General features: G+C 36.5%; 2 protein-coding genes and 1 non-coding gene across 7 annotated transcripts; 2 read left to right on the top strand and 1 right to left on the bottom strand.

The window, feature by feature from the left end:
* Positions 1–14054: 14054 nt before the first annotated feature.
* LOC112700459 (small nucleolar RNA R71) lies at positions 14055–14162 on the bottom strand. The gene has a single exon (XR_003153367.1). It is a non-coding gene; the product is annotated as a small nucleolar RNA R71 (small nucleolar RNA).
* A 31758-nt stretch (positions 14163–45920) lies between these two features.
* On the top strand, positions 45921–50003 carry LOC112696983 (eukaryotic translation initiation factor NCBP). Of its 4 annotated transcripts, none has more exons than XM_025749948.2 (6): positions 45921–46350; positions 46449–46550; positions 46739–46843; positions 46930–47007; positions 49290–49409; positions 49520–50003. In XM_025749948.2, the coding sequence occupies exons 1-6, from the start codon at positions 46291–46293 to the stop codon at positions 49649–49651; spliced, it is 597 nt and encodes a 198-aa protein (XP_025605733.1). In that variant the 5' UTR covers positions 45921–46290; the 3' UTR covers positions 49652–50003. The 4 variants fall into 4 exon arrangements, with proteins under 4 accessions (XP_025605733.1, XP_025605732.1, XP_025605735.1 ...); XM_025749947.2 differs by having other exon boundaries at positions 49290–49433; XM_025749950.3 differs by lacking the exon at positions 46930–47007.
* An 834-nt stretch (positions 50004–50837) lies between these two features.
* LOC112696982 (tubulin alpha-5 chain) lies at positions 50838–54818 on the top strand. Of its 2 annotated transcripts, XM_072197321.1 has the most exons (6): positions 51181–51411; positions 51651–51865; positions 51946–52145; positions 53063–53571; positions 54274–54394; positions 54480–54818. In XM_072197321.1, the coding sequence occupies exons 1-6, from the start codon at positions 51299–51301 to the stop codon at positions 54693–54695; spliced, it is 1374 nt and encodes a 457-aa protein (XP_072053422.1). In that variant the 5' UTR covers positions 51181–51298; the 3' UTR covers positions 54696–54818. The 2 variants fall into 2 exon arrangements, with proteins under 2 accessions (XP_025605731.1, XP_072053422.1); XM_025749946.2 differs by having other exon boundaries at positions 50838–51411; positions 54274–54818.
* Positions 54819–72089: the final 17271 nt, after the last annotated feature.

The following is a 72089-nucleotide window of genomic DNA, read 5'->3' as shown; positions in this document are numbered from 1 at the left end:
CCGGCACAGTTCTGGCATAACTCTCTGGAAAATGGCTGGGCATTGGGTGCAGCACCATCGGCGCGCCCGCGCACCTCACGCTCACGCGTGGATGGCAATTTTCGGGAAGAACGGCGCGCACGCGCCAAGTGCGCCCACGCGCAAGGGGTCATTCTGCTAAAAATTTTCTAAGTTAAAAGCTGCAGAATTTACCAATTTGAACCCCAATCTTCCAACGGACATAACTTCCTCATTTTAAATCGTTTTTCACCCGTTCTTCGAACGGCATGGACTTCCCGGATCCAATTTCATTTCTAAATAGATTTGGCACAAAACAGAGATCTGTAGTCCAAGTTATGTTCCACCAAAGTATGCCCAAAAACCATGTTTTTCATAAAAACCACAAAGTGCCATTTTCAAAACAAGCCATTTCCAACTCTTTTCAAAATCAATCAAAACATATCAATTTCATCCCTTTTCTTTGAAATCAATTCAAAATGTATCAAATTCAACATCAAGCCTCCTCAACTCACACATGGACACATTACCACAATATACAAAATCACTACCTCATCATTTTACCCCACTTCTCCCAAGTGGCTCAAATTCAAACATATTGACATATCATATACTATTCCTCATGCCAATTATCAACAACACCAATTCCAATAAATCATTATGGTACACAATCAACATCATACACACCATCAACATGGTTCAACCCACAATTCAACCATAACCAATTATCAAGCATATATCACAACATGCATACTTCTCATACATCATACCATTAAGGCATCAATAATCATCATCACCTATATGACCACATCATATATCTCAATCATTCAACAACATCAACCATTAAATGCCTATCTTAGGGCCTCTAGCCTAAGTATTTCCTACCACATTACATATTAGATACGGGAAACCGAAACCATACCTTAGCCGAATTTCCCAAGCTCCACCGGAGCACTTCTAAACCACTTATCCACAAGCTCTCAAGGCCTCAACACTTCCAAGAACAGATTTTGCACCACCAAACCCTTTCCAAGCTTTTTAAAATCACCAATCAAGCTCCAATATCCACACATACACAACCTAAGCCACAACCATCATACCCATACACAACATCTCAAAACCCAAGCATCATAAAACAACAAAATACACTAGGGTTGAGAATCTTACCACACCCAAGATCCAAGGAGACAAGATCAACCTTCTCCTTCAAGAGAGTTGGGCCCTATAACATCAAAGAACCCAAAATCTCAACATTTCACCCATAAAACTCGAAAATAGGGGCTGAGATTTCGAACAGCAAGGTGTGGCTTACCTCAAGATTGATTATATGGGTTTTGTAGAGCTCTCCGCGGTGAACGCGTGGCCGCAAACGGGGCGGCAATCAGAGCTCTAGATCAAAAGTTATGGTGATTTGAAGATCAAGTGAGAGAGAGAAGTTGAGAGAATGTAACACCCTACCATACAAAGTCTTATGCTTAAGTCATAAGTCAGAGATGGCAAGGTATTACGACCTCTAAAATAAAAATTTAGTACGTATAGTAGTATGAATGATTGATTATAACTAGGAGCCTTTGTAGAAAAAGGGGTAAACAAAAATCGCAACTCGAAAGCGCAACACTCCGATCGATAACGTAACGAACAAGGATAACCAACGCGTGATTATATATATACAAAAGAGTGTCAAAAACAGAAATATCAATACTCAAGATCCGGATGCGAAGATAACCGGTCCGAGCATAACAATATATATACATATGATAAAATAAGGAAAACCCCAAAGGAAACCCAAAGGGACACAAATACAAAAACCTATTCTCCAAAATCTCCCTTAAGAGGAGTCATCACAGTTTGTATTATTTAATGGAGATAAAAGTATCTAAGCAGAACATATAAACCAAAACATAGCCCCGAGAACAAAGGATCTTCGCAATAAGAGAAGTCTCCAGCATGCCTCAACGGGACACCTCACGTCCTGCATCTGAAAACCACAAAATCCGCATGGGTGAGAACCAAAGGTCCCCAGCATGGTAACAGCTTCCACATATATAATACATAATAATGGAGGAAAGCCAAAGGCAATCCTGGAACTTCCTCCAGATAATATCCAAGCTTATAAACAAGCTAAACCATAAAAGGGCATCTGACTAGAGATTCTTCAGTCTAACTAATACTTCCCTTTCCAATTCCTTCAAACCTCCCAACCACCAGCAGGATATAATGTAGCAAACACAGTTATATCAAACAAGAAATATACAAATAGGAGCAAGTAAGACATTTAGACAATTAGCAAGTTATATGCAGTCAAATAGGCAATCTCAAACAATTCATATAGTATGCATATGATGAATGCCTGTCCCTAGTGGCTGATGATATCATCTTGTCGGTTATATAGCCAACCCGACAAGTCCTGGTCGCTAACCATTGGACTGTCCCTCTGTCGTGCATCCCCAAACTCGAGTTATACTCGTTTTAAACTTGATCATAAACATGATCCATATCAATCACCCTCACTGGTGAATATTTACGGGGGTTTGAGCTCATCCGGGCCTTTCACAGTGCCCGGCCACACTTACAACATAGGGTTAACAGAGCTTCGAGTCTCAACCTGGAGCACGTGGTGGCTAGCCACTGCTACTACCCAAGGAAACTCGTACTCAGATAGTGGAAGTGCAATTTCACAATTATCAATAATTCAGCATCAACATGCATGAATTCTCATCCATGGATCAACATCCATATCAGCCATTCCGGCTCACGGTTCAATCCAGAACCAGCCAATATTCATAGCATACACAGCTATTCCGGCTCACGGTTAAATCCATAACCAGCCATATCATTAACAATTATAGCCTTTCGGCCCATGACATAACAAGCACTTCCACCACCATCCTCCACATCTCACGTAATCATCTTGATCCTCATTGATCATTCGTATTTCCCTTGCTTCACTTGCAAGTTATCACATTCACTAGCCCCTTTTTAATAGCTAGGCATGCCATAATGATTTAAGACATAAATGGTGAGATCGGAGGCTTAGAAGTATGAGATTTGGCTTTTAAAACTCAAAAATCAACTTTGGGATGAAAACAGGGCCGCGCGTACGCGCACACTACGCTCACGCGTGGATGGCCTCAAAAACTCATCGACGCGTAAGCGTCATGCACGCTTGCGCGTGGATTCCAAACTTGCCCATCGACGCGCACGCGTCAACCTCGCGTACGCGCGGGTGTTCTCGTGCCCCAGGCACAACACCGGCACAGTTCTGGCATAACTCTCTGGAAAATGGCTGGGCATTGGGTGCAGCACAATCGGCGCGCCCGCGCACATCACGCGTACGCGTGGATGGCACTTTTCGGAAGATCGGCGCGCACGCGCCAGGTGCGCCCACGCGCAAGGGGTCATTCTGCTAAAAATTTTCTAAGTTAAAAGCTGCAGAATTTCACAGATTTACGCCCCAATCTTCAAACGGACATAACTTCATCATTTCAAATCGTTTTTCACCCGTTCTTCGAACGGCATGGACATCCCGGATCCAATTTCATTTTTAAACAGATTTGGTACAAAACGGAGATCCGTAGTCCAAGTTATGTCCCGTCAAAGTATGCCCAAAAACCATATTTTTATACAAAACCACAATATGCCATTTTCAAAACAAACCATTTTTAACTCTTTTCAAAACCAATCAAAACATGTCAATTTCATCCCTTTTCTTTGAAATCAATCAAAATGTATCAAATTCAACATCAAGCCTCCTCAACTCACACATGGACACATTACCACAATATACAAAATCACTACCTCATCATTTTACCCCACTTCTCCCAAGTGGCTCAAATTCAAACATATTGACATATCATATACTATTCCTCATGCCAATTATCAACAACACCAATTCCAATAAATCATTATGGTACACAATCAACATCATACACACCATCAACATGGTTCAACCCACAATTCAACCATAACCAATTATCAAGCATATATCACAACATGCATACTTCTCATACATCATACCATTAAGGCATCAATAATCATCATCACCTATATGACCACATCATATATCTCAATCATTCAACAACATCAACCATTCAATGCCTATCTTAGGGCCTCTAGCCTAAGTATTTCCTACCACATTACATATTAGATACGGGAAACCGAAACCATACCTTAGCCGAATTTCCCAAGCTCCACCGGAGCACTTCCAAACCACTTATCCACAAGCTCTCAAGGCCTCAACACCTCCAAGAACAGATTTTTCACCACCAAACCCTTTCCAAGCTTTTCAAAATCACCAATCAAGCTCCAATATCCACACATACACAACCTAAGCCACAACCATCATACCCATACACAACATCTCAAAACCCAACATCATAAAATCATAAAATTACACTAGGGTTAAGAACCTTACCTCACCCAAGGTCCAAGGAGACAAGATTAACCTTCTCCTTCAAGAAAGTTGGGTCCTATAACATCAAAGAACCCAAAATCTCAACATTTCACCCATGAAACTCGAAAATAAGGGCTGAGATTTCGAACAGAAACTTGTGGCTTACCTCAAGATTGATGGTATGGGTTTTGTAGAGCTCTCCGCGGTGAACGCGTGGCCGCAAACGGGGCGGCAATCGGAGCTCTAGATCAAAAGTTATGGTGGTTTGAAGATCAAGTGAGAGAAGGAAGTTGGGAGAGTGTTCTTCCTCCCCTTCTCTCTAAGTTCAGCGTGTTTTAGTGTGTAATGATGAGAGAGAGTGCTGAAAACTAGGGTTTTGGTTAAGTTATGTTGGGCCAAGGGCCCACTTTAGGTCCTATTGGCCCGGTTTGGCCCGTTTGGTCCAATCTTGGTCCGAATTCTATAAAATTGGTACCAAAATTCTCGTCTCAGTCTCCTCTATCACATTTAGCCATAAAAATCACATTTTAGGCTTTCTAGAATAAATTCTCATTTATGGGTTAATTAGCCGTTAATTAACCGGGTTTTACAGCTTGAACATAAGATCCAAATGCCTTTGGATGATCTGTCCGACGCCTTCTCCAACGATGATGAATCTGTCTAAGTTGTTTGAGGACTGGTGGAGGGTACTACCTGCAAGATATTTCGATGCTTAACTTAGCAAGGGTTTTAAGTAGATTTTTAATAGATTGGTTCCGAAATATACCTGAGGGCCTCAGTGTGTTTATAATAGGAGTAATAACTACTTTTTAGTGTTGTTCCACCTTTGGTAGTGGAAGGTCATTCCTCTGATCTGAGAAAGTTATTGAGATCTTCCTTCTAGAAAAGAGAGAAAGAGAGAGAAATCTTAGGAGTTAGTTGCTAACTCAGATAAGTAGGACTGCAATTGTCGTACCCGACCTTTATGAGGTCGAGTAGGAATAAAAGAAGCCGTCTTTTTCGGTGGGCTTTTCTTTTTTTTAAGCCTGACTTAATGTCTTTGAGTCATGAACAAAAAACATTTATTATTATATTAAGGTAATAATTTGTTCATTAAAATTTTAATTTATAGTTAAAATTTTTATGGTACTTTAATATTAGATTGTTTTGTTAACAATTTTATTATATAATTATTAATACTATAATGTTTTTATTATAATTAAGCGGCATTGTTAATTTTATCTTATATATTTTTGCATTCTTTTATAAAGTAAAATCACATATCCTTATTCTTATGATCCAATTTAATATAAAAGTCCCATGTTTAGGTACTTAATCTAACAATATCTTAAAATTAAATATTTTTTATTAAATTTATCATACCATACATCGCACGGGACACTTTACTAATAATATTAAAGATGGGATGGTAAACTTACTCTTTTTCAATGTACGGGATATTTTTTATTTTTTTAAAAATTAACCAAAAAACTTCTTTAAAAGCGAGAATGATTTTTTATATTTTTAAAATTTTTTAAAATAAAAACTCGCTTAGACCTAGAAGGGATTTCCCCTTTTTCTATTTTTAAAATATATAAATACTGGAATTAATATATGACTAAATATATATGTGCCGTAATTAATTTTAGAAATCCTATGCATTCAAGTATTTTTACTAACCAAGTCTAACCAAGTGATTTGAAGTCACGTGCCACTTATAACAGACTTTTAACATAAACCTCCTCTTGTTCGCTCTTTGTCAACATAAACCTTCCTTTCGTCTCTGATTTTTCTGAGTTTTTGTCTGATTATTTTCTCTTTCTCTTCATATTTTATTTTCTTTTTCGATTTTCTTGTGTTCTTTTCGGATTTTATTCTCTTTCTCTTCAGATTTTGTATCCGTATTTGTTTTTTTAAATCGAACAGTGTAATTAAAATCATTTAGGTTTTGCGTGTTCCAAAATAATAAATGATTCAAGTTCAAATTAGTTGAATGAGGGTAACTTGGATTATTCTTCTGAATCGAATCAAGTGGATGAGGTTTTGATCGTTCTTAATTTTATCCAGTTTTATTCTTCAACAATTTTGAATTGAATTGAATGAAATGGAACCTAATGCAATTGAACAAAGTGATAATGAATAATTTCATTCTTCTTTGCTAAAATTAGTATTGTTTACGGATTTGAATTTGGATAGAATGTAGGAGTTTCTGAATTTATAGAATGCACAATTTTTAGTTTATTTATTATTATACAATGGTGTTGTTATAATAATATTTCGGTTCATTTGCAGTCTAGGTGTGTTATCGATGAATAATTTATCTCAAAGGTTGGGATGAGATGACTTTCAAGATAAATTGAATGGAATGGAATGAAATCTAATACAATTGAATAAAGTAATAATGAATAATTTCATTCTTCTTTGCTAAAATCAGTGATGTTTATGAATTTGGATACAATACAGGAGTTTCTGAATTTATAGAATTCACAATTTTTGGTTTATTTGTTGTCTAGGTGAGTTATTATACAATGGTGTTTTATAATAATATGTCACGACTGAAATGCAAGAATATCAAGCGAAAGTAAAGGTAAATGTTTGTTATCTCATGAAGATATTACATTGAATGATGTTAACGACTTTCAAAGTCCCCCACATGTTAGAACAAGAGGACGTCCCAGAATAGATTGTGATCGAATATGAAAAAAAGATCGCAAATACATCAAAGAAAAAGAGAAAGGCAGCTCTAAGTGAGGTAACATTGATTTGCTTTTGATTAGGCAAAAATGTGTCCGTGCATGTTAATACATTTGCTAATATATAATTTACTTCTTTTACAGTTGAACCTTTTAGATGGTGGATCAATGATTCAGTCAAGCTCTAGCCTTTATCATGCAGAGGATATAAATTATCTTGGAGAGGATATGACACACTATGATAGAAGTTTCGGTGTTTAGTAAAATAAATTTCAGTTTATTTATATTTTAATCATATAATATTTTCTCCTTTGATGAAAATGAGGATTAATTTCTGATTTGTGTTATGTTTTATTGAATAGTCACTTTTTGGTTTTTCAAATTAGTTTCTGCAATTGTGTTGTGGTAAACAGTTTATGTATTTATTAGAATAAATTTTGGTTCATTTGTGTCTAAATTTCGGTTCATTTGTGTTTTTGCTGCTAGTGAGGTTTGATAAATACATTCAATCTATTTAGTGTGAACCTAAATTCATTCAAATTAATGTGATCTCAATACAGTCCAGACATTTCCAACAAATAAATAAAAAAATTTTAAGAAAAGATTTTCAAATATATATATATATATATATATATATATATATATATATATATATATATATATATATATATATATTAGCATTTACAAAGAGTCAAAGAAGTGTTTACCTCTTTACAATTTCTTACAAAATAGTGTTTAAGAATGTCAATAGAAATTCATTACAATTTAGAAGATTGAACCTATTTACTTTCTATATCCCCATATGATAATCTACAGAAAGGACTTGAGAGGGTAGTGATACGGTATTTTATAACGCATAAACTAACCGGCAAGTGCACCGGGTCGTACCAAATAATACCTTATGTGAGTAAGGATCGATCCCACGAGGATTGATGGATTAAGCAACAATAATGTTTGATAGGCTTAGTTAGGCAAGCAGAAAAGAGTGTTTTGGTATTCAAAGAGCATTTAACAGTAAAATTAAGAATTTCAGAAAGCAAGCAGCAATGAGTTGGGAATAAAATATGGAAAAAACAGTTAAGGTTTCAGAGTTATTTATTTTTCGGATTGATTTTTCTTACTAACTATTTTAATCATGCAAGATTTAATTCATGACAAACTATATGTGACTAGACCCTAATTCCTTAGACCTTCCTAGTCTCCTCTAAAATTCATTAACTGCCAATTTCTTGGTCAATTAATTCCAATTAGAGGGTGATGATCAAATTCTATTTTATATGCCACAAGAATCCTAATTATCCAAAAATAAGGAGATTATATGTCACGTATCCCGTTAAATACAAACAATTAGAAATTCAGGATAATATGTTTTCAAGCTGTTGTTCAAGTAAAGAGCTTTTCCAAGTTATACAAGAACTCAATTAGAACATGGGTCATACTTTCGTTCCACCCAAATTCATAAAATAAAGAACGAAAACAATTATTGAAATATAAATCAAAACATGAATTAAATTAGAAAGAGCAAATGAATCAATCCATACAAATAGACAGAGCTCCTAACCTTAACAGTAGAGGTTTAGTTGCTCATGATTGAGAGATATAAATTTGTATAGAATTCCCTAATGGAATCCCCCTCAATGGAATGTCAATAGAAGAGAAGTCTCCCCTTTTTATAACTAATCCTAATTAATTTAAAATCTAATATCTAAAATTAAGATAATATCTTTTTCTATTTTCAAATTCAAATTTGAATTTAGATCAGAATTAATTAACTACTCCGCGTCTTGTAACGTGGGGACCACTTGACTTCACTAGATTTGCGCCTAACTTGGGTGCTAAAATGGGGCCCAGAAATCACCCCCCAACATTTTCTACGTTTTCTGCATGTGGCGCATGTCACGCGTATGCGTCAGTCACGCGTACGCGTCGATGGTCTTTTTCGCAAGTCACGTGGACGCGTTGGTCACGCGCACGCGTCGCTGTGCAACTCTTCAAATCACGCGTACGCGTCAGTCACGCACATGCGTCGCCATGGAAAGCTCCAAATCACGCGTACGCGTCGCTCCTCGCAGCCATCTCCTTTTGTTCTTGTGCTGCAGAAATTTCATCAAATCTAGCCGAATGCTACCTAAAATAAATAAAATTTTAAAAGACTCAAAGTAGGATCCATATTGGCTAAAAGATAATTAATTCTTTATTAAACTCAATAAATTAGATGCAAATTCACTAGGAAAAGATAGGAAAGATGCTCACGCATCACAACACCAAACTTAAACTATTGCTTGTCCTCAAGCAACCAAAACTAATATAAGCTTAGGATGTGAATTTGCATGAGAATGAGAGTTCGATTAAGCTCATGTCTCTTCTTATAGTGGGGTTTACAACTGCAATCCTGAATAGTTTTGGCATTTCACTTTATCCTTTGAAGTTCAGAATTATTGGAATCCATAGGAACTCAGAATTCAGATAGGGTTATTGATTCTCCTAGTTCAGTATGTTGATTCTTGAACACAACTACTTTATGAGTCTTGGCTGTGACCCTAAGCATTTTGTTTTCCAGTATTACCACCGAATACATAAATGCCACAGACACATAACTGGGTGAACCTTTTCAAATTGTGACTCAGCTTTGCTAGAGTCCCCAGTTAGAGGTGCCCAGAGTTCTTAAGCACACTCTTTTTTCTTTAAATCACGACTTTAACCGCTTAGTCTCAAGCTTTTCACTTGACACCTTCACGCGACAAGCACATGGTTAGGGACAGCTCGATTTAGCCGCTTAGACCAGTATTTTATTCCTTTGGTCCCTCCTATCCATTAATGCTCAAAACCTTAGATCCTTTTTACCCTTTTCCTTTTAGTTTAAATGGTTATTGGCTTTTTTTGCTTGCTTCTTTTTTCTTTTTTTTTAATTTTTTTATTTTTTTGCAAGCTTTGTGTTTTCACTGCTTTTTCTTGCTTCAAGAATCAATTTTATGATTTTTTAGATTATCAATAATATTTATCTTTTTTCATCATTCTTTCAAGAGCCAACAGTTTTAACATTCATAAACTTCACTATAAAAAATATGCACTGTTCATGTCATGCATTCAGAATTACAGAAAATACCACCACATTTAAGTAAATAAGACTACTCTTAAATTTAACTCTCATGCAATACATCACTTCTGTATTTTTTTATTTGAATTCAAGCTTAGTGAGTGATGAGCGGATAATTTGTACGCTTTTTGGCATTGCTTTTAGTATGTTTTTAGTATGATCTAGTTAGTTTTTAGTATATTTTTATTAGTTTTTAGTTAAAATTCACTTTTCTGGACTTTACTATGAGTTTGTGCGTTTTTCTGTGATTTCAGGTATTTTCTGGCTGAAATTGAGGGACCTGAGCAAAAATCTGATTCAGAGACTAAAAAGGACTGCAGATGCTGTTGGATTCTGACCTCCCTGCACTCGAAGTGGATTTTCTGGAGCTACAGAAGCCCAATTGGCGCGCTCTCAACGGCGTTGGAAAGTAGACATCCTGGGCTTTCCATCAATATATGATAGTCCATACTTTGCCCAATATTTGATGGCCCAAACCGGCGTTCAAAGTCACCCTCAGAATTCCCAGCGTTAAACGCCGGAACTGGCACAAGAATGAGAGTTAAACGCCCAAACTGGCACAAAAGCTGGCGTTTAACTCCAAGAAGAGTCTCTACACGAAAATGCTTCAATGCTCAGCCCAAGCACACACCAAGTGGGCCCGGAAGTGGATTTTTATGTCATTTACTCATATCTGTAAACCCTAGGCTACTAGTTCTCTATATATAGGACCTTTTACTATTGTATTTTCATCTCTGGACATCTAGTTCTTAGATCATTGGGAGGCTGGCCATTCGGCCATGCCTAGACCTTGTTCTTATGTATTTTCAATGGTGGAGTTTCTACACACCATAGATTAAGGTGTGGAGCTCTGCTGTACCTCGAGTATTAATGCAATTACTATTGTTCTTCTATTCAATTCCGCTTGTTCTTGTTCTAAGATACCACTTGTTCTTCAACTTGATGAATGTGATGATCCGTGACACTCATCATCATTCTCACCTATGAACGTGTGCCTGACAACCACCTCCGTTCTACCTTAGATTGGGTGGATATCTCTTGGATTCCTGATACACGATGCATGGTTGATCGCCTGACAACCGAGTGCTCGCCTGACAACCGAGCCAGCCATTCCGTGAGATCAGAGTCTTCGTGGTATAGGCTAGAACTGATGGCGGCATTCAAGAGAATCCGGAAGGTCTAACCTTGTCTGTGGTATTCTGAGTAGGATTCAATGATTGAATGACTGTGACGAGCTTCAAACTCCTGAAGGCGGGGCGTTAGTGACAGACACAAAAGAATCACTGGATTCTATTCCGGCCTGATTGAGAACCGACAGATGGATAGCCGTGCCGTGACAGGGTGCGTTGAACATTTCCACTGAGAGGATGGGAGGTAGCCACTGACAACGGTGAAACCCTTGCATAAGCTTGCCATGGAAAGGAGTAAGAAGGATTGGATGAAGACAGTAGGAAAGCAGAGAGACGGAAGGGACAAGCATCTTCATACGCTTATCTGAAATTTCTACCAATGAATTACATAAGTATCTCTATCTTTATCTTTATGTTTCATTCGTATATCATCATTCATATCCATTTGAGTCTGCCTGACTAAGATTTACAAGGTGACCATAGCTTGCTTCATACCAACAATCTCTGTGGGATCGACCCTTACTCGCGTAAGGTTTATTACTTGGACGACCCAGTACACTTGCTGGTTAGTTGTGCGAAGTTGTAGTGATCACAATTTCGTCCACCAAGTTTTTGGCGCCGTTGCCGGGGATTGTTCGAGCATGGACAACTGACGGTTCATCTTGTTGCTTAGATTAGGTATTTTTTCTTCAGAGTTCTCAAGAATGAATTCTAGAGTTTCATGATGATCTGTTGAAATCTGGCTGGTTGTGAAGCCATGTCTAATTTCATTGGACCGAGGTTTCAACTTATCATCACAAGAGCTTGTTGATTTCTATCAATCTTGCTATTGGAGCAGTGATCTGCTAAGGCTTGGCTGGCCTTTGGCCATGTCTAGTGTTTTGGACCGAAGCTTTCTTTGAAAGCTTGGCTGGCTGTGAAGCCATGTCTAATTCCTGGACCGGAGTCTTAGACTAAACATTGCATGATTCCTGGAATTCTCATTAAGAATTTTGATATCTTTCTTTTCTTTTTCCACTTAATTTTCGAAAAAGCACAAAAAAAAAACCAAAAATATTTTTCCTGTTGAGACTCTATTCTCATTTTAAGTTTGGTGTCAATTGCATGTTTCTGCTCCTTTTGCATTCATGCATGTGTCTTCATTAATCTTCAAGTTGTTCTTGATGATTTCATTGCTCTGATTTTTAAATTCTCTTGACTTGAGTGTTTATGTGTCTCATATAGTGTCAGTAGTATACAAACTGCTAAGTTTGGTGTCTTGCATGCATTGTTATTTGATTTTAGTTGCATTTTGATTATTCCTCATGATTAAAAATCCAAAAATATTTTTAATTTGTGTCTTTTCAAGTCAATAATACAGAGAATTGAAGATTCAGAACATTCAGCAGAGGAATTGCACAGAAAAAGCTGGGCGTTCAAAACGCCCAGTGAAGAAGGACAGACTGGCGTTTAAACGCCAGCCAGGGTGCCTGGTTGGGCATTTAACGCCCAAAAGGGTAGAGTTTTGGGCGTTAAACGCCAGAATGTGCACCATTCTGGGCGTTTAACGCCAGGATGGCACAAGAGGGAAGATTTTGTTTTCAATGCAAATTTTTTTCAAGTTTTCAAAATCAAATCTTTTTCAAATTATATCTTTTCAATCAAATCTTTTTCAAATTCAATTTCTTTCTATTTTCAAAGATACTTGCTATCAATTAATGATTTGATTCAACATTTCAAGTATGTTGCCTTTTCTGTTGAGAAAGGTTTAATGTTTGAATCATATCTTTTCTTGATAGCCAAGTCATTAATTTTCAAAATCTTTTTTTAAAATGTTTTTCAAATCATATCTTCTCAATCACATCTTTTTTAAAATCAATCATATCTTCTTAACCACATCTTTTTCAAAATAACTTTCAATCAAATCTTTTTTATTTCTAATTTCAAATTCTTTTTCAAAAATCACTTGATTTCTTTCCCACTTTTATTTTCGAAAATCAATTAGTGTTTTTCAAAATGTTTTCAAAATCTTTTACTTGATTTTCGAAAATTACTTCCCCTCTTCTCACATCCTTCTATTTATGGACTAACACTATTCCTTAATGCAAAATTCGAACTCCATCTTCTTGATAAGTTCGAATTTTCTACTTCTGCCTTCTATTTTTCTTTTCCTCTGACACCTCAAGGAATCTCTATACTGTGACATAGAGGATTCCACATTTTCTTGTTCTCTTCTCTTTCTTATGAGCAGGAGCAAGGACAAAAGCATTCTTGTTGAGGCTGATCCTGAACCTGAAAGGACCTTGAAGCGAAAGCTAAGAGAAGACAAGGCACAACTCTCTGTAGAGGACCTAACAGAAATCTTCAAAGAAGAAGAACCCATGGCAGCCGAAAACAACAACAATGCCAACAATGCAAGGAAGGTGCTGGGTGACTTTACTGCACCTACTCCCGATTTCTATGGGAGAAGCATCTCTATCCCTGCCATTGGAGCAAACAACTTTGAGCTTAAGCCTCAATTAGTTTCTCTAATGCAACAGAATTGCAAGTTCCATGGACTTCCATTGGAAGATCCTCATCAGTTTTTAGCTGAGTTCTTGCAAATCTGTGACACTGTCAAGACTAATGGGGTTGACCCTGAGGTCTACAGACTTATGCTATTCCCTTTTGCTGTAAGAGACAGAGCTAGAATATGGTTGGACTCACAACCTAAAGAAAGCCTGAACTCTTGGGAAAAGCTAGTCAATGCCTTCTTGGCAAAGTTCTTTCCACCTCAAAAATTGAGTAAGCTTAGAGTGGAAGTCCAAACCTTCAGACAGAAGGAAGGAGAATCCCTCTATGAAGCTTGGGAAAGATACAAACAATTAATCAGAAAGTGTCCCACTGATATGCTTTCTGAATGGAGCATCATTGGAATTTTTTATGATGGTCTCTCTGAACTATCCAAGATGTCTTTGGATAGCTCTGCTGGAGGATCTCTTCATCTGAAGAAGACGCCTACAGAAGCTCAAGAGCTGATTGAAATGGTTGCAAATAACCAATTCATGTACACTTCTGAAAGGAATTCTGTGAACAATGGGACCAATCAGAAGAAAGGAGTTCTTGAGATTGACACTCTGAATGCCATACTGGCTCAGAATAAAATATTGACTCAACAAGTCAATATGATTTCTCAAAGTCTGTCTGGAATGCAAAATGCACCAAGCAGTACTAAGGAAGCTTCATCTGAAGAAGAAGCTTATGATCCTGAGAACCCTTCAATAGAAGAGGTGAATTACATGGGAGAACCCTATGGAAACACCTATAATCCTTCATGGAGAAATCATCCAAATCTCTCATGGAAGGATCAACAGAGACCTCAACAAGGTTTCAACAACAATAATGGTGGAAGAAACAGGTTTAGCAATAGCAAGCCTTTTCCATCATCTTCTCAGCAACAGACAGAGAGTTCTAAGCAGAATACCTCTGACTTAGCAACCATGGTCTCTGATCTAACCAAAACCACTCAAAGTTTCATGACTGAAACAAGGTCCTCCATTAGAAATTTGGAGGCACAAGTGGGTCAGCTGAGCAAGAAAATTACTGAACTCCCTCCTAGTACTCTTCCAAGCAATACAGAAGAAAATCTAAAAGGAGAGTGCAAAGCCATCAACATGGCCGAATTTGGAGAGGAGGAAGAGGCAGTGAACGCCACTAAGGAAGACCTCAATGGACGTCCACTGGCCTCCAATGAGTTCCCCAATGAGGAACCATGGGAATCTGAGGCTCAAAATGAGACCATAGAGGTTCCATTGGACTTACTTCTGCCATTCATGAGCTCTGATGAGTATTCTTCCTCTGAAGAGGATGAGTATGTCACTGAAGAGCAAGTTGCTAAATACCTTGGAGCAATCATGAAGCTAAATGACAAGTTATTTGGGAATGAGACTTGGGAAGATGAACCCCCTTTGCTCACCAAGGAACTGGATGACTTGTCTAGGCAGAAACTGCCTCAAAAGAGACAGGATCCTGGGAAATTTTCAATACCTTGTACCATAGGCACCATGACCTTCAAGAAGGCCTTGTGTGACTTAGGGTCAAGTGTAAACCTCATGCCTCTCTCTGTAATGGAGAAGTTATGGATCCTTGAGGTGCAAGCTGCAAAAATCTCACTAGAGATGGCAGACAATTCAAGAAAACAAGCCTATGGACTTGTAGAGGATGTTCTGGTAAAAGTTGAAGACCATTACATCCCTGCTGATTTCATAGTCCTAGAGACTGGGAAGAGCATGGATGAATCCATCATCCTTGGCAGACCCTTCCTAGCCACAGCAAGGGCTGTGATTGATGTTGATAGAGGAGAATTGATCATTCAAGTGAATGAAGAATCCTTTGTGTTTAAGGCTCAAGGATGTCCCTCTGTCATCATGGAGAGGAAGCATGAAGAGCTTCTCTCAAAACAGAGCCACACAGAGCCCCCACAGTCAAACTCTAAGTTTGGTGTTGGGAGGCCACAACCAACTTCTAAGTTTGGTGTTGAACCCCCACATTCAAACTCTAAGTTTGGTGTTGGGAGGTTCCAACATTGCTCTGAGTATTTCTGAGGCTCCATGAGAGCCCTCTGTCAAGCTACTGACATTAAAGAAGCGCTTGTTGGGAGGCAACCCAATGTTATATTTTATCTATTTTCCTTTGTTATTTTATGTTCTTTTGTAGGTTGATGATCATGAGAAGTCACAAAATCAATTGAAAAAGCAAAAACAGAATGAAAAACAGAAAGAAAAACAGCACACCCTGGAGGAGAGCGTGCTGGCGTTTAAACGCCAGTGAGGCTAGTTGTTGGGCGTTTAACGCCCAGTCTGGCACCATTCTGGGCGTTTAACGCCAGAAAGGGGCACCAGACTGGCGTTAAACGCCAGAAAAGGGCAAGCATTCGGCGTTAAACGCCAGAAATGGGCACCAGCCCGGCGTTTAACGCCAGAATTGGCTCAAAACGCATTTTTGCATGCCATTTGGTGCAGGGATGACTTTTCCTTGACACCTCAGGATCTGTGGACCCCACAGGATCCCCACCTACCCTACCACTCTCTCTTCTTCACCCATTCACCAATCACCTCAACACCTCTTCCCCAAAAACCCTTCACCTATCAAATCCCATCTTTCTCTTCACCACTCACATCTATCCTTCATAAAACCCCACCTACCTCACCCTTCAAATTCAAACCACTTTCCCTCCCAAACCCACCCATACATGACTGAACCATGAGCCCCCCACTCCTATATAAACCCTTATTCACTCCTTCATTTTCACACAACCTAAAAACCACTTCTCCCCCTTTTTGGCCGAACACAAAGCCATTCCCTTCTTCCTCATTTCTTCTTCTTCTACTCTCTTCTTTCTTCTTTTGCTCGAGGACGAGAAAACCTTTTAAGTTTGGTGTTGTAAAAGCATTGCTTTTTGTTTTTCCATAACCATTTATGGCATCCAAGGCCGGAGAAACCTTTAGAAAGAGGAAAGGGAAGGCAAAAGCCTCTACCTCCGAGTCATGGAAGATGGAGAGATTCATCTCAAGGGTGCATCAAGACCACTTCTATGAAGTTGTGGCCTTGAAGAAGGTGATCCCCGAGGTCCCTTTTTCACTCAAAAAGAGTGAATATCCGGAGATCCGACATGAGATTCGAAGAAGAGGTTGGGAAGTTCTTACCAACCCCATTCAACAAGTCGGAATCTTAATGGTTCAAGAGTTCTATGCCAATGCATGGATCACCAAGAACCATGATCAAAGTGTGAACCCGGATCCAAAGAATTGGCTTACTATGGTTCGGGGGAAATACTTGGATTTTAGTCCGGAAAATGTAAGGTTGGCATTCAACTTGCCCATGATGCAATGAGATGAACATCCTTACACTAGAAGGGTCAACTTTGATCAAAGGTTGGACCAAGTCCTCACAGTCATATGTGAAGAGGGCGCCCAATGGAAGAGAGATTCAAGAGGGAAGCTGGTTCAATTGAGAAGGCATGACCTCAAACCCGTGGCTAGAGGATGGTTAGAGTTTATCCAACGCTCAATCATTCCCACTAGCAACCGGTCTAAAGTTACTATAGACCGGGCTATCATGATTCATAGCATCATGATCGGAGAAGAAATAGAAGTTCATGAGGTTATAGCCCAAGAACTCTATAAGGTGGGGGACAAGTCCTCTACCTTGGCAAGATTAGCCTTTCCTCATCTCATTTGTCACCTCTGTTATTCAGTTGGAGTTGACATAGAGGGAGACATCCCCATTGATGAGGATAAGTCCATCACTAAGAAAAGGATGGAGCACACAAGAGATCCCACTCATCATGAAATTCCTGAGATTCCTCAAGGGATGCACTTTCCTCCACAAAACTATTGGGAGCAACTAAACACCTCCCTAGGAGAATTGAGTTCCAACATGGGACAACTAAGGGTGGAGCACCAAGAACACTCTGTTCTCCTCCATGAAATTAGAGAAGATCAAAGAATCATAAGAGAGGAGCAACAAAGACAAGGAAGAGACATTGAGGAGTTCAAGCACTCCATAAGATCTTCAAGAGGAAGAACAAGCCGCCATCACTAAGGTGGACCCGTTCTTTAATTTCTTTGTTCTTTATTTTCCTGTTTTTCGAATTTTAGTGCTTATGTTTGTCTATGTTTGTGTCTTGTGATCATTAGTGTCTTAGTGTCTATGCCTTAAAGTTATGAATGTCCTATGAATCCATCACCTTTCTTAAATGAAAAATGTTCTTAATTGAAAAAGAAAAGAATTGCATGAATTTTGAATTTTATAACAGTTTAATTATTTTGATGTGGTGGCAATACTTTTGTTTTCTGAATGTATGCTTAAACAGTGCATATGTCTTTTGAATTTGTGGTTCATGAATGTTGGCTCTTGAAAGAATGATGAAAAAGGAGACATGTTACTGAGGATCTGAAAAATCATAAAAATGATTCTTGAAGCAAGAAAAAAAGCAGTGAATACAAAAAAAAACAATTTCGAAAAAAAAGAGAAAGAAAGAAAAAGAAAAAGAAAGAAAAAGAAAGAAATAAAGTTGTGATCCAAGGCAAAATGAGTGTGCTTAAGAACCCTGGACACCTCTAATTGGGGACTCTAGCAAAGCTGAGTCACAATCTGAAAAGGTTCACCCAATTATGTGTCTGTGGCATGTATGTATCCGGTGGTAATACTGGAAGACAGAGTGCTTTGGGCCACGGCCAAGACTCAATAAGTAGCTGTGTTCAAGAATCATCATACTTAACTAGGAGAATCAATGACACTATCTGGATTCTGAGTTCCTAAAGAAGCCAATCATTCTGAATTTCAAAGGATAGAGTGGGATGCCAAAACTGTTCAGAGGCAAAAAGCTAAAAGCCCCGCTCATCTAATTAATACTGATCTTCATAGATGTTTTTGGAATTCATTGCATATTCTCTTCTTTTTATCTTGTTTGATTTTCAGTTGCTTGAGGACAAGCAACAATTTAAGTTTGGTGTTGTGATGAGCGGATAATTTGTACGCTTTTTGGCATTGTTTTTAGTATGTTTTTAGTATGATCTAGTTAGTTTTTAGTATATTTTTATTAGTTTTTAGTTAAAATTCACTTTTTCTGGACTTTACTATGAGTTTGTGTGTTTTTCTGTGATTTCAGGTATTTTCTGGCTGAAATTGAGGGACCTGAGCAAAAATCTGATTCAGAGACTAAAAATGACTGCAGATGCTGTTGGATTCTGACCTCTCTGCACTCGAAGTGGATTTTCTGGAGCTACAGAAGCCCAATTGGCGCGCTCTCAACGGCGTTGGAAAGTAGACATTCTGGGCTTTCCAGCAATATATGATAGTCCATACTTTGCTCAAGATTTGATGGCCCAAACTGGCGTTCAAAGTCACCCTCAGAATTTCCAGCGTTAAACGCCGGAACTGGCACAAGAATGGGAGTTAAACGCCCAAACTGGCACAAAAGCTGGCGTTTAACTCCAAGAAGAGTCTCTACACGAAAATGCTTCAATGCTCAGCCCAAGCACACACCAAGTGGGCCCGGAAGTGGATTTTTATGTCATTTACTCATATCTGTAAACCCTAGGCTACTAGTTCTCTATATATATGACCTTTTACTATTGTATTTTCATCTCTGGACATCTAGTTTTTAGATCATTGGGAGGCTGGCCATTCGGCCATGCCTAGACCTTGTTCTTATGTATTTTCAATGGTGGAGTTTCTACACACCATAGATTAAGGTGTGGAGCTCTGCTGTACCTCGAGTAGTAATGCAATTACTATTGTTCTTCTATTCAATTCCGCTTGTTCTTGTTCTAAGATACCACTTGTTCTTCAACTTGATGAATGTGATGATCCGTGACACTCATCATCATTCTCACCTATGAACGTGTGCCTGACAACCACCTCCGTTCTACCTTAGATTGGGTGGATATCTCTTGGATTCCTGATACACGATGCATGGTTGATCGCCTGACAACCGAGTGCTCGCCTGACAACCGAGCCAGCCATTCCGTGAGATCAGAGTCTTCGTGGTATAGGCTAGAACTGATGGCGGCATTCAAGAGAATCCGGAAGGTCTAACCTTGTCTGTGGTATTCTGAGTAGGATTCAATGATTGAATGACTGTGACGAGCTTCAAACTCCTGAAGGCGGGGCGTTAGTGACAGACGCAAAAGAATCACTGGATTCTATTCCGGCCTGATTGAGAACCGACAGATGGATAGCCGTGCCGTGACAGGGTGCGTTGAACATTTCCACTGAGAGGATCGGAGGTAGCCACTGACAACGGTGAAACCCTTGCATAAGCTTGCCATGGAAAGGAGTAAGAAGGATTGAATGAAGACAGTAGGAAAGCAGAGAGACGGAAGGGACAAGCATCTTCATATGCTTATCTGAAATTCCTACCAATGAATTACATAAGTATCTCTATCTTTATCTTTATGTTTCATTCGTATATCATCATTCATATCCATTTGAGTCTGCCTGACTAAGATTTACAAGGTGACCATAGCTTGCTTCATACCAACAATCTCTGTGGGATCGACCCTTACTCGCGTAAGGTTTATTACTTGGACGACCCAGTACACTTGCTGGTTAGTTGTGCGAAGTTGTAGTGATCACAATTTCGTCCACCAGTGAGTAATACATGAGACATCTTTTTAGAATTAAAGTATTTAAGGAAAAAGTATGCTAGACCTAGGAGTCTCACTAATAAAGGATCATGCAACAGACAAAGCAACATAGCAGAAAACTGGAACATAACATAGAAAAATAGGGGAGGAATAAAAAATGAAAAGAACTCAACCACCTTAGTTATCCTAGTGGTCTTTTTATTCTTCAGGTTGTGCTCCTTCGTGAAGATGATTCGCCTCCCTTTTGGTGCCATAGGAATAAACAAAAAAGCTTTAAGCGAAGCGTCAACACCAAACTTAAATGTTTACTTGTCCTCAAGCAAACAAAATCTGAAAACAAAAACAAATAATAAGATGAAAGAAGAATAAAATGATAAAGGAACAAGAGAGAATTAAGATTGGGAGAGAGAGAAAGAAAATTAAAACTGGGCGGCGAACTAGTGTAATTGTGTGGTGCAGGCGACGCGTATGCGTGCAGCACGCGTAAGCGTGGGTCGCGGAATTTTCTAAATGACGTGTAAGCATCAGGCACGTGTACGCGTGCCTGAGTTTTGTGCGATTCACGCAAAACCACCCGCGTGCACGCACAATTCTCTATCAAAACATATATTTACGCTATTTTTCCAGGTCACGCGTACACGTCACTGACGCGTACGTGTGGTGTGCCAAAATCACCAATGACGTGCATGCGTGGGATACGCGTTCGCGTGGGCTTGTTTGTGCGAAAGGCATCATTTCTGCACCACTCCTGCGCAACTCTCTGTTCATTTTTATTTTTCATGTATACCCATCTGACGCGTACGCATCAGCGACGCTCGCGCGTCGGGTGCTCCTTTTTTTCGGTTTCTGTTCTAAATTAGCTGCATGATCATAAAATTAGTAAGAACTCAATAAAAATCAAATAAGTAAGAAAACTACTACTACGAAAAATAACTAAGAATGAAAAAGAACGATCATACCACGGTGGGTTGTCTCCCACCAAGCACTTTTAGTTAAAGTCCTTAAGTTGGACATGTGGTGAGCTCCTTGTCATGGTGGTTTGTGCTTGTACTGATCCAGGAATCTCCACCAATGTTTGTAATTCCAATGGCGACCGGGATCCCAAACTAGGTGCATAACGCCTTCGAGCAAGTTGAAGCAAGTTACAAGGCCCCAAGAGAGTTGATTGTGGGAATGAATTCCAGGGTCCCAAACCTTGCTTTTACACCCGTCTTCTTGTGGATCACCATTATTTCCACCGGGTGGCAAGCAATCTGAATTCTCACAGAGACATCCAAACAACCTTCTAGATCCATTTAATTGAGCTCTACTCCAATTCCTGCACTTCAATTTGGAGCATGCAACCATATTGAACCTTGCTTGACAACTCTTACCACTAACCATCTTCCTCTTACTCTTAATGCCACAAAGAGCTCTAAGTTGACTATCCATCTCTAGTAGCCTATATTCAAGTGGGAAAGTAAAGGTTAAGGATAGGAATTTTACCCACTTGAATGTTGTATTGGATGATGATGGCTTTGGAAGAGGTCTTGCAAGCTCCACTCCCTTGTATTCTTCTTTGAATTCTTCTACCTCTTTGCAAGCTTCCTCAATTTCAACCTCTTCCTCTTGGTAGCTTTCTTCTAATTCAATCTCTTTTTCATTGCTTACCAAGGGCATGGGAGGTTGTGCATCTTCCACTTCTTCCATATGTAAGGGTGAAAAGCTCTCTAATTCACTGGAGTATAAACTCCTTTGATTGGTTTCCTCACTTTCTTCCATAGGATCTTGCATTGTATCTCTTGGGAAGGAATTTGCTTGTTCCCCTTCCTGGTTCTTGATCATCGTCTGCACATAATTCTCTACATTATTTTTTAAATAAAACAGATCAAAATAATTTTTTTTTGAAATAATACTAAAACAAAAATTAAATAAAATTAAAACTAAAATGCATAATCTAAGCAATCAAACAACTAATAGTTGTTAGTCACTATCAATCCCCGGCAACGGCATCAAAAACTTGATGCGGTATTTTAAACCCACAAACTAACCGGCAAGTGCACCGGGTTGTACCAAGTAATACCTTACGTGAGTAAGGGTCGATCCCACGAGGATTGATGGATTAAGCAACAATAGTGTTTGATAGGCTTAGTTAGGCAAGCAGAAAAGAGTGTTTTGGTATTCAAAGAGCATTAAACAGTAAAATTAAGAATTTCAGAAAGCAAGCAGCAATGAGTTGGGAATAAAATATGGAGAAAACAGTTAAGGTTTTAGAGTTATCTATTTTCCAGATTGATTTTTCTTACTAACTTTTTTAATCATGCAAGATTTAATTCATGGCAAACTATATGTGACTAGACCCTAATTTCTTAGACCTTCTTAGTCTCCTCTAAAATTCATTAACTACCAATTCCTTGGTCAATTAATTCCAATTAGAGGGTGATGATCAAATTCCAGTTTATATGCCACAAGAATCCTAATTATCCAAAAATAAGGGGATTATATGTCACGTATCCCGTTAAATACAAACAATTAGAAATTCAGGATAATATGTTTTCATGCTGTTGTTCAAGTAAAGAGTTTTTCCATGTTATACAAGAACTCAATTAGAACATGGGTCATAATTCCGTTCCACCCAAATTCATAAAATAAAGAACGAAAACAATTATTGAAATATAAATCAAAACATGAATTAAATTAGAAAGAGCAAATGAATCAATCCATACAAATAGACAGAGCTCCTAACCTTAACAGTGGAGGTTTAGTTGCTCATGATTGAGAGATGTAAATTTGTATAGAATTCCCTAATGGAATCCCCCTCAATGGAATGTCAATAGAAGAGAAGTCTCTCCTTTTTATAACTAATCCTAATTAATTTAAAATCTAATATCTAAAATTAAGATAATATCTTTTCCTATTTTCAAATTCAAATTTGAATTTAAATCAGAATTAATTAACTACTCCACGTCTTGTAACGTGGGGACCACTTGGCTTCACTGGATTTGCGCCTAACTTGGGTGCTAAAATGGGGCCCAGAAATCACCCCCAGCATTTTCTGCACGTGGCGCATGTCACGCGTATGCGTCAATCACGTGTACGCGTCGATGGTCTTTTTTGCAAGTCACGCGAATGCGTCGGTCACGCGCATGCGTCATTGTGCAATTCTTCAAATCACACGTACGCATCAGTCACGCGTACCGTCGCTCCTCGCAGCCATCTCCTTTTGTTCTTGTGCTACAAAAACTCCATCAAATCCAGCCGAATGCTACCTAAAATAAATAAAATTTCAAAAGACTCAAAGTAGGATCCATATTGGCTAAAAGATAATTAATTCTTTATTAAACTCAATAAATTAGATGCAAATTCACTAGGAAAAGATAGGAAAGATACTCACGCATCAGGTAGCAAATGGCTTTGAGATTCTTATGCCTTCAGATCCCTCAATGACTTTATCTCTCAATTTATTTATCTTGTCCAAGAGAATAGTTAGATCATATTCATGTCTGAAAGCATCAACTTATTCGTACAATTGAAATAAATTTATTAATATGTATTAATTTAGATGTAGAGGATCAACTATGTTTAAAAATTTGGTTAATACTTAACAGCAGCATCAAGTGAACCTCAGTTAATCCACAAATGAATCGAAATTAGTTCAGATTTGAACAAGCAGTCAAAAAGACTAAATCATCAATAAAAACACATCAAATTCATTTCTGGATCCAAATAAACTAAGAAATGAATCGAAATTATTTAATGATGGCACTAGAGAAAATCAAAACCACTAAAGATGATAGCAAAATATTACAGTGAAAAAAAAGCTTTATATCCTAACATTCATTAAAAGGGAGAATAAAAATAGTTACCAAGTATTAAACATATCCCTTGACAAAACATGATTAGAGTAATGACTAATGAGTGATAAGAAAATCACAACCAACACATATATCGCAAGGAAAATTGAATCTTATTATAAATTATTCAAGTGTATTCAATTGATAAATATCAGAGCTATAACTAACTAAACAAGCATATAAACAAGTTCAACAAACTCAAGCAAAACCAAACCAAATGAACATCAATAAACTAAGAAATGAACCAAAATTATTTAATGAGCCAAAATTACTTAATGGAACGAAACCAAATAAACCTCAACTAAAATGCAGCACAACTACTATAGTTTCATTTGATGCCCTAGTTACAGAAAAAAAGAAAAAAAATTGAATCAGAGAAACTTGTTCTACTAAATGAACGAACTCGATCTACTAAACCCTAAACTGAACTAGTAAAAATGCGAGAAATGCGAAGGAGAAAACTGAACATAATAAACAAGTAGTTTTATCAGTAACTTGAGGAATCTTTATTGTTCTTTTTCTGTGTTTTTTGTTGATGATCTCAAACACATCATCGAATTTTCCTATAGTTTTTGCAGAGAGTTTGAAAGATTTTTTAGAGATTTTGAGGGAGATTTCAAATTCTTTTGTTGCAATTTTGAGTAGGAGATATGAGCAGTTTTTCACATTAGAGCGCAAAGTGATAGGTAGCGTTTGTTTGGGGTTTCGATTGCATGCTACATGCTCTTTTGATGAGAGTGATTTTTTGTTGGTGTTGGGCCTATTTGGTTAGACTTGGATGACAATAAAACTTGAATGTGTAGCAGATCTGAATTAATATATATGTTTATATTTATTATATAATTAGTAGTTAACTTTCTGTAATTATATATTATTAGTAGTTAACTTTCTGTAATACTATATTCATATACCTAGCAAAATTTTTTTAACAATATATTTAGCATAAACATATTAATATAATTATTTTTAACAATATATTGTGTCTTTATCAAGCTCTTTTCGTAGGTCACAAAAAGTAATGGAGGTAGGGAAAAGTAGAGTCCCAGCTGACCCCACGACACGTGTTACAATTTCTCGTGGTCTACGTGATGCCAACATCAGGTGATTATTCCTTGCGAGAAGCTATGTGCATCATACACATGATCATTTTACTACAATCCTACTCACATGCACAGTACTAAAAATAAACTAATATAATAAATAATTTCTACCACCTTTATTAATAAATAGTTTAACAAACATGTAGCTTAAAAAAGTTATTTATAAAAATAATTATTATTAAAAAATAGGCTTTTTTACTTAAATAAAATAATGATATTCCAAAATTACTTGATTTCCCTAGATCAATTTTTAAAACATGAATTCTCTATTCCTATTAATATATAAATCGTCCCTGAACTGTGTTTTAGATTATATATTAAACGTTATACCCTAAGACAATTTATGTCTAGAAGTCTTCTAAAAAATGCACATATATCGTCCCAGGGTAATGACCTTTCCAAACTCAACATAAATCATCCCAGGCTAAGCGGATTTACATGCTTTTACCCAAAAACACATTAAGGTAGGACAATTTATGTGTATCCCATAACACGTAACAGCCTAGCACGATTTATATGTAATAAGCTAATGCACAATAGGCTGTAACGATTTATTCATAGAATGAAACCCTGAATAGCTTCCCACGAGTTACATTTAGCAAAGACAACCCCCATTGACAGTGAGGAAAGTTTTAGAGAGTTGCTAATGTTAGGGAAGAAGAGGGTCAACAGCTGAGGAGGAAGAAGAATCGTTGGTGGCAATGGTGGAGCAAGGCACGACCAAGTAAGTGGTGGTGCACGGTGCAGGCAGAGGCAGAGGGTGTAACACCCTAATATTCAAATCCTTATGCTCGAGTCATAAGTCAATGATATTACGGTGGTACGACTCTTAGGTGGATTTTTAATATATAAATATAGGTAATTTCGAAAGGAGTATTAATCGAGAAGCCTGAAAAGAGTAGAAATAAAATCGCGAAGACGTATCACTCACGTTTTGACAACGAAAAGTTAAACTGTGAAGCCGAAAGCGATATACGGACAAGGCATAAAGGAGATTAAGAGATAGATAATAGATAGATATATATATAACATAAGTAAATAGCCACTAGTCGCGACCTGCGAAGTTAGGCCGGCTAGGGTACAGAATGAAAGTAGTTGACAATAGTATATCATAATCTCTCTCAAAGGAAACATAAGAGCCTCTATAGGCAAGTTCCAAAAGAGTTCAATACATAATATAATCTTTTCAAAACAACGGTGGAGAGATTCTAAGAAAAACACAAAGTAGAGAAAATAAATATCTTCGCCGTCTCTCAGACGAACCATAGCTCACTTCTGAGCACCTGCACCAGTATCTGAAAAACAAGAGATATATATGGAATGAGAACCCCGGGCCCATCGGTTTCCAGTACGGTAAAAGTGCCAAATAAATACAATGCACTGCAATAAAAACTCACTAAGCATCCTAAACTCCTTTTCACTAAGTATCCAGCCTAGATTCTCACTAATCTATGAATAGGCAACTGTCATAAGGGGATACTAAATCTAGTTCATGTTACACATGTTTCCCAACTCGGTGACACTTCCACGAATCAGACTTAGAATCATAAGCAAAACCATCACCAGTTGTTCTGCCTCAGCAACTCTATATCAATACATCATACCCTCGCCTGGAGTAAGTGAAATCACATCACTGCGTCTACCCAGGGGGCTCAAATTATCTCATTCAAAAATCATCATCATCATGCAATTGCATCATCAATTCATCTCATCAAGAACAACCCTCAACATCCACCGACACCAACATGAGGGATCTCTCAGTTGTACAAACACAAGCAATACAGACAAGTAATACACAAATAAGGTACAAGTAGAACAAGTAGCACATAATCAGGTAACATAGCATATATGATGTAGAAATCCAAAACAAATAGGCAAACTAAAATAATTCAAACATATGCAAATGATGTATGCCTGCCCTATGGCTGATGATATCATCTGTCAGTTATATAGCTAACCCGACATGTCCTGGTAGCTAACCATTGGACAGAAACACCCCTTGCGGAGCAAGTATGTTTGAGCTACAACCCCCTTGCTACTACCTGCTCAACCCAGAGCCAGTGGAACAACCACTACTGCAGCTACTACCCAGGCAGGTGTTTAAAAGCTCAACCTGGAGTGAGTGGATTCACCACTACTGCCGCTACTACCCAGGCGTCACAATCTCTGACCTGGAGCAAGTGGGACGAACCACAACCCTTGCTACTGCCTAAGTATCTTAAGCATTAACCCGGATCAAGCGGGATGAACCACAACCCTTGCTACTGCCCAGGTATCTCAAACATATATTCATTCAATCTTAATTCATATTATCAATCCTCATTGTTATCAAATCTCAAACATTAACCTGGAGCAAGTGGATGAACCCTAACCCTTACTACTACCCAAGTATCAGAGTTACATTCATTCAAAACTCCATAATTAACTCGTTTATCATAAACATCCTTTTCCGTCTCATACCCGGAGCAAGTGGACAACGCCACTGCCTACTACCCGGGGTTACACATCACATTTCAACATTTTCCATTATTATCCATTTAACACATTTATTCATTAATCATATATACATTTATACTCAGCCATAATCAATAATGGCTTTGCCGTAACCCGGCAATAACTCAGCCATCCGGCTCATGGTTCAATCAAGGACTAGCCATTTATCAATAAACATAGCCCTTCGGCTCATGGCATACACGGTACTTCCACCGTCATCCTCCATATCTCATATAATCATCATTGATCATCATTGATCATAACTTTTCCCCTTGCTTCACTCGCAAGTTACCACATCCCCTAGCTCCTTTCTCATTGCTAGGCATATCATAATGATTTAATACATAAGGGGTGAGATTGGAGGCTTAGAAGTATGAGATTTAGTTTTCAAAACTCAAAAATCAACTTTGGGATGAAAACAGGGCCACGCGTACGCGTACTTCACGCGCACGCGTACTTCACGCGCACGCGTACTTCACGCGCACGCGTGGATGGTCACAAAACTCATCGACGCGTATGCGTCATGCACGCTAACGCGTGGATTGAAAAATACCCAAGCGACGCGCACGCGTCCACCACGCGAACGCGTGGGTGCACTCGTGCCCCAGGCACAAAACAGGCACAGTTCAGGCACAACCCTCTGGAAAATGGCTGGGCATTGGGTGCAGCACAACGGCGCGCCCGCGCACACCACGCGCACGAGTGGATGGCGTTTTCTGAAAGAACGACATGTACGCGCCAAGTGCGCCTACGCGCGAGGGGCCATTCCGCTAAAAATTTTCTAAGTTAGAAGCTGCAGAATTCACAGATTCAACCCCCAATCTTCCAACGGACATAACTTTCTCATTTTAAATTGTTTTTCACCCATTCTTCGAACGGCATGAACATCCCGGATCCAATTTCATTTCTAAATAGATTTGGCACAAAACAGAGATCCCTAGTCCAAGTTATGTCTCGTCAAAGTATGCCCAAAAACCATATTTTTCATACAAAACCACAACGTGCCATTTTCAAAACAAGCCATTTTCAACTCTTTTCAAAATCAACCAAAACATGCCAATTTCAACCCTTTTTGAAACCAATCAAAATATACCAAAATCAACATCAAGCCTCCTCAACTCATACATTAACACTTTACCACGATTCACAAAACCACCATATAACCATTTTTACCCATTTCAAACAAATGGCTAGATTACAAACATATCAACATGTCATACATCCTTCCTCATCCCAATTTCCAACAATACTATTTCCAATCAACCATTATTATACATAACCAATATCATACTCACTATCATATGGTTTCACCCCCAAATCAACCTTAATCATTCCTCAAGCATATATCACAACATACATATCTCTCATGCATTATCATACCATCAAGGCATCAATAATCATACTCACATATATGACCACATAATATATCTCAACCAAAATTAAACAATTTCACCCAAAATTACCAATTTCCACACTTCAACTCCTCAAACCTCATTATTCAATAACCAACCCAATCATTCATATATTCATTATCTGAAATTCATCCAATCACTTGTGTCATCATACAATGCACACATCAACTTACCTCCCTTACCTCTTTCCGGCCTCTGGCCCAATTTCACAATTTGAATGCATAAACCACAAATTAATACTCATTACCCAATACATCAAATTTTCAATACACCAAGCATACAAGGCCACACAATTCTCAACCCAATCATCAATTCACATTACATACCAACTATGCATATTAGCACCAACCATTTACACAATCCAAACTTAATCCTAGAGGCATCTAGCCTAGGAATTCTCATCACACCACACGGTACTTAAATGAAACTTAAACCGTACCTCTTGTAGCCAAATCAATTGAGCCTCTTCTTTGGAAGTCTCCACCAACCTTAGCCCCAAGCCCCACCAAAGCTCCTCAAGCAACACCAATCTCCCAATTGTGCACCAAAACCATCAAACGCACTAACATAACCAATATTACATACATACATCAACCTAGGGTTCATAAAAATGACAATTCACAAGGGTTGGAGGGTTTCTTACCTTAACCCACTGAAGTTTGTGATGAATATCATTCATGGCTCATACTAGAGCCCTTCTAAACAATCAAAATCACAAGGTTTCCTCAAAACCCAAACCAAATTCGAATTTAAAGAGGAAAATGGAAATTGGGAAGAGGACAGTGGATTACTCACCACAAAACTTAGATAGAATTGTAGAGGATGAGAAGAGCGATGGGTGGCCACAAACGGCTCATCAATCGGAGCTCCGTAGCGCAAGTTATGGTGGTTTGAAGATCAAAGAGAGTTAGGTTTTCTCTCTTCTCTTCTCTCTTCTCAATTCAGCGCCCAACACTCATTCTTTAGGGCAAAATGAGCTGAAATGCTCATAACTAATGTTTATATATGTTGGGTCTTGGCCCACTTAGGCCCGGTTCACTTATTTTTGTCCGTTGGCCCAATTTTGGACCAAAACCTTTAAGATTAGCGCTCTAAATCGCACTTCAAATATTTCTACCTCCCCTAATTATAATTCCTCATTTCTTAATCTTATTTACTAATAATCAATTTTCTCAGCTGTAGTACCAGACAGGTCTCAGCCGGTACTGCCGATCAAAATTCCACTGCGCGCTTTTACGCAGAAAACTATGTCTTCTGACTCGGAAAAAATTCACTGAATCCAAATATCATATTTAAATCATCAAATTCCAGTTGCCAAATCTTCCAACCATATTCGCTCCTACTTAACTCATTATTTAATTAATTTCGGTTAGACCGGGTATTACATTCTACCCCCCTCACAGAAATTTTCGCCCTCGAAAATTCCATCCATCACTACGAGTACGAGAGCATAGTCTGCCTTTATATCAAACGCATAACAGTTCCAAGGTCCTTTTACTCTGCGCGCTTCCGTTGCCGCGCTCTGATTTCTCTATCTCTGAGAGTCTCGGTCATTCGTTCCTTACTTTTACCGTCTCATCAACTCACACCCTATTAAATCTCAAATCATGTCATCAATAATATTGCCATCATCGTTAATCATAGCCATCATCCCACATCACTATAATCAATCAAAGCTTTCTTCGTTTTTAGAATTCAATGAGTTTGGACTAACAAGCTGACAAACTCTTAAGAATCCGCTTTCCTTTACTAATCTATAAAAGCTTTCGAGACACATCTCTTTTGTTGAAGTTACTCAGATCAAAAATCATTTTCAAAAATATAACCAACACTCCCTCAAATTCTTGAAAAAAAAATTCAACAGCACCTCCCCAAAAATTGGAGTTTACCACCCGTCATGGGTTCCCTCAAACCAATCTCAGTACCGCATCAGCATTGCAATTTAAAGGTTTCCAAACGATTCCTCTGAAACCGATCATTACAAATCTTGATCTAAATCTAAGGTCACCATGACCAAACATCATAGCACTCATCTCTCGAACACGACAACTTGCACTCAATCATCATCTAAATCCGACTACGCATCAATGATAATTTCCTCATCCGTTTCAGAACCATTAAGGCTCACAGCCGCAATTAATTCCAATTATCGAGAATCAGTATTTGTATAAGCTCACTAAACTTTTAAGTACTCAAAGCATAAAGCATTTCTAATCATACCCCACTTTTCTTTATTATTACCATACTATGCTAACGCTTTTAGCAAGCTTCCGCTATGCCACATTGATTTCTCGTCAAGTATTAGCTCCATCACTTATTTCCTCAAGTACCCAACCATAACTTAGCATGATTGGCATTTCAAATCAACGTTTCCAAATCCATCATTTAGGACCATTTCTTATCTATTTAAATCAAAGGAACTAAAAGTCACAGGTTCAATCCGTTTTACCAAAAAATCTAGAAATCAACCAACTACATAACAAACACAACACATCGTTCTCAACAGAAAATCATTTACATCATAGGCATTTATCCATTTGTATTAAGGCAATTCCTTACTCGGACCATCCAGTTTGCTTTTCAGTCTAATATTAAGCTCGACATTCCTAGTTTTACTGTACAGGCGGTATTATAAAATCACACACTGCCATTTAAGCCTGATTATTGCAATTACCTCAATCTTACTGCCGCAATCGGCCCGCATCCTGATTCTCTCCTTGTTGGCAATTTCTTGATACATGCCCTGGTAACCCGCACTTGTAACATACGCCTAACCCCAATCGGCATGGCCTATTTGGGTGATGACTTCCACATCTCTGACAGCTCAAAATATTAGAAGCAGCCGCTGCCCGTTTTCCCTTACCATTCCTTTGGGACTCCTCACTCGTCGCAAAGTTATTCCGTCCTTGGGGAAAGTGTTGTATGTATCATCTCTCCTTAAACTCTCGACCCCTTGGTGTGAATCCTTGGTTGTGCTCTCTATGACTTCCTTCCTCTGCAACCCTCCTTTTCACACACTCTTTAGCAAGTCTGCTCTTATTCACCAACTCTGAAAAAGTTCGGACCTCCATTGGTCCCACTGAACTCAAGATGTCGCTCCGGAGCCCTCCTTTATACTTAATGCATTTCCATTCCTCGAAGTCTCCCGGAGCTCCCTGACACATGCGGGAAAACCTGAATAGCTCCTCAAATTTGTCTGTATACTCAGATACGGACATAGCACCTTGCTTCAGCTGCAGTAACTCCAATTCCTTGGCTGTTCTGGCGGAATTCAGAAAGTACTTCTTATAGAATTCCACCTGGAAGGCATCCCAAGTGATAGGATCATTCCCCTGTTGCAGGAGACGTCGAGCCCCTTGCCACCAATGCGATGCTTCCCCCGTGAGTAGATAGGTAGGAAATTCAACACGCTGCTCTTCAGGCACCAACTGCGCTTGCAGTGCTTACTCCATGGCTTGAAACCAAGTATCAGCTTCAGTCGGATTGGTGGTTCCCTTGAACTTAGGTGGATTAACCTTTAAGAAAGTTGCCAATATCATCGGGTCCTGAGCTTCCCTTCTGCCATTGCCATTATTGTTTATCTGTTGCCCAAGAGCCTCCGCAGTGGCTTGCATAGCAGCAGCCATATTCTCCAACGCCGCCATAAGGTTTACCGGGTTATTCGGGTTGATTTCCGGTTCCTGTGTACTAGTACGATCTCTCTCACATCCCCGACCGGGTCCATGAGGTGCCATCTGGTTTCTATACACACCAAACAATCGATATCAAGTTGATCAGTCTCAATATCGGAAGTATAGTGCTTCAAAGTACCAAAGGTACACTTATGGACTTCATACTAGATGTATCGGTTAGATACCCTAACTAGCACAGGCACAGACTCAGAGTATGCATTGAAGCATAAGCAGTTCCATCCCTCAGGCTCACGAGGACGAATTGCTCTGATACCATAATGTAACACCTAATATTCAAATCCTTATGCTCGAGTCATAAGTCAATGATATTACGGTGGTACGACTCTCAGGTAGATTTTTAATATATATAAATATAGGTAATTTCGAAAGGAGTATTAATCGAGAAGCCTGAAAAGAGTAAAAATAAAATCACGAAGACGTATCACTCACGTTTCGACAACGAAAAGTTAAACTGTGAAGCCGAAAGCGATATACGGACAAGGCATAAAGGAGATTAAGAGATAGATAACAGATAGATATATATAACATAAGTAAATAGCCACTAGTCACGACCCGCGAAGTTAGGCCGGCTAGGGTACAGAATGAAAGTAGTTGACAACAGTATATCCTAATCTCTCTCAAAGGAAACATAAGAGCCTCTATAGGCAAGTTCCAAAAGAGTTCAATACATAATATAATCTTTTCAAAACAACGGTGGAGAGATTCTAAGCAAAACACAAAGTAGAGAAAATAAATATCTTCGCCGTCTCTCAGACGAACCACAGCTCACTTCTGAGCACCTGGACCTGTATCTGAAAAATAATAGATATATACGGAATGAGAACCCCGGGCCCATGGGTTCCCAGTACGGTAAAAGTACCAAATAAATACAATGCACTGCAATAAAAACTCACTAAGCATCCTAAACTCCTTTTCACCAAGTATCTAGCCTAGATTCTCACTAATCCATGAATAGGAAACTGTCGTAAAGGGATACTAAATCTAGTTCATGTTACACATGTTTCCTAACTCGCTGACTCTTCCACGAATTAGACTCAGAATCATAAGCAAAACCATCACCAGTTGTTTTGCCTCAGTAACTCTATATCAATACATCATACCCTCGCCTGGAGCTAGTGAAATCACATCACTGCGTCTACCCAGGGGCTCAAATTATCTCATTCAAAAATTATCATCATCATGCAATCGCATCATCAATTCATCTCATCAAGAACAACCCTCAACATCCACCGACACCAACATGAGGGATCTCTTAGTTGCACAAACACAAGCAATACAAACAAGTAATACACAAATAAGGTATAAGTAGAACAAGTAGCACATAATAAGGTAACATAGCATATATGATGTAGAAATCCAAAACAAATAGGCAAACCCAAACAATTCAAACATATGCAAATGATGTATGCCTGCCCTATGGCTGATGATATCATCTGTCGGTTATATAGCCAACCCGACATGTCCTGGTAGCTAACCATTGGACAGAAACGCCCCTTGCGGAGAAAGTAGGTTTGAGCTACAACCCCCTTGCTACTACTCGCTCAACCCAGAGCCAGTGGAACAACCACTACTGCGGCTACTACCCAGGCGGGTGTTTAAAAGCTCAACCTGGAGTGAGTGGATTCACCACTACTGCCGCTACTACCCAGGCGTCACAATCTCTGACCTAGAGCAAGTGGGACGTACCACAACCCTTGCTACTGCCCAAGTATCTTAAGCATTAACCCGGAGCAAGCGGGACGAACCACAACCCTTACTACTGCCCAGGTATCTCAAACATATATTCATTCAATCTCAATTCATATTATCAATCCTCATTGTTATCAAATCTCAAACATTAACCTGGAGCAAGTGGGACGAACCCCAATCCTTACTACTACCCAAGTATCAGAGTTACATTCATTCAAAACTCCATAATTAACTCGTTTATCATAAACATCCTTTTCCGTCTCATACTCGGAGCAAGTGGACAACGCCACTGCCTACTACCCGGGGTTACACATCACATTTCAACATTTTCCATTATTATCCATTTAACACATTCATTCATTAATCATATATACATTTATACTCAGCCATAATCAATAATGGCTTTGCTGTAACCCGGCAATAACTCAGCCATCCGGCTCATGGTTCAATCAAGGACTAGCCATTTATCAATAAACATAGCCCTTCGGCTCATGGCATACACGGTACTTCCACCGTCATCCTCCATATCTCATATAATCATCGTTGATCATCATTGATCATAACTTTTTCCCTTGCTTCACTCGCAAGTTACCACATCCCCTAGCTTCTTTCTCATTGCTAGGCATATCATAATGATTTAATACATAAGGGGTGAGATCGGAGGCTTAGAAGTATGAGATTTAGTTTTTAAAACTCAAAAATCAACTTTGGGATGAAAACAGGGCCACGCGCACGCGTACTTCACGCGCACGCATGGATGGTCACAAAACTCATCGACACGTATGCGTCATGCACGCTAACGCGTGGATTAAAAAATACCCAAGCGACGCGCACGCGTCCACCACGCGAACGCGTGGGTGCTCTCGTGCTCCAGGCACAAAACAGGCACAGTTCAGGCACAACCCTCTGGAAAATGGCTGGGCATTGGGTGCAGCACAACGGCGCGCCTGCGCACACCACGCACACACCACAATGCACACATCAACTTACCTCCCTTACCTCTTTCTGGCCTCCGACCCGAAATTTACGACCTCCGGCCCAATTTCACAATTTAAATGCATAAACCACAAATTAATACTCATTACCCAATACATCAAATTTTCAATACACCAAGCATACAAGGCCACACAATTCTCAACCCAATCATCAATTCACATTACATACCAACTAGGCATATTAGCACCAACCATTTACACAATCCAAACTTAATCCTAGGGGCATCTAGCCTAGGAATTCTCATGACACCATACGGTACTTAAATGAAACTTAAACCGTACCTCTTGTAGCCAAATCAATTGAGCCTCTTCTTTGGAAGTCTCCACCAACCTTAGCCCCAAGCCTCACCAAAGCTCCTCAAGCAACACCAATCTCCCAATTGTGCACCAAAACCATCAAATGCACTAACATAACCAATATTACATACATACATCAACCTAGGGCTCATAAAAATGACAATTCACAAGGGTTGGAGGGTTTCTTACCTTAACCCACTAAAGTTTGTGATGAATATCACCCATGGCTCATACTAGAGCACTCCTAAACAATCAAAATCACAAGGTTTCCTCAAAATCCAAACCAAATTCGAATTTGAAGAGGAAAATGGAAACTGGGTAGAGGACAGTGGATTACTCACCACAAAACTTAGATAGAATTGTAGAGGATGAGAAGAGCGATGCGTGGCCGCAAACGGCTCGTCAATCGGAGCTCCGTAGCTCAAGTTATGGTGGTTTGAAGATCAAAGAGAGTTAGGTTTTCTCTCTTCTCTTCTCTCTTCTCAATTCAGCGCCCAACACTCATTCTTTAGGGCAAAATGAGATGAAATGCTCATAACTAATGTTTATATATGTTGGGTCTTAGACTCATTTAGGCCCAGTTCACTTATTTTTGTCCGTTGGCCCAATTTTGGACCAAAACCTTTAAGATTAGCGTTCTAAATCGCACTTCAAATATTTCTACCTCCCTTAATTATAATTCCTCATTTCTTAATCTTATTTACTCATAATCAATTTTCTCAGCTGTAGTACCAGACAGGTCTCAGCCGGTACTGCCGATCAAAATTCCACTGCGCGCTTTTACGCAGAAAACTATGTCTTCCGACTCGGAAAAAATTCACTGAATCCAAATATCATATTTAAATCATCAAATTCCAATTGCCAAATCTTCCAACCATATTCGCTCCTACTTAACTCATTCTTTAATTAATTTCGGTTAGACCGGGTATTACAGAGGGCGGCGACGGCAGCTGCGAACCATGGTGGTGAAAGCGCAAGTGGGTGGTGGAGCAAGGTTGTTCACGACGAAGCCAAGTAGGGTAGGGAAAACAGCTGTTTTGCTGAAAGATGGTGATGAGCCAAAATTGATATGCTCGGATATTGGCAAGTGCACCAAATTGCATCTAGTAATACCATAGTGAGTGGATATCATTCTCACAAGGATTAACATATTGAAGCAAGAAACATCTAAGAACAGTGGATAAGAGAATTGAGAGAACGAGAGAAGGCTTAGAGATTTTAGAGAAGTAATCAAGGATAGGGAATGTTAAATGTTTCAGAGATGTTAAATTCTTAGAAAAAATAATGCCTGTGTTTCCTTACTTTGATTCACGAAAAAATATTTGGTGCAAGGATTCAACCTCTGGCACATCGTAACTACTTGTGGTCACTCCTGTCACTAGAAAATCATTAGTCAAAAGACCAAGAATTATAACCACATCTTTCAATGTGATGCTCACTAACCAGAAAGTGAAATGTATGCGTGTTAGGATGCCATCTGTCGATTAGTGCTTTAACTATTGCTAACTGACACTGAATAACTCTAATAAGGGAAACATGATAAAACTAATCTTCCGTAAATGTCCCTACACAATCGCATTGTACGGATCCGGTGACAGTAAATGATTATACGTCAACATCTATAAACCCTACAAAATATAACTAAATATCACATTAAAAAAAATTCATAAAACTTAATTATAATAAATATATTAATTACTTAATAAAATTTAAATATATCTCTGTTATATTAACACATATCTAATATAATATAATTATAATAACAATTGTATCATTAACTACTCAAAATATACTAAATCTATCTGACAAAATCTATATTAATTACTTAACTAACTTATTATTATAATGATAACAATAATTATTATATCCACAAATTTAAAAACATAATTACAATACTATAAACATATTAATTAAATATCTAACAATAATTATTAAAATTTAAAAATATCTAATTTTAATTACACATAACTAATATATTTATAATAATAATTAACTCATTAATTGTTGAAAAATATTCAAAGTTTATTTTACAGAAATTTCACAATTAGCTTTTAATAATTAATAAAATTTAAATATATCTAAAATATAATTCTAATAATTATTACAAAATACATTAAAAATATATTTTCTATCTCAATAATATTTATTAACTAAATAAAAACTTACATGTCTAATAATTTTATAGATCACATTGGAATTTTTTTATTTAAATTATTTAAATATAATATTTACGACAATATGTAATCAATGGTGTATTTATATTTATCCAAAATCACACTACAAGATTTTTGTTTATTTGTGACAGTTTTTTCTCTTATTTGTGGAGGTTTATAATCCCAACCAAATGGTTCGTAGGGGTTCTGAAACTCCCAAAATTTGAGGTGTCACGAGGTCTTTTGTGGAGGTTTTTAAAAACTTCCACAATATATTCAGTGGGGGTTTTGTGTGTGTTTAATGGGAGTTTTATATTGGACTTTTGTGATAATTTTAAATAATTTTTGTGGCAGTTTAAAACCCCCACAAATTGATTTTTTAATTTAAAAAAATTAACTATTTTGTGAGATTTCAAACCCTCCACAAATCCTGTAATTATTTATTTATTTTTAATTTCATGTCATTCATTAATCTCATCTCATTTACATACTCTCAAATTAAAAATTTATTTTTTAATATCAAAATTTAAAAACTAAATCTTTTATAACACAATTCCTCAATATAAGACATAACTCTATATATAAAAAAATTCTCAATATCAATAGTTCTTGTCAATGTATCAAACCATATAATGTCAAATGATCACTTCATCCACAACAGAAATTCAAGCATACAATGTATCTAGCTAATAGAAGCATAAAACAACCTAAAAGTCAGAATAAAAAAGAATAACTACAAGAAAATATGAGTTTGAAGACCCTTCCAAGAAGCATTAAAGATTCTAACTCTCAGCTTCTAGAGAAAAAAATTCCAATTCCAATTCCAATTCCATTTTTAGTTTCTAGAGGAAAAAAGACAAGTACACGAAGAAATCACTTAAATAAATCCCAACTTCTTACCCCAGTTTCACTGCAGGGAGCATCCAATAATACTCTGTCAACAGCATTGACACCCAACACCTTTGGAAGCTGAAATAAACAATAGAAATGCAGAATAGATGTTAGCATGGATGGTTGAAATGACGATTATACATGAAATCATTCATTCTCCTCTTTGGAAGAGTTTGATCAAGACAGACATCTACAATAAAAGGAAAATGAACAGCTACAACTATAACAGAAAGTACTTATTGCTTTATATTGAACAAAACTCCATAGCCAATATTCAATAATTTCCAAAATACTAAATTATGTATGACATCACACAAGCCAGATGCAGTAAGAAAAATGCAAAACCAAACAAGACAATTTAGTAGCAATAAAGACATCAAACTTCAAAATCTTTTGGTAAGAAATTATAAACAATAATTGATTAGAGAGAAGATGCTAACCTCTCTTCCATCGTAATTGCAGACTACAGTGTTTGACACACCCATTCGGTGCAAATTTGCAGTGAGTGACTTAAGCCGCAATACCTTCATTTCATTTGCAAAAATAATTCAAAATTAGAGGATCTAATATTACAAAACACGGTCAATTTTATTCAGTTATTCAACTTACAAGATAAAATAGATTGGGAGATACCAACTCAAAAATAAACAACGGAAAGAGCATACATACATGCATAAACATTCAACAAATTAACACCTCATAATGTTTAGTGTAAGTTCTCTAATGCTTAATGAGCCGGCAAATAGCAGCCTTCATGAAGCATAAGCAACTCAACCACTTTAAAGTTTATAAAAATATATGATTCCTCTTTCTTGGTCATTACTTAATATTGCAAATAGTCAAATCATCCCAACTAGGTTTAACACACATAGAGAAAATAGCAATACATGAAGAAACAAGTTAGTTGTTTAATGCAAAAAAAAAAAATTACACAACCCAAAATGCACAGGAATTAGGAAACTACAAAAAAGATTCATGAATTTTAATAGACACATGTATTCTTCATAAGAGCAGCTACATAAGTCGTTTTACCTCCAGGTGCAGCGCTGCATAGAGCATAAACTGGCATCAGAATTATCACATAAGTATTGCAAGCAAAGTGGTTTATGCATTGCTATTGAAATCAAGAAGTGCTTATATTCAGACTTTCAAGTATATCATTTTTTTAAGAATCTATTTGAAAATACAATCATTTTACATGTTCACCATTAATCAACCACCGCATATAGAAACATGTATTTGGCATCTCATAAAAAATTATGCACCATGTAGAAACCAGCCATATACTCTGGAATGGCACCAATTGGTACTTGAGAATCATATATAACAAGTCCAACCTGTCACAAATTTAGATTGTTACTTGTATTTTCTTCACCAAAAAAGGAATACGAGAAATAATAAGTCATAAATTAAAACATGAATTCATACCTTTGACCACTTGCTTAAAGGATCTAGATTTACTCCTCTATTTATTAAACATCTGCCAAATCCCGTCTGTGTGTCTGATTGTACAGAGGAGCACAAAAAATACATAAACTCAATCAATAAGAAACATGGATAATTCAATAATAACATTTAAACATTGAACATTGGGAGTGAATATGTTATTATACCTTCAAAGTGTTAGTCCTTAGACAAACAGGCCTGAGCTTTTCAAAGGCTTCAATTAGTTCCATAAGTTCAATAGCGAAAAACATCTGAGAAAAATAAAATTATAATTTCTCATGCTAACCCTTCATAAATGCAACAATATTATCTAAGAATAATATAGAAATTCGTCCCAACCTCCACTAAAGCACCAATTAGAAACTCATTGTAGCCATAGTATGAACATAAATTGAATAGCTCATACAATCAACTATTTATATTACAAAGAGGATGAAAAACATAAATTGCATGATAGGAAATTTCAAGGATACCTAGAATTGTAAATCCAGGATCTATCCTTGCTCTGGTCAAAAGTGTTTTCACAACTTCATCTTTATTCATATATAATTGTAGGCACCTTTCTATCAAATTCTGCATCTGTAAACAAATTTTGTTTTTTAAATCAACTTCTTGACAAGCTAGTATGATTTGATTACAAGTTCAATGTCTTGGCGTGAAACTTTCTTGCTATCATTAATTGTAGCAGATGCTGATCCTGAATCCACAATAGTTATCGTTCACTTTGGAAGTCATGAGAAGCTTGAGTTAAGGATTGCAATTCTTGCATTTTCTGCAATTTAATTCATGAAATCCACAGACGAGGTGCAGAAATAGCAATCTAGAATAATTGAAATCATAGAAGCAAGTGAGAAAGTATTCGTATGAAGCTGAACTAGGCACAAATTAGACTTAATAGAGATCTCAAATTCAATTCTCCTTTCTCACAAACACGGAGATTGTCTGAACACATTCTGAACGGAAGTGAGTGAGAAAATTTAAGTCCCGAACTAAACAAGAACAAATTAGGAAGAAATTCTCACCGAATGACTTGGAATGACATGAGAATTAGTTCCACGAGATCTGATAGCTCCGAACGCAGCTTCAATCGAAGCTTCCAGAGACTCCCTCTCGCTCGTCTTCTAGATTTCCTCAGCCAGTGCCACTGAAAATCCGCGCTGAAACCGCGCGCTGAGTGCTTCAAGCCACCGGAGCAAAAGTAGAACCAACGGAAGAAGCCGTCGTGGAAGACGAGGAAAAAGAAGAAGATCTAAGCATTATCTCAATGATATGAATGGAATCATCACTGAAGCTCTCGTCCTCTCCCTCAACGATCTGAATGGAATCATTATCCGGTGGCAATGACTTTGAGATTCTAGGGTTTCAGAGAGATCTCACTCTCGTTCATCCTCTCTTTCGAAGCTCTATTTTGATTTTTTTTTTTGGTTGGATATGGGCTAAGTGAATATTTGTTTTGGGTTGGACTTTTTTGATAATTGATTGGATTGAGAGTAGTGGGAGTTTTTGTTAATTATTTAGGGAGGTTTTATAATTTGTCACAAATAAAATATATTATGGAGGTTTTTAGTAACTCCCATTAAAAAACTACCACAAACAAATAAAAATCTTGTAGTGTCAGTCATATTCTGGATACAGTGTCCAAAAGCACCTTAAACACACATTCTGAATACATTGTACCCTGGATATGAAATAACATAGCAAAGCATAACCTGGGTACTACCGAGATACATTCAAAATGCAGCGATCGAGTACTGTATACCCGAGATACGGGCTTAGTGGAAAAGTGGGCGCAATACTCGAGATGCATTCGAACATTATATAATGCGTGTGTAGCCGAGATCCATTGCTTTATCCCACATTAACATACTGAATGCAACCTGGCATGTGGCCGGAGTATTGGATTTTGAGATCAGTTTATATATCTGTTATTTTTAATAGTTAATTAGTTAATACGTTTTTGTTATTTAGTTTTTAGTTAATTAGTTAATTAGATGTTTAGTATTTACTTAGATGAGATTTGTTGGAAGAGTATAATATTAGAATTTGATTAGATATATATGAAATAATTTTTATTTGTCATGTTAGTTTATTATGAAATAATTATAATTTTTATTTATTATTCTCAATTAAATAATATATTCTCTTGTGCATTAAATTAGTTAATGATATGAAATAATTTTTATTTGTCGTGTTAGTTCATTATGAAATAATTACAATTTTTATTTGTTATTCTTAATTGAATAATATATTCTCTTGTGCATTAAATTAGTTAATGATTCATGCTTAAATTTAATTACATTATATTATTAAGTAAATAATACATTCTCTTATCTACAGTAATATTTGTATGCATTAAATTATTTAATTAAATTTAATTAAGTTATAATCGTAAGTATTTTATTGTAAAGCAATATTAAATGCAATAGGCAATAAGTTTTAAAAGACTAATGAATAGTAGTTGTACAGTCACCTCGGTTGCTCTTGGCACGTCGTGTGACTTTGGGGCTCTCGCCGCATGAGGTGCTACTATCTTATATCAGGAAGGTACATACAGTAGAGCTAAGGGATTTAATCTTTAACAATACCTTATTATCTGCATTTGTGGAGCGGTGGAGAATAAAGACCCATACTTTTCATCTTCTGTTGGGCGAGGTCACCATCACACACTAGGATGTGGCATACCATCTTGAATTGTGCACAGATAGTGACCCAATAGGCAGCTGCACTAGAAATTTTCAGCAGTTTCATGGGCACTCCACATGGCAGTGGGAGATTTGCTCGGTGATAGGCCTCCACCCTAGCCCGAGGATAGAAAGCAGAATTTTGGGCTGAAGATGACTTGTATCAAGAATAGGGTGGCCCACATTCCACTAGGGGCTGATGAGGTTACTCTCTGCCAATATACCAGATGTTACTTATGTTGATCGGGGGATACTTGTTTATAGACAAGTCAGCCAACCTTATTCCCCTCAGATGGCTACCACTTCTAGAGGACTTTGATAGATGCAGATGGCTGTCATGGGACTCTGTGCTGCTGTCGTACACCTATCATTCACTGCAGTGCTTTCCGGCGTGATACGACGAACATTGTTGGTGGCGTTACAAGATTCCAATTTTCTTTCCTGTCAGATACGATATTCTCAGATTTATTCTTGCTTTGAGGTAATTATTTAATATTTTTGCTGTAAAAATAAGAATGTGTAATATTAAATACTAATTGTAATTTTTTTCAATTATTAGGTTGGTAGGACTTGGACAGCAGATTTAGAACCACCATAATGACATAGGCTTTAGATTGCAACGCAGGATGGATGTGTCGAGATTCGACGAGATACGACATTTGGAATCTTCATACGTTATACACAAATTACTCTTCTAGTGCTAAATATAATATTAGACGTGTTTTCAGTTCCAGTGGACACCGTATGATGATCCCTATCTACAGCAGATAACGCCTGACTGGATTAGGAGTGCCTACGAGATTCATACATGGAGATCTGTGGTGCCGCTATTGTGCTTTCATTTTGTGGAGTTCCATCATATAGACAAGGTAAAGAGATAGCTTGGCGGTCAGCAGCATCGGCCAGAGGACTCGGTCAATGTGGATGAGTTCTTATTCAGGACGACCCAGGCTGACGATGTCTGGTGGCCTGATCGACACCATGATTGGTATGATATGTGGAAGGAGCGTGGCCATCAACATAGGATGGTCACCATTGAGGGTGACCCAGATACTTGACTCACGCATGATTATTTGTTGTGGTGGCAGGGAGTGTACAATGTTTGTTTTCTCTCTAGTGATGAGGTATTGGCTGATCTGAGGGTTGCGGCCCCACCAGTCAATATTCCCCCGATGGCCTTGGAACAGCGGGATGTGTTAGACCTTCCACCAGATGCTCCAAATCGTAGGCAACGGGCTAGGAGACACGTTAGAGATGATATCCATAGGCAAGCCTGGAAGGCCTGGGCTCATGGAAGGGTGCCATCCCAGCAGAATATTCATTTGTCAGATATGCACGCTAGGAGGAAATCCTAGAGGGTCCTCCGATTACTACCCAGCAGGATGTCCCATCACCGAGATTCTTTCTTGGGCATGAGGCGGAGATTGCTAGGAACTTCATGTTAGGTCCATGCTCAGGAGCACCAGTAGCATGATCCATCATTCACAATAGGACAACAAGATTAAAACCAAGATATCATGTTTCAGATTGACTTCGATGAGTTGTATGACCTCATGTGTGCAGTGTCAGATATCATGGACAACTTCACAAGTAGATATCATGGTAGAAGATATATGTTGGTCCATCAGGGAGAAGAGCCTTCCACATCTAGAGCACTCACATATCGACCTGGGCATATGGCGAGTCTTGTCATTCAGCAGCAGACTCTTGCACTGTGGGACTATACTCAAGGATTCCCGACGTGTGAGGCTATACAAGCGGCTCCAGTATATCCTCCTGTGCCACTTACAAGAGCACGTTACCAGTCACTCCCGCCATCAGGATATCAGTCATTCTTTCACCCTTCATAGCACTAGCTTGTGATTTGTCCTCGACCCACTTGACCTCAACGACACACACGTCCACCTGCATATGGGACGGGCCACCAGCTTGATCGCCACCAGCTTGATCACCACCCTGAACAGTCGTAGATCCTTCACTGTAACTCTTTATAGTGCTTTATATCGTGTACTGCTATTTGTTTTTTAGTACTTATCGCCTTTAGAACTCTTGTTACTAGCTGAATTATGTAGTAGTTGCTTATGGTTGCTATGTATGTTATATTATTTATCCGAATACTATATTTGAAAACATGAAAACTTAACAAGTAAATGGAAGCAAACTTTATTCAAATGATGAAAGACTTAGACACAAATGTTAAAATTACATAGATTTTTTGAAGTTGACTTGAAATAAGACTACTTTTTATTAAAGTACTATATTACTAATATGATGTCAGAGCATTAGGATATTCTCGCCTCATATGAGACAAAGACAACACTTTTCTCAAATCTCTCAATAGCGTCTATCTCATTACGCAGTCTTATCGATACTGATCGTCCTTTCTCTTTTCTACACATAGATGAATTCAACTTGAGCCTTGTAGAATTTTACATGGCCCACATCTTCTGGTCTAGTATAGGAAGCAACTCCATTTCATAAACTTTGAATACTGAATCCATTAGGTACAGTGGATTACGGCCCAGTTTGGGTAACCAACTTAATTAAGCTCATTTTGATAAAATAACCTAAACAATTAATGACTCTGTTAAAAGTAACTTATAAATAAGTTATTTTGTGTTTGGAATTTTAACTCTAAAAGTGTTTATTTTATAAAAATGTGATGAAAAGTAGAAGTATTATAAGAGAAGTCATTTTTTTAACTTCTTTATAAGCTCCTAAATAGCTTCTTAAAATGTTGCAATTTAGTTTTGAAAATTACACCAGACATTAATACTACTACTTTTCATAAGTCAAAAATAAAAAAAGTACTTCTAAAGTTTTCCAAACGGCCTACATCATTGTCATTTTATTTCAAAATTAAAAAGTATAACAAAATTTAGAGATATTTTTGTTAGCAACAAAAAATTTGAAATGTTTTTGTGGTGTACCAAGACATACTGAATTTCAAAAAAGCCTTAATTCGGCTACAAAACAAATAAAAACAAAACAATCTTTAAGTCAGCTGGTCACATGTTGTGTATGCATCCCTGTCAGAGGCAATACCGATTGCGCCTTGACTTGTTTACTGTTGAGGAGCTTCCCACCTTTATATAGTCAAGTGGAACCAAATTATTTCCGACTGGGACGCGGATAACAGGCAATAGCAGAGTAGTGCGATAGGTAAGAAACTAACGGGAAGGGTGAAAGCTAGGGTTTTGGATTTGGGAATGGAGAAGAAGGAATTGGACACCACCAACAACGCTAAGGCTGCTCTTCACCCCCTCAAGGTTCCTCTATCTCGCTCTACTCATCCAATTTCACATTTCCATTGATCTATTTACTTTAGTTTGCGTTCCTGATTGAATTCCTAATTTCGATGACGCAGAACAAATTCGTACTTTGGTACACTCGTAGAACACCTGGAGTTCGAAACCACACCTCAGATTCGTACGAGGACAGCATCAAGAAAATTGTCCATTTCAGTACCGTAAGGATTTCCATCTTCCTTATATATATATCTGATTGTACGCTATGCTTGAAAATGAAATATGAATTTTTGTAATGAGTTTTGCTTTGTGAAAGGATACTGTGGCATGCTATTGATGTTGTGATGTAGTTTCAAAATTAAATCCTTTTTATAATTAGTGTTATTACTTTGTTCTTACGCTTGAATAGGTTGAAGGATTTTGGGTCTGCTATTGCCATCTTTCTCGCCCTTCTTCCTTGCTAGTTCCCACTGATTTGCACCTTTTTAAGGAAGGAATTCGCCCTTTGTGGGAGGTACCCTTTTAATCTGTTTCACATTCTATATGGATTTTGCGTGGGATTGGATGAACACAGTGCATAATTCTTGTTTCTTCTTTTAGGATTCTGCTAACTGCAATGGTGGTAAGTGGATTATTCGATTCAATAAGGTTGTCTCAGGCCGGTTTTGGGAAGACCTGGTATGTAAAAAACTCTTCGCTTCTTAGGAAATGTATTGGCCATATTTCGTTTTCAGTTTGTGTGTGACTGACACTGACGGTGTGTATGTCTTGGCAATGTTTATAACTAAGTTTTCTCTTTTGTTGTATGGATAACTGCAATTCAATAGTTTAATTTGCTGGTGTTAAGTGGTCAGCTAAATCTTGATAATTGAATTGTCATATGTACATTGGATGTTTAGTTTTTGATTTTGTATTTTTTAAATATTTGATATTTTTCCATCAGTTGCTTTGTTTGTTAATTTCTATGTTCCCTGTTATTTTCATAATTACAGTTCCTTCGTTACATGTTGAAAAGGTTTCGACATAGCAGAATCTGATGAAACATGGAGTTAGAAAAAATATTTTAGAAGTCTCTTTATGTGTATCTATGTGCCGTCTTCCCCTGTAACTCCCAATCTTTTTTTTTTCTTTGGTTTTTTCTTTTGGGCTCTTCCGATGTAGCTAATAGAACACAAGAAGTTTATCTGATTAGCCAACACCATATAGTAGGAAAAGACTCTATTGTTGTTGTCTTTACCTATCCTTTTTATTTGTGCAAATTATCATTAATTTTTGGCTAAAATGGATTCGAAAGAAAAAGCTAGAAGTGCCATAAGGGCGTTTGTTAAGAGAATGAAAGTGTAAAGTTTTGGTTTTTCCAATGCATTTAATGCATAAAAAGCTTAAAATGTTTACATTTCATTTGCATTTTCTATGTAACTTTCTAATTGTACTATCTTTAAATAATGCCTTTAGGACACTTGTTAGCAAGACCTTGACAAAAAATAACTGCAAAAGATGAAAATGACAAAAAAGAACCCAAAAGATAGTAGATCGATAAAAATAACAAAAAATATTATCGTTTTCTATAAGTGGCAAATGACTTGTGTATTTAATCCAACTTTTTGTGGGAGCACTTGGGATCATTATTCAGAAGGTGTATGCAAAAAATCAATGCAAAGTTTGATCTTTAAACAGCCTTTCCATTTTTTTAAATTTTTTGGTAATTAGTATAGAATAAAGTCACCAAAAAAGGGTTCACATGGCTTAAAATTACCAAATTTAATGATAGAAAAAAAATTCTCATTTTTCTAGTTATACTTGGAAAAAAATCATGTTGAAATTTGTCAAACTAATACTATCTTTTGGGGATTTTTTGTCATTTCTCTTTTTGTGGTAAATTTTCTCAATCTCTGAATCTTCTAGGTGCATTTTTTGTAGTCTACCTGTGGATCAATTTTTAAACTCAGCACATGACTCCTTTAACTCAAACTGTGCATATGGAGTACTTGACTGCACAATTTGGTAACCTATGGAGTTAAGTTGTTGAGTTTTAGACCATAAGAAGCATTCTCTGAAAATAGCCTGTGGTTTGGGGGGTTCCTTGGTTTTAAGCTTTTTCCTGGGCACCCCTCAGATTCCTCCCTCCCCCACAAAAAAAAAAACACATCTTAAAAATTTCCACTTCCTATATAACACAAACTAATTAGCTTTTGTAATTTTCAATCAAAGAAAGTTACTGTGTCCTACGTAACTTGAGTCAGAAAGAATGAGTCCAGATTGCTTCCAGAATCATGTTTACATGAAGATGATTTGAGTCCAGATTGTTTCCAGAATCATGTTTACATGAAGATGATTTAATAAATTGCTGCACGATGGATAATCAAGTTCCTTGTGTCTGGATGGATTAGTTTAACTTGCAAACACCTAGTCATTTTAAAGTATATCTTCTTCCACCACTAAGGAGGACCATTATAGCTCAATGTTATGAAAGTTTTAATTGGTCTAGAAGTGAACAGATTCTTAATCGATGTTCTCTATAACCCGCCTCCTGTGTACCCTGTTTCATATTTAAATTGCTTTACTAATGTATTAGGTGGCTAGGCACTATCTTCATTTATATTATACTTTTGAATGAGCAATAGTTCATCATAAACCCTTATTAGACTTCATGTATGCAAGATGGTGTTAAATGCATAGGTGGATAATAGTAAATATTGAGACTGAACCAAAAACGATGTAATGGCAATCTAATAAATGAGATGCTTTGTATTTCTCTGAATGAAACATTTTGCTGAGCTTTATTGAGGTAAAAGTTCTACCATCTACTGTTATCCCTGAAATCTACATTCCTTTGTACTTTTTGTATATAAAGGCCAATTTAGTCTCTTCTGCTGAGTGAATATTGTTCCAGGATCTATATAGTTAAAGATTGCCTGTAATTGCTGAAGTTGAAGTTTGTTAAAATGGCTTGAGTACAGGTTCTTGCCTTAGTGGGTGACCAACTAGATTATGGAGATGACATTTGTGGTGCAGTACTAAGCATTCGTTTCAACGAAGACATAGTGAGTGTCTGGAATCGCAATGCTTCCGATAATCAGGTTGGCATATCATTTTCTGAAGGTGTATGTACACATTTACATTCGTACTTACAATTTTGCTAGCATATGTGCTAAATTCATTATTCGATGACCTGGATTTTTCATCTCAGGCTATAATGGGTCTGAGAGATTCAATAAAGCGTCATTTAAAGCTTCCCCATGGATATGTTATGGAGTACAAGCCCCACGATGCCTCTCTGCGTGACAACTCCTCTTACAGAAACACTTGGTTGAGAGGCTAGAGATACGTTTCTTCTAGACGCTGCTGATACAGAAGCTCTTATATACTGGCGCAGCTGTCACTCGTTGGGGAATCAATGACATAAGGCTACAATCAAATGATTATAGTGGAGCTGGTTTCTGCATTCATATAGCAGTCCTTTGTTGTGAATAAAGTTTTCTTCTCACGCTTGGGCCTTCATGGTGTGCTTGCAGCGCTATTTCATCTGATGATAGATCCATGTTGCATTTTGATTTTTGATATGATAATCTTTGAAAAATTTCAAGTGTCCTCAAAACTATTGGTATGATATTATGGATGACATTTTATATAAAATGGCTCTCGGGGTAAAAGATACAACTCAATTTTACTTATATAGTGCTACTTATGAAAGCATCTCAATTAAGGGACTCAGCTCAGACTGACCATGTGTGGCCCCTTAAAGATTTTGATTTCAATTTTCAACAAATAGCTTCCAAAAGATAAATGACAAAATATAAACACACTAGTAGAAAACTAGAAATAGAGAATTGAATGTGCAAGAACCTTTCGGTTTCCATGACAAAACAGAAAAGAAACAGCAAACAAGAATATTGATATTGTAACAAAAGTAACTTCTGGTGAACAAGAAGGGGACTTCCCACTGTCAGACAGCCTATAATTGATTTTCTTATGATTGAATTTTGGTTATTACTTATTTATGCAGGAGCAAGAGGACTAGAGGGTTAATAATGTAATGTTCCATGTAAGTACAACTCTCTCCAAGCATAAGCACACACGTAAGAATTGGTTAGTGGCTATATCACCAACAAGTAATTCAATTCAATTTATTATACCCTGCACTGCGTATTTTTTAATCCTAATCTAATAAATGATAGGAATCATCCTGCCTATGACGAAATGAACAATAAAAAAATCTATTGCATTGATTATACAACAAAAATATCTTGAAGAGAAGTCGTAATTATACAGATAGATACAGTTGTGGAAGAGAAGAGAAGACAAAGACAGTGAGTTGAACAGCTGTATTGCTGTGTGACGAGTCCCGAAGGATGGAAACGAGTCATGAATTGAACTATTGAAGAAAGAAATTACTCTAGTGAAGAGTGATATACGTTGAAAACCGACCAAAAGAAGTGGGTCCCTTGACCAAGAGAAGAGCGATATAAATTATTGCTCCTCTTTTACCTAACAAAATGCTGATAATTAGTATCCAGGGGGCATTGGATAAACTAATAAAAAATGAGAAAAATTATAAAATTTTAATAGTATTTAAAAATATAGTTAAAATGATAAGAAATAATATTATGAAATGACCTAGAAGGTTTGGAGAGTTAAAAGAAGGCATTATAAGATAATATAAAACAACAATCAGTGTGATTTAGATTTTTTGCTTAGCTGTTATTTTTAGATTATCTAAATTTACAGTTCGTTACATGTGAAAAAAAAAAAAAAGAAATATCGAAAAATGAACTGCATCGTACGTTAATTTTTTGACACGTGGCTCTTCGGCCTTCCCTTCAATGATGTGTTTCTTTATGAACCTTCAACAAATCAATTAAAATACCAAGAGAGTCTACTCTCTATTCTGCTCTCTCTTCTTTCTTCGAATGTTTTATTTGCATAAAATTGTAGAAACTAGAAAGAAGGAGTGAGAAAGCAGAACAAGATGAGAGAGGTAATAAGTATTCATATTGGACAAGCTGGAATTCAGGTTGGGAATTCATGTTGGGAGCTCTATTGCCTTGAGCATGAAATTCAACCTGATGGCATGATGCCAAGGTTCTCTTCTCTTTTCCTTTTTTTTAATCAACAGTGTCTAGCTATATGATCAATGTTTATATGAACTTTGCATTATAGAATTAGTTTATTTGGATCATGTTAACAGAACCAAGTGTTTGGGGCAAAGGTTTGTTAAGTGAATCATCAAGTGTAATTCAGGAATATCATGATTTTAATCTTTCAACTTTCACTTATAATTGTTCCATCAATTGTGTTGAGTGAACTTTATCTGCTTGCAGTGATACCTCGCTTGGTGTGGCGACAGATTCTTTTAACACGTTCTTCAGCGAGACGGGATCAGGAAAGCACGTGCCGAGGGCTATATTCGTCGACTTAGAGCCTAGTGTGATTGATGAAGTAAGAACTGGTCATTACAGACAACTCTTCCACCCTGAGCAATTAATATCTGGCAAAGAAGATGCTGCTAACAATTTTGCCAGAGGACATTACACTGGTATGTCAATTTGCTAATGCAGAGGACTAAAACAAATTGGCTGCTTTGTTTCAATGTTATGTGTATCTATGATGGTGCAGTTGGAAGAGAGATTATCGAGCTATGCCTCGATCGAGTTAGAAAATTGGCGGATAATTGCACCGGTTTGCAAGGATTCTTGGTTTTTAATGCTGTTGGTGGAGGCACTGGCTCTGGTCTTGGATCGTTGCTTTTGGAACGATTATCTGTGGATTATGGAAAGAAATCTAAACTTGGATTCACTATCTATCCTTCTCCTCAGGTATTTATGTTAAAATCATTGGAAAAATGAAAATCAGTGTGGCAAATTAGTGATATGTTGTAGGATGATCCCAATTTGATTTCTCTAGTGCTCTAAGATATGATGCAACTTGTCACAAAGGAAACTAACTAGTAGGATACTTAGTAGATTTTGTTATTTGTTGCAGTTAATTCTTATTGGTTTTGCCGATAACAAAGTCGAATACATGTTCAATTTGTTCCTTAAAATTGCAAGTATATTTTATTTTAATGTCAGAAATTTCAAATCTATCAGTTAGTATAATTCTAAAACTTTTATAGATTTATGTTAGTTTTAGGGCTGATCATCTATTATTGATTTGTTGATGTGTTATGTCGATTGATATCCCAACATATCATGTGATATTATATTGAGCAATGGCGAGCCTCACATGTTATGATCAAGTGATCAACCATGCTATGTTTACACCAAAATCACCTACTAGTATAAAATATATGTTGCAATATAAATATACATTGAAAATAAATTAAACCCTATATATATTTATATACAATTACATTAGGGGCTAATTTTAGTGGCTAATTTTTGTGTACAAATAACATTTTTGTATTACTATATGCCATAGACCGGAACTACTATGCAAATTTACATCGTCGGTCAATTGCATGCGGCATGCCACGTATTGCGCAAAGTCATAGTAACTGATTTTTATTTGACTAGTCAAAGACTAGAATAACCAACAAAATGTAACCTTAATGACTAAATTGAAATCTTTTTGTAATTTTATGAAACTCAAATGAAATATGCTCTTAATTTCAAGTAACACATTGAACCTTTACTCTCAGACTTTTAAGCTTTGCATAATTGTTTCTATGCAAGTATTGTTCTTCAGTCTCTGTGGAATGCTCTTCTTATGGTAGCATCGTTTTAACATGCAGGTATCTACTGCAGTTGTTGAACCTTACAACAGTGTCCTTTCCACTCACTCCCTTCTGGAGCACACTGATGTGGTTGTGCTTTTAGACAATGAAGCAATATATGACATCTGCAGAAGATCATTAGACATTGAAAGGCCAACTTACACCAACTTGAACCGTCTCATTTCTCAAATCATCTCATCCTTAACCACTTCCTTGAGATTCGACGGTGCGATCAATGTGGACGTTACTGAGTTCCAAACTAACCTTGTGCCGTATCCTCGAATCCATTTTATGCTCTCATCCTATGCACCTGTCATTTCGGCTTCTAAGGCATTCCATGAGCAGCTATCGGTTCCTGAGATCACCAGTGCTGTTTTTGAGCCGTCAAACATGATGGCTAAGTGTGATCCTAGACATGGCAAGTACATGGCTTGCTGCCTCATGTATCGCGGCGATGTTGTGCCGAAAGATGTAAATGCGGCTGTTTCAAATATCAAGACAAAGCGAACAGTTCAGTTTGTTGACTGGTAATTAGTTATTCTCTTCCTCACTTTAAATAATGATCAAAATTCAGATGCTATGCTTTCACGAGGTAACTAAAGATGCTTACTTTAGACCTTCTTTAAAGATTGGTCATACCTTAGCACTGCTTTATTCTTAAAGTGCAAAATTAAAACCAGAATTTTAACCTCGCAATTCAGATCATTCGGCTCTGACATCTCTTGAATCTTGATCTGTTTCTAAGACTTTGTACGATATTGATAATGAACAAGAATGAAGTACGAGGACTTATCTACCATTCTTGCTCTGTTCTCGTTTAACTCAGATCAGAAATGATGTGAAAATGAATATTATTGATTCACTTCAACTGAATACTAATACAGGTTTATATATACATTACTGCAGCTGTGAGCTGGGATAACAGAATAACAGCCAACCAATTAACTAACTAGCTAGCTAGCTACAAGAATCTAGTTCTAACTAACTGTGTATATTCCTAATAGATTTTGTTTAGTTATTTTTTCGGTTGAAGAATTTTGGTAGCAGGTAACCAGGTATTACCTTGCTTATAGGTTGTGTGAGATGTTTCTGTATTCCTAAGAATTTTGCACCCGAAATCTTACATTGAAGTATATGAAGAGCATTTCAAAAACCACACTTGTTTGTATTTATTTATTTATTTCGTTTCTGTTTGCAAAATGTAATTCTGTTTTTATGGTAAATTTCAGGTGTCCTACTGGTTTCAAGTGTGGAATCAACTACCAGCCTCCAACAGTAGTACCGGGAGGTGATCTTGCGAAGGTGCAGCGAGCAGTTTGTATGATAAGCAACAACACGGCTGTGGCGGAGGTTTTCTCTCGTATTGACTACAAATTTGATCTCATGTATGCTAAGCGTGCATTCGTCCACTGGTATGTTGGTGAAGGAATGGAAGAAGGTGAGTTCTCAGAAGCCAGGGAGGATCTTGCTGCACTCGAAAAGGATTACGAAGAAGTTGCAGCAGAAGAGAACGAAGACGAAGAAGACGCCCAAGAAGGTTACTGAACATCAAAGTATTCAATTCAGAAATCAATCCTTCACCGTCACTAGAGCTTCCTACATCTTCCTTCTTTTTTTTTTTTTTTATTTCTTGTTATTAGTGTCCTTGTAAATTGTTTCCGAACATCGTTAGTTCTGTGTTATATGCCTTGCTTTGTTGTGAACGTTCCACGTTCAGTTCTCGAGACTTTTGAGACTATTTTTTTCTTCATGAACAATGGAAGTTTGATGGTCACATCTTGGTTTCAGTTTTTTTTTGGAAATCTTTGGTAACTAAAGAAAATTAATCACAAATAGCTAAAATTTATCTTACAATAATTAATAAAAAATAAAGAAGATAAGTTTTGTCTATTTTTTTTCTTCCATAGCAAAAAATATTTACAACATGTAGCTCTATTTTATGTTTTAGACAGGAGTAGAAAGATGGAACAAAAACCCAAATGACTAAACAAGAATGAATAAACATCATAAAGGAAAGGATGATACTAAACAAAATTGAAGTGATTTTTTCTAATCTACTTTTACTCTTGTTAGGTAATCAACAGGGTACATCCAATTCCTATCAATTCCTATTGGATTGAACCTAAAACCTACTAAAAAAAATGCACTCCATTTATACTCCTCTTAACCCTAATTTCAAAAAAAAAAACATGCGGCCGCCTCACTCTCTTACTGTTAACCTTTATCACAGACCATGTCCACACCGCCATCACCTCCTCTTATGTTGCCGTGAACGCGTCGTGTTGCTTCCGGTGCAAGGATGCCATCCATTACGGTCGAGAAGTCATGCCAAGTCGTACGCCTCCTCTGTTGCGCTGCACAGCCTTCCATTCTGCCGCCACTGCGTCGTTGCGCCGTGCCATCTGCCTTTTCTGTCATGTCACGTCCGTCTCCGCCATGATGTCGCGTCTCTTGCTCCTCCTCCATCATGTCTTGCCTCCTCCTCCTCTTCCATTACGCCGTCGAGTAACGTCCCATCCTCCAAAGGTTAGTGGATATTGTTTCTTCGATTTACTGGATGTTTCTTTTATTCGAGATTGGATGTTTCTTTTATTTGAGATTGAATATTTTTTGTCCCTGCACCAGCCACCTGAACTGTGGTTTGCATGGCAAGACGGTGGTTTGTGCAACGACAATGGTAGCGCCCTACTTGACAGATCACACGCACAACTTGCGCAAAAAATCTGGCGAGAACGACGGCGCACCACGGAGGCAGTGATGCAGCGGTCTATGCGGCGAGAATGGGCGTGCACTGTAGCGGCAACGAAGCGGTGGTCTGCGCGAGGGAGAAGGCCGACCCTATAAGAGGGAAGGTTGACGGTGTAAGGTCCCATATCGGTTGGGGAGGGGAACGAAGCATGCCTTATAAGGGTGTGGATACCTCTCCCTACCATGACACATTTTGACGAGTGAGTGTGGGGGGTTTCGGCTATCATCCTTATCGTCAAAGGAAAAACCGTAAAGCCTTGTATGCCAAAGCGGACAATATCGTGCTAGCAGATGGTCTGGGCTGTTATAGATGGTATTAGAGCCGGAGGCCGGATCGATGTGCCAGCGAGGGCGCTGGACTCCCTTAGGGGGGTGGATTGTAAGGTCTCACATCGGTTGGGGAGGGGAACGAAGCATGCCTTATAAGGGTGTGGATACCTCTCCCTAGCATGACGCATTTTGACGAGTAAGTGTGGGAGACTTCGACTATCATCCCTATCGTCAAAGACAAAACCGTGAGGTCTTGTGTGCCAAAGCAGATAATATCATGCTAGCAGGTAGTTTGGACTGTCACAGACGGCACTATGTTTAGAGAGCGGTTAATTTACCAAATCCTTATTATTATTCAAACACGTAATTAATATCAATTAATTAAATTATGATTTTAAAAAAGAATTTAAATTTAATAAATATTAAATAGAGTGGTTTAAAGTTAGCTGATTTAGTAGTTGGTTCCCTCAACTTTTTCCTACTATTAAATATTAATATAGCAAGCATGGTATATTTGGCTCTTCCTTGTATATGAATGAACGTCAAAAGATGTGTAATTCTACCCTTTAAAATAATTAGATTGAGATTTGCGCCATGTAGAAAGGTAAATTAATTATATTATATAGTATATTTTTTTAAGTGTTATATTATTTAGAGATTGATTACATAATATAAAAACTAATGTTAAATTTGAATTATTTTATATTAAAAATATTTCATAGAATATTTATTTGATAATTTTTATATAATTTCATATAATTATTTAACTAAAATATAATATAAATTAAAATATAATTTATTAGTTTAAAAATTTGAATTCATTTATTTTTAAAAAAGACATAAACCTTTTATATTAGAGTAGTACAAAACTATATATTCATTTATTATTTCTATTTAACATAAATTAAAAACTTTTATTAATTTAAAAATTTGAATTCATTTATTTTTAAAAAAGACATAGGCCTTTTATATTAGAGTGTATAAAACTACATCCTTTATTTGTTGCTTTTTTTTTACATTTGCTTTACTTATTGTACTTTGTCTTTTCATGTGATGTTTTTTGTTTCGCAAATAATTAAAGAAAAATTGAAAAAAAAAAATGAGAATGTGAAATATAAAAAATATAATATAAAATTATAAATTAATTTTATAATCTATGATATATTTGAAAATTTATTTTTATTATATTTGAACTTTGGTTTAAAAAAATAAATGAGAATGAAAAGTACTAAAAATATGTTATAAAATTATGAATTAATTTTATAATTCTAATATATTTGAATTTATTTAGTAAAAAAATGTGCCAAATTTAAACTTATTTGAAAGACTAAGATAGATATACTATTAACATGTATAAGTTGTAGAATTTTAATATTTGTAACTAAAATTTTTATAATTATTATTATTATGTAACTTTTAATGTATATTTATTATATTTGATTAGTACTTTATGTTTTAATGAATAATAATAAATAAAAGTTTTTTCTTTTAAATTTTTTAAAATATTTTACTAAAAGATGATTGGTTGATTTTTAAATTTTGCCAAATCATCAAATTTGCTTATGTAACATTATTAGAAGAGAAACGCATGACTTAAACTCGTTGTACAAGAAGTTAGTATCAACTTTTATATAATAAAATTAGATAATACTAAAGTCTATTATCATTGTCGTATAATTAATTATTTTACAATGAATTTTAAATTTAAATTTTAAGTTTGGACAAAATCTTAACCAAAATCAATTCAAATTACAATATAATTTTATTCACTTTGAAATAAGAGAAAAAAAATTTTAAAAATTAAGATTCACATCGTACTATATATATGTAAAACAATAATAAAAAAGTGAATTTTACCCAACTTTCTTTAAAATAGAGAATAAATTATCCCTTTAATTACCCTTTTTTTAAAGCCTCCCAAGTTTTGGTAACTCGATTTTTGCTCACTAAGAACTAATAATGCTACTTTGTATGCTTAATTATCTAATTAACACACAATAAATTTTCATTATCACCAGAAGAGGACAAGACTTTGGTAATTTCCATGTTGGGATTTGAACAGGCTTAATAAATTACTGTAATTTTGAAAAAATAAAACTTAGCTCGGGACATGATTATAATTCGACGATACAACAAAAGTTGAATTTGATAATAGAAATAACAGAATGACGCATAAATAGAGATAGTTAAAAAGATACAGATTGATATAAAAGAAAAGGCCTGAAACAATAAAAGCGATACTGAAAAATATGCGAAGGAGGTAGGTGCATTCGCCGAGGAGGATGCCGAAGACAGCGGTGACAACAATTAGTGACGTTGGTGACAGGGACAGCGAGGGAGAGTGGAGCATGGGAGCGAGAGGATGGCAAAGAAAGTGACGGGAGATGGAGAGGTTTTGTTGTTATTAAACATATTATAAACGGGTAACTTATCCTCTATCTTAGAGAGGCTAATGTAGAATTTACTATAAAAAAAATATAGACAATTATATTTCTTGTTATCTCTAGATTTAAATATAGAAAAGTTAGATAACCAAGCAATTTTTTAACCAAATCTAATTATGTTAGTGTGCGTCTAATTTTTTTAATATTTCTTTATATGCACTTTCTTCGTGCATTTAATACTATTGCTACTATTGCTTCTTTTTCTTCTTTTTTTTCGTTGTTGTCATCGTCGTCATTATCATCACCATCACTTCTTCTTCCTCCTCTTTTTTTATTTGATTTTTTCTCTTTTTTTTCTTTCTCTTCCTCCTTCATTATCATGATCATCATCATCATTATCATCATCTTCTTCTTTTTTAGTTAACTATCATACAATTAGTTTAACGATAACAAAAAGCACATCATTTAGTTGTAAATGATAGAAATATTTGAAAAATGACATAGAAATTTTTTGTGAATGATACCGAAATTTTGGTGATTGACACAAGAAATCTTTAATGGGTCACAAGTCCAAAATTGACTCACTCAACCAAAAAAATACATTCAAATATGTTTCAGATTCAAAAGACACATTTAATTATTGCAAATGACACATGAATGGCTAAATCTCTTATATATTAGTTCATTAACACAATCAATTCAATGATTATAAAAACATATCATTTAATTAAAAATGACACATGATTTTTTAGTAAATGATATAAGAAGTCTTTAAATAATTACAAGTCCAAAACCTGAACTCACTCAACCAACAAAATACATTTAAATATGTTTTGAAACAAAAAATATATCAATTTATTGCAAATGGCTTAGGAATGGCTGGACCTCTTATGTATGAGTTTAATGTCACTTAACTAGTTCAATGATAGGAAAAATACATCATTTAATTTAAAAATGACAGTTAAAAAATTTATGTGTCACGATTAAAAAATTTCAGTGTTAAAATTAAGTAACTTCTTTTGTCATAGTTAATATGTTTTGGTACTATTTTTCTAATAAATTCTGCATAATTTAAAACTCATTTTTCTCCTCCTTATCATCATCATCTTTTTCTTCTTTCACAATCACATAATTCTTATTTCACCCTCTTAACAATAACTTATGTCACAGTTAAAATATTTTGGTGTCAAAATTAAAAAATTCCTTGTGTTACGGTTAAAAAATTGTGGTACTATTTTTTGATAAATTTTACAAAATTCAAAACTCTCTTTCATCCTCCTCCTCCTCCTCCTCCTCCTCCTCATCATCATCATCATCATCATCATCATCATCATCATCATCATCATCATCATCATCATCATCATCATCATCATCATCTTCTTCTTCTTCTTCTTCTTCTTCTTAACTTTTCTGCCAAAATTAAAAAAAAAAACTAAATATAATTAAAGTTTATAAATTACTTCAAATGATTTGTTAGTAAACTACTAATATTAAATTTTTCATTGATAGGTTTGCACCAAATAACAATGCATGTGCACAGGAATATACTAATGTCATTAAGTTAATGTACGACCACACATAGCCGAGCTACAAGAAAATCCATGTTGAGACCAGAGAGCGATGGTTTTAGAAGTGGGCGGTAAAAACTCAACGTATTCAAACCTTACTTAGTTTATATCTTCTATTTTGTTTAATTGTGTATTTAATTTTGATTAACTAGTGTTAAATGTTCTTTGTGAAGGAGAAATTACCATTTGGCTCCGCCCGAACATTAAGAAGGCACTATACATTTATTGGGAGACTGATGAGGGGTTCAAGTATCGCCGTCTCACGAACAAAGCTAACAGGGTATCGGCTAAGTCATCAAAAAATACTGGTGGGTCAACGACTTTCATGAAGAGAAAAACTAGGCTGGTATGTAACTTATTTCAATTTGTTATTAAGTTTGTTTTGTCTTTGAAATATAATGCCATTATTATTTGATTTAACATGTTGTTTCATCCTGTGTATTCTAAGTCGTTGAGTCGTGATGCGACGATGGTGGAGACCTTCAAGTATACTCACATATTAAAGAAGAACAAGGAGAGATTTGCTGATCAACAATCTGCAAATCATTATGTGAGTAAACATCACGTGGTATAAAATTTTTAATTAACTGTAGTCCTAATCATAACGTGTGTTACACAGGAGTCCTACACATGGAGATTGGAGGCTGCAACCTAATAATCTTAGCAGAATGGAGAAAACGAAAACAACTCTGTTGCATCAGAAGTCGATCTTAACACGATTTGGCACGAGACTGCATCTGAGTCATACAAGAATCACATCTACAGGCTGGGATCGTTCTTCGCCGACAACCTACATACCTCCATACTGAGACCTTCATCTGCCTCTGCCACCAGCCGTCCCGTCGATTCCGAGGATGGCGTTGATTTGAGGGAGTAAGTGCTGGAGCTTACCTAGAGCTTTCACCAACAGGCTCAGCAGCTGCAATAGTTTGAGGAGAGGTATCAGGAGATCCTCACTCGCATGTCAAACACAAATCTCCTCAAGCTGGAGTGGAGGCGAGAGGGTTGGAGCAGCTTCAACGAATGGAGCAACAGATGGCGTTGTACCTAGATCAGATGCGAGCTAGTGGCAGTGGCGTTGCTAGAGGAGCACCGACATCACTGCCTAGTCTGCTGCCTCAGCAAAACCAGGGGATGACAACAACGACGACTATAAGGATCTTTAGTGATTAGAGTTTTGTTTTAGTTTATTTCAATGTATTTTATTTATTTAACTTTTAATTTTTTTGTACACATAATATTTAATTTACCATTTTTATTTCTATTATTTAAAATTTTACTACTAATTGTATGAAAAATAAATTTAAATAAAAAATTTGATCACCTATTGTGTTTAAAAAAAAAAACTAGATTTACCGGCGAAAAAATCCGATGGTAATTAGGCGAGAAAGAAAATAGCGGAGCGCCAAAATTATTGGCGAAAATCTTCCATCGGCAAGTACCGGCGAGGGTTATACCGTTGGATTAGTTTCGACGAAAAATCCGTTGGTAAATTCAACAGTATTCAGCATTTTTTTTGTAGTGTATTATTTTTAGCCATCAACCCAATTCCTTTAGTTTAGTAATCCAACAACATACTTTAACCCATGTTTTTAAATATTAATTGCTAATTAATAGCAAAAAATAATAAATTCTGATAATATTCTAACATTGATTATTTAAATATAAGGTTAATTCTTCAAAAAAAAATTTGGTACAAGAAATTACAAAAACTTTTTCAATTAAATAATTCAAATTTCATATTTATTTTAGGATCTTGCTAAGATGTGTTTAAAAAAACTAAATTATAACAATATTATAAAAAAATATTTTATTAAAAATTATTAATATTTTTTTATATTTTTAACGCATTGAATATAAAAAAACTAAAAAAAATTTCTATTAACTCTTAAAATTTGTTTTAAGAGTATTAAATAGTTAAATCTTTCATAAAGAGTCTTGTTAATATGTACTCTAACGGCATATTGGAAGATCTGTAAAAAATATTTGATTACCATTAAAAGATATCTTTTTTTTTTTTTACATTTTCAACGTATTATTAAATATATGAAAAAATTAAAAATTTCTATGATTATATTATTAAAATATGCTCTTAATCTACAAAATAACTAAATTAATTTATGTATATTACAAGAATTATATTATATTCATATAACGAACCTTTTTTTATGTATACTGGGGCTAAAGAAATGCAAGGTTTAATCATTCTCCAAGTCTCTATAGTTTCATCGAATTTTCAATTAGGTCTTTATATATTATTTTTTTTCAATTTAGTTCATGTTAATGTTAAATGTAAAAAAAAATGTTAGTAAAATGTGAAATTACTTGTATATCCTTAGAGATCCAATTGAAAAAAAAAAGTATAGAGACCTAATTGAAAAAATTCGGTGAAATTATAAATATTCAATGAAAGATATTCCTATAATTTCTATTCAATGATTCTACAACATGAAAGATATTTCTATAATCTCTTTTATTTTGTCACTATCATTCTTTTACTTTTTTATATACAAATTGAAACAAAAATACATTCTCTTTTTTTTTTTTACTTTTAAAATACCTTATCTTAAGAGCCTAAAAAAAATGAATGGATAAAATAAAATAGAAATAATAGTAATAAGTATCTATAAAATTCAATTTTCATCATTCAAGTATTCATTATGATCATTTAACATTTTACATTTGTGTGGATTCATGGAATATAATTTGTGTCTTTATCATATCATGGTACACTGTAAAACCCGGTTAACTAATGACTAATTAGTCCATAAATGAGAATTTATTCTAGAAAGTAAAAATGTGATTTTTATGGCTTAATATGATAGAGGAGATTAAAACGAGAATTTCGATAACAAATTTCTAGAAATCGGTCCAAGATTGGACTGAATGGGCCAAACTAAATCAACCGGACCCATATTGGACCCTTGACCCAACCAAACTAAACCTAAAATCCTAAAAACAGCACTCTGTCTCCTCTCTAAACTTCACTCACGCTGAAAAAAGGAAAATGGGAGGGGAAGAACACTCTTCCAAAGTTCCAACTCTCATTTGATCTTCAAACCACCATAACTTTTGATCCGGAGTTCCGATTGTCGCACCGTTTGTGGCCACATATTCACCGCGTCAAGTTCTACAAAACCCACTACTTTGCTCTTGAGGTAAGTGATGAACAAAATTTTTGCGGGATCTAGAATTTTCACAAATAAATTCCCATTGTAAGTACAGCTTCTAAACCAACAAGAATCCTTTCGTACAAACGTTTGGTTGTTACAAGTAATAAACTCCTTTGGAATTGATAACCGAAGTATTTAAACCTCGGGTCGTCTTCTCAAGGAATTACAGAAAAGTATGATTTATTATTGGTTATGCAAAGGTATATTTTGGGGTTTTGAAAAGGTTTGAACAAATAATTTAATTGATAAGAAAAATAAATTAATAATTAGAAAATCTCTTGGCAAGGTATGAGAATTGAAAATCCCATCCTAGTTATCCTTATCAGGTATGATGAGTATTATCCGTTGCTCCTACTTAGTTAACCCTTACTAAATAAAGGAAAGTCAAGTAGACCAATTAATTTGATTCCTCAAGTCCTAGTCAACTCCTAAGGAATGACTAGCTTTAGAAGGATCCAAATCATCCAGCAAACTTCAAATATTAATCAACTGCTGAGTTTGATAACTCAAATATCACCAATTACTCAACCAAAGCCAAAAGGGAAAAATCCAAATTATTTATATAATAAATAAAAGAAAGCAATCATAAGTCTGAAATACCTCAAATTTATATTAAATAAGAAAATCAATCTAAACATAAAGAGTTCATAAACCAAATTGAGAAAATAAATAAAAGGAACATTGAACCTGTAATTGAAGAAGATGAAAATATTCTTAAGTCCTTTAAGAGAAATCCTAATCCTAAATCCTAAGAGAGAGGAGAGAACCTTTCTCTCCCTAAAACTAAATCTAAATTGTGAAAAGTGAATTCTGAGTTGTCTTCCTTCATTTCTCCACTTTGCAGCCTTTAATCTGTGTTTTCTGGGCTTGAAACTGGGCCGGAAATAGCCCAGGATTCACTAGTTGTGAAATCTGCCATGCTGATTTTCGTCATTGCGATGCGTCCGTGTGGAGTACGCGTTCGCATCGCCTAGATGTACGGCCACTATGGCAAATTATATATCAAATCGAAGCCCCGGACGTTAGCTTTCCAACGCAGTTAGAACTGCTTAATTTGGACCTCTGTAGCTCAAGTTATGACCGTTTGAATGCAAAGAGGTCAGGCTGACAGCTTTGGCAATTTCTTCAACTTCTTGTACTCCTTCCACTTTTTGCATGCTTCCTTTCTATCCTCTAAGTCATTCTTGCCCTGTAATCTCTGAAATCACTTAACACACATATCAAGGCATCGAATGGTAATAAGAGAGGATTAAACATAGCAAAATTAAGACCAAAGAAGCATGTTTTCAATCATAGCACAAAATCAGGAAGGAGAATGTAAACCCATGCATTTAGTATGAATAAGTGTATGAAAGATTGATAAAATCTACTTAATTAAGCACAAGATAAACCATAAAATAGTGGTTTATCAACCTCCCCACACTTAAACATTAGCATGTCCTCATGCTAAGCTCAAGAGAAGCTATAAAGGAGTGAATAGGAATAATAGAGAGTATGCAATGCAACCTATCTATGTGAATGCAACTACATACAAAATGTTTCTACCTACTTGGTTAAAAGTAAATAAGTTCTCCAAGACAAATATGAATCAAATTCCACTAATTCAAATCATACAGTGAAAACGAGTAAACTTGTAAGAAGATTGCTCATGAAATCAGGGAACATAGAATCAAGCACTGAACCCTCATTGGTAGTGTATATCACTCTAGTCTCTCAAGTGTATAGGGTAATTCACTCTACTCTTCTCTAATCATGCTTTCTAAACTTTGTTCTTCATCTAACCAATCAACAAATATTTAGCATACCAGTGCAAACATCATGAGGCCTTTTCAGGGTTGTAATGGGGCTAAGGTAAAGGTAAGGATGTATATATAAGGCTAAGTGAGCTAACAAAGTGAATCCTTGATTAGTCTAAGATCTCACCTAACATATACATACTTTATATAATTTAAAATGCTTTACCTAGCTACCCAAATTTTTTTCACTTTTGTATTACATGCTCATGTATCAAACTTATTTTTAAATTTTGTCCCATGTGCATTGATTCTTTTTTATTTTGCATTTGGGGTAATATATTTTTTTTGTATCCCCTTATTTTATTATTTAATAAATTTTTTTATTATTATCAATGCACATGGTAATTTAATTATTTTGATTTCACATGAGCATGCTTCCCAAACTTTCAAATAACTTATTCAATTTAATTCCCTACTTTTTTTCTATCATCACATGTTCCCATAAAGTTCCCCAAACTTAAATTATACACAATATCTATCTTAAGCTAACCAAAGATTCAACTTAGAATTTTTATTTTATTTTTCTGCTTAAGGCTAGTAATGTGGTTATAAAATAGAAGAGGGGTCAAAAGGCTCAAGGGGGCTAGCAGGGGTGATGTAAAAGGGTCAGCTTTTTGGGGTAAGTGAGCAAAATTATAAATAATGGCCTCAATCATATACAAGCATGTAAATACACTAAACAATAGACATATAGATTGGAATAAAATCTAGATTACAGTTATAGAGAAGAGAACACACAAGAATAAAATTCATGGTTTAAATAGTGTAACCATGTAAATAAGCTCAAAATCTTATGGGTTGTGTGTTCTTTAGCTTTTTAAACTATGTTCCAAATACAACTTCAAACAAATTTAACAAAAAATTTTCAATTTAAATTAGTGAAATATTATAAAAATTTCTTGAAAAAGAAAATATTACTTCAACCAAGTAGTAACTAAATACATAAAATCAAACAAACATGCAATGCAACATGCAAATGCAACAATGAACTAACAAAGAAAATGAAACAATGGTGTTGAAAAGAAGAAAATAGCTAACCCATGGAGATCGGTATCGACCTCCCCACACTTAAAGATTGCACCGTCCTCGGTGCATGCTGAGATGTGCATGTGGACGGGTGGCTCCGTAGCTAGTGCTCTTTGTGTTCCTTTTCTTGCTGGTGGTTTGGGAGTAGCTTTCTCATTACCTTTCTTGGTGGCCATCCTGAAAAGGGAAAAAGAAAGTAACATGTGAAGCTAGGGATTCAAGCAAGGAAGAGGACGGGAAAGGTAGTAATCAATGCACAGTAAAGAAGAAAGATGTTAACACATGGTCATGACTACATGTGAAAAGTCATCAATGAAAATATAGCAAGTGCATGTAATGACAATTAAATGCAAGATGTTTATTAGCATGCTGGCAAAGGCATGAGTAGCATAGATCAAGCATTAAATGTCCAAGTTAGATTACCAAGCCTGTCAAACTAACAATCTGTTTGTAATAACAATTATATTTAATTAATAAAATATAAAAAGAGTTTTTGTGAAAAGCAAGCATTTAGAGTAGTAGATTAAAAGAAATATAAAAATAGTGCACAATACCATATGGGAGTTTTCATAAACACTTAGCATGTATGGTAAATAAGATATAGAAAGTAATAAATTGAACATGCAAGCAACCCTATAAAGAGTAATATATAATTGTCAAACAATTCCTTAATAATCCACAAGCAAAATAATGAAAATAATGACCCAAATAAATTTCTAACACCAATGAAAATAATGCAATGAATGAAAGTATGCAAATAAATTAAATGAAATAGAATGGAAGTGAAGAGGGATGAGAAGTTAAAGGAATGAAGAAGAAGAAAGTAAGAAAGAAGGAAGAAAGAAGTAGAAAGGAGAGAAGAAAGAAGTAAGAATGTAGGAACAGGGCGCGACGCGCGCGCGCAGGGCACGCCTACGCGTGAAAACCGCAGTAACCATGTGACGTGTAAGCGTCGCCCACGCGTATGCGTGGGTGGTCAGAATTTAAAAATGGCTCGCACACATTAGTTACGCGTACGCGTGGGTGATTTTGTGCCTTGGGCACAGTGCCTGCACCAGGCCAGCACAACTTTCAGCCAATATACCTTTTACGTCGAATTCGCAAGGCACGCGTACGCGTCGATGACGCGTATGCGTGGGTGGCTGATTTTTCAAACGGCGCAGACACGTCCGTGTGGGCGTGTTTGTGCCTAAAGCACGCCTCCAGCCACGCTCCCGCGTAACTCTCTGTAAGGTTTAGCGTTCCCATGTGACGCGTGCGCGTGGGATGCGCTTCTTTTTTTTTAATAGATGCAAAAATGCAGAATGCAATGCTAATATGAATGTTATGCATGATTCCAGGTCCAATCAAAACTCAAAAACAAACAAAACAGACTAGAATTAAAACTGAAAAAGGAACGATCATACCATGGTGGGTTGTCTCCCACCTAGCACTTTTAGTTAAAGTCCTTAAGTTGGATATTTGATGAGCTTCCTGTTATGGTGGCTTGTGCTTGTATTCATCCCAAAATCTTCACCAATGTCTGGAATGCCAACAGCCTCCGGGGTCCCAAACAAGGCATGTAAAGCCCTTGAGCAATTTCAAGCAGGTTTTCAGGCTTCCGGGGGTGTTGAATGTCAGAATAGATTCCAGGATCCCAAACTTTGCTTTTACACCTGTCTTTGTCTTGATCTATATTTTTCCAGCCGGGGGGGGGGGGTAAGTAATCTGAATTCTCACTGCAGCAACCAAACAGCTTCTGAGACCCATTCAATTGAGCTTGACACCAATCCTTGCACTTCAAATTGAAGCATGGAATCTTATTGAATCTTGCATACCAGCTCGGAGCACGATTCATTTTCCTCTTACTCTTAAAATCACAAAGAGCTCTAAGCTGACCATCCGTCTCCAGTAGCCCATATTCAAGTGGAATTAGAAAGCTAAGGGATATGAATTTTACCCACTTGAATGTTGTGAAGGATGATGGCAACTTAGGGGGAGGGGTCTCCAACAACTTTGGCAAAGTGATTGCAGGCTTTACTCCCGTGTGTTCTTTCGTGACACTTTCTACCTTTTTGCAAGCTTCTTCACTATTAACCTCTTCTTCTTGGTAGCTTCCAATTTAATCTCTTCTTCATTGCTTACCAAGGGCATGGGAGGTTGTGCTTTTTCTTCTTTAAACTCCATGTCAAGTCCAATGGAAGAGGATTCAAATGTAGATAAGAATTCATCAATGATTGAATCCATCTCTTGATCATCCCCTTCAAAGTCTTCAACCATGATATGCCTTGGAGGTTGTACACCCTCCTCAACATCAACATCAAACACCTTGGAAGGAGGCTCTATGAATGGACTTCCCAATGGAGGCTCAGCATCTCCTAAGTCTTCGACCACTTCTTCTTCTTCAATAATTCCGACTTCCTCCATTTGTTCCAGTACAAAGTCATGATCCTTACTGTCCACTGGAGTTTCTAGTATCTTCTTCATGCTACGTTCTTCATTAGATTCTCCACATGAAGCCATGGGGGTTCCTTGAGTGTCCAAACGTCTGGAAGGTAATTGATTTATTACTTGCTCCAGTTGATGAAGGGTTGCATGAAATTGATCTACTGTTTCCTTGAGGTGAGCCTATGATTCTTGGGTCGATGGATAGGGATATGGTGCATAGGGAAGTGGTGGTTCTTGGGAATAATTGGATTGAAATTGGTGTGGATATGGGTTAGGGTCATATGGAGGTGAATGGTGGAAAGGGGCTTGTGAGTTTGGTGGTTCAAAGGTATGTTGTAGAGGTGGTTCATAAGCATAGGGTGGGGCTTGTTGGTAACTACAAGGGGGTCCACCATATCTATCATCTTGGTATGCATTGTAGAATGGTCTTCGTCCATGATATCTTGGAAGGTGATGTTGCCTAAAGGGTTGATCAGATCCTCTTGGCTCCGTCCATCTTTGATTGCTTTGACCTTGATGCATATTCCTGTTATAGCTTCCTCTTCCAGCAGCATAGTTGTAACCAGACTCATAGCCAAAGGGGTGATAGTTCATAGTAGTAGGAGAAAATTAAAAACAAAAACTAATGAAAAGAAGATATTTTGAAAAAAAAGATATGATTTTTGAAAAAAAAAAAGATAAGATAAGATTTTGAAAAAGATATGATTTTTGAGAAAAAAAGATAAGAAAAGATTTTGAAAAAGATATGATTTTTTTTGAAAAAGATTTGAATTTTGAAATTTAAAACTAAGATAAGATAAGATAAAATTTTAAAATAAAAATCTGAAAATTTTTTTTATGAAAAATATTTACAATAACCAATAATAAGGCACACGTTTGCAATTCCCCGGCAACGGCGCCATTTTGACGAACAAAATTCTCGCGGGATCTAGAATTTTCACAAATAAATTCCTATTGTAAGTACAGCTTCTAGACCAACAAGAATCCTTTCGTACAAACGTTTGGTTGTCACAAGTAACAAACCCTTTTGGAATTGATAACCGAAGTATTTAAACCCCGGGTCGTCTTCTCAAGGAATTGCAGGGAAGTATGATTTATTATTGGTTATGCAAATGATATTTTGGGGTTTTGAAAAGGTTTGAACAAATAATTTAATTGATAAGAAAAATAAATTAATAATTAGAAAATCTCTTGGCAAGGTATGAGAATTGAAAATCCCATCCTAGTTATCCTTATCAGGTGTGATGAGTATTATCCGTTGCTTCCACTTAGTTAACCCTTACTAAATAAAGGAAAGTCAAATGGACTAATTAATTTGATTCCTCAAGTCCTAGTTAACTCCTAAGGAATGACTAGCTTTAGAGGGATCCAAATCAACCAGTAAACTTCAAATATTAATCAACTATTGAGTTTGATAACTCAAGTGTCACCAATTACTCTACCAAAGCCAAAAGGGAAAAATCCAAATTATTTATATAATAAATAAAAGAAAGCAATCATAAGTCTGAAATACCTCAAATTTATATTAAATAAGAAAATCAATCTAAACATAAAGAGTTCATAAACCAAATTGAGAAAATAAATAAAAGGAACATTGAACCTGTAATTGAAGAAGATGAAAATATTCCTAAGTCCTTTAAGAGAAATCCTAATCCTAAATCCTAAGAGAGAGGAGAGAACCTCTCTCTCTCTAAAACTACATCTAAATTGTGAAAAGTGAATTCTGAGTTGTCCTCCTTCATTCCTCCACTTTGCAGCCTTTATTCTGTGTTTTCTTGCTTGAAACTGGGCCGGAAATAGCCCAGGATTCGCTAGTTGCGAAATCTGCCTTGCTGATTTTCGTCACTGCGACGCGTCCGCATGGAGCACGCGTCCGCGTAGAGCACGCATTCGCGTTGCCTAGCTGTACGACCACTATAGCAAATTATATATCAAATCGAAGCCCCGGACGTTAGCTTTCTAACACAACTGAAATTGCCTCATTTGGACTTCTGTAGCTCAAGTAATGATTGTTTGAATGCGAAGAGGTCAGGCTGGCAGCTTTGGCAATTTTTTCAACTTCTTGTATTCCTTCCACTTTTTGCATGCCTCCTTTCCATTCTCTAAGCCATTCCTGCCCTGTAATATCTGAAATCACTTAAAACACATATCAAGGCATCGAGTGGTAATAAGAGAGGATTAAACATAGCAAAATTAAGACCAAAGAAGCATGTTTGCAATCATAGCAAAAAATCAGGAAGGAGAATGTAAACCCATGCATTTAGTATAAATAAGTGTATGAAAGATTGATAAAATCCACTTAATTAAGCACAAGATAAACTATAAAATAGTGGTTTATCAGTAAGCCACGATTTTACTCCAGTTTTTTCAGCCTTAAATTCGAATTTTATAGAGAAAAAGTGTTGAGATTTTGGGCTCTTTGATATTATAGGACCAAACTAGCTTGAAGGAGAGGATTAATCTTGTCTCCTTGATCCTTGGATGTGGTAAGATTCTCAACCCTAGTGGAATTTGTTTGTTTATGATGTTTGGGTATTGAGTTGTTGTGTTTGGGTATGATAATTGTAGCTTAGGTAGTGTGTATGTGAATATTGAAGCTTGATTGAGATTTGGAAAGCTTGGAAAAGGGCTTTGGTGTGCTAAAATCTGTTCTTGGAGGTGTTGAAGCCTTGAGAGCTTGTGAAAAAGTTATTTGGAAGTGCTCCGGGTTGAGCGGGGAAATCGGCTAAGGTATGGTCTCGGTTTCCTGTATCTAAAATGTAATGTGGTGTGAAAACTTAGACTAGAGGCCTTAAGATAGGACTTGAATTGTTGGTGTTGTTGGATGGTTGAGATAAATTATGTGGTCATATATGTGATTATGAATATTGATGGTATGATGCATAAAAAATATGCATGTTTTGATATATGCTTGATGATTGGTTGAGGTTGAATTGTGGGTGAAACCATGTTGATGGTGAGGATGATATTGATTGTATGTAATGGTGGTTGATTGGAAATGGTGTTGTTGGAATTCGGGATGAGGAAGCATGTATGACATGTTAATGTGTTTGCAATTGAGTTAATTGGTTGAGATGGGTTAAATGGTGGGATGATGGTTTGTGAATTTGATAAAAAAATGTTAATGTATGAGCTGAGGAGGCTTGAGGTTGATTTTTGGTATGTCTTGGTTGGTTTTGAAAAGGGTTGAAATTGGTTTGTTTTGAAAATGGCACTTTGTAGTTTTGCATGATAATATGATTTTTGGGCATACTTTGATGGAGCATAACTTGGCCTCCGGATCCCCGATTTGTGCCAAATTTGTTTAGAAATGAAATTGGATCCGGGATATTTATGCTGTTCGAAGAACGGGTGGAAAATGATTTGAAACGGAGAAGTTATGCCCGATCTTCCAACGGACATAACTTCTTCATTTTAAATCATTTTTTGCCCGTTCTTCGAACGACATGAACATCCCGGATCCAATTTTATTTTTAAACAAGTTTGGCACAAAACAGGAATCCGGAGCCCAAGTTATATTCCATCAAAGTATGCCCAAAAATCATATTTTCATACAAAACCACAAAGTGCCATTTTCAAGACAAACCAATTTCAACCCTTTTCAAAATCAACCAAAACTTACCAATTTTATCCCTTTTTGAAATCAACCCAAA

The sequence above is a fragment of the Arachis hypogaea genome, chromosome 6 (assembly GCF_003086295.3).
Source record: "Arachis hypogaea cultivar Tifrunner chromosome 6, arahy.Tifrunner.gnm2.J5K5, whole genome shotgun sequence".
Lineage (NCBI taxonomy): Eukaryota > Viridiplantae > Streptophyta > Magnoliopsida > Fabales > Fabaceae > Arachis > Arachis hypogaea.
The sequence above is the reverse complement of the archived record's forward strand: the minus strand, read 5'-3'. Positions and strand labels throughout refer to the sequence as shown.

Excerpts from the sequence above, each read along its gene's own strand:
- LOC112696982 (XM_072197321.1), top strand. The coding sequence starts at position 51,299 with ATGAGAGAGGTAATAAGTATTCATATTGGACAAGCTGGAATTCAGGTT. Across the intron at positions 51,412-51,650 it reads CCTGATGGCATGATGCCAAG|TGATACCTCGCTTGGTGTGG; the intron begins GTTCTCTTCTCT and ends ATCTGCTTGCAG. Across the intron at positions 51,866-51,945 it reads TGCCAGAGGACATTACACTG|TTGGAAGAGAGATTATCGAG; the intron begins GTATGTCAATTT and ends ATGATGGTGCAG.
- LOC112696983 (XM_025749947.2), top strand. The coding sequence starts at position 46,291 with ATGGAGAAGAAGGAATTGGACACCACCAACAACGCTAAGGCTGCTCTT. Across the intron at positions 46,351-46,448 it reads CTGCTCTTCACCCCCTCAAG|AACAAATTCGTACTTTGGTA; the intron begins GTTCCTCTATCT and ends TCGATGACGCAG. Across the intron at positions 46,551-46,738 it reads AAATTGTCCATTTCAGTACC|GTTGAAGGATTTTGGGTCTG; the intron begins GTAAGGATTTCC and ends ACGCTTGAATAG.